This window comes from Nansenia antarctica, assembly GCF_963989245.1.
Source record: "Nansenia antarctica genome assembly, chromosome: 14".
Lineage (NCBI taxonomy): Eukaryota > Metazoa > Chordata > Actinopteri > Argentiniformes > Microstomatidae > Nansenia > Nansenia antarctica.
The window spans coordinates 21,179,919-21,251,187 of NC_137684.1; the positions used below are offsets into that span (position 1 = coordinate 21,179,919).

The 71,269-nt window shown below is 42.7% G+C and overlaps 5 protein-coding genes across 6 annotated transcripts; 4 read left to right on the forward strand and 1 right to left on the reverse strand.

The window, feature by feature from the left end:
• The first annotated feature begins 24,113 nt into the window (after positions 1–24,113).
• tmpob (thymopoietin b) lies at positions 24,114–27,432 on the forward strand. Its single transcript, XM_080545387.1, has 6 exons — positions 24,114–24,802; positions 24,957–25,074; positions 25,206–25,376; positions 26,056–26,165; positions 26,256–26,356; positions 26,688–27,432. The coding sequence occupies exons 1-6, from the start codon at positions 24,569–24,571 to the stop codon at positions 27,043–27,045; spliced, it is 1,092 nt and encodes a 363-aa protein (XP_080401513.1). The 5' UTR covers positions 24,114–24,568; the 3' UTR covers positions 27,046–27,432.
• Positions 27,433–30,826: 3,394 nt separating this feature from the next.
• On the forward strand, positions 30,827–35,606 carry slc25a3b (solute carrier family 25 member 3b). Its single transcript, XM_080544985.1, has 8 exons — positions 30,827–30,905; positions 31,263–31,428; positions 33,307–33,434; positions 33,532–33,711; positions 33,852–34,033; positions 34,449–34,621; positions 34,756–34,866; positions 35,240–35,606. Exons 2-8 carry the CDS (start codon positions 31,281–31,283, stop codon positions 35,398–35,400), a joined length of 1,083 nt encoding a protein of 360 aa, XP_080401111.1. The 5' UTR covers positions 30,827–30,905; positions 31,263–31,280; the 3' UTR covers positions 35,401–35,606.
• A 3,402-nt stretch (positions 35,607–39,008) lies between these two features.
• ldhbb (lactate dehydrogenase Bb) lies at positions 39,009–42,511 on the forward strand (the record flags this gene model as incomplete). 2 transcript variants are annotated; one of them, XM_080544892.1, is made up of 7 exons in its annotated part: positions 39,009–39,137; positions 40,051–40,168; positions 40,263–40,436; positions 40,687–40,860; positions 41,174–41,291; positions 41,957–42,080; positions 42,344–42,511. In XM_080544892.1, the coding sequence occupies 7 exons, from the start codon at positions 39,009–39,011 to the stop codon at positions 42,509–42,511; spliced, it is 1,005 nt and encodes a 334-aa protein (XP_080401018.1). The 2 variants fall into 2 exon arrangements, with proteins under 2 accessions (XP_080401018.1, XP_080401019.1); XM_080544893.1 differs by lacking the exon at positions 40,263–40,436 and having other exon boundaries at positions 39,078–39,137.
• A 680-nt stretch (positions 42,512–43,191) lies between these two features.
• golt1bb (golgi transport 1Bb) lies at positions 43,192–47,591 on the reverse strand. The gene is made up of 5 exons (XM_080545383.1): positions 47,491–47,591; positions 46,654–46,745; positions 45,700–45,878; positions 45,504–45,585; positions 43,192–44,362 (listed from the first exon to the last, which is right to left on the reverse strand). Exons 1-5 carry the CDS (start codon positions 47,513–47,515, stop codon positions 44,324–44,326), a joined length of 417 nt encoding a protein of 138 aa, XP_080401509.1. The 5' UTR covers positions 47,516–47,591; the 3' UTR covers positions 43,192–44,323.
• A 633-nt stretch (positions 47,592–48,224) lies between these two features.
• On the forward strand, positions 48,225–50,997 carry slc35b4 (solute carrier family 35 member B4). The gene is made up of 10 exons (XM_080544993.1): positions 48,225–48,430; positions 48,694–48,807; positions 49,062–49,164; positions 49,275–49,324; positions 49,595–49,676; positions 49,810–49,870; positions 50,022–50,134; positions 50,299–50,374; positions 50,559–50,634; positions 50,742–50,997. Exons 1-10 carry the CDS (start codon positions 48,354–48,356, stop codon positions 50,989–50,991), a joined length of 1,002 nt encoding a protein of 333 aa, XP_080401119.1. The 5' UTR covers positions 48,225–48,353; the 3' UTR covers positions 50,992–50,997.
• The last annotated feature ends 20,272 nt before the right edge of the window (positions 50,998–71,269 follow it).

Here is a 71,269-nt window from a genome sequence, read left to right on the forward strand (position 1 = left end):
TGTCATAAATGTCAAGCTACGGGAGACAGTGAGTGGAGGAGGTCTTGCTGGGACAAAAGCATTGTTGTCCTGACCGATCAGTCTAGCGTGGCAGCTACTAGATTGTAATCATAAGTGCAATATTGAAATACAACTGTGAACATTTCAAACCTGCAAACTGCGACACTTTAAATGAATGTGCAATAATACCATGTGCAATATGAAAAACCCTTGTGTACATAAGGTTCAGAGATAGGAAATGTTAGGATATTTATAGCATAGCATAGAGTACAGCAAAGTGTTTTATTTGTATAGTACAGTAGTATAGTATAGTGGATTGTGTATATAGCCTTTATTTATGTAAACCAGCTCTTTTCCCCTCTTGTTTTTAGTTTTTAGTTTTTTTTTAAGCACCAGGGGAGCCCCCCCTCCTAAATTTCGTTGTATGGTACCTGTACTGTATTAATGACAATAAAGACCATTCATTCATTCATTCATTCATTCACATTGTCAAATGTCATGCAGAAACTATCTGCCATGGGACATTTTGCTTCTAAAAAAGTGTGTTTGATGTTGATTTCTCTCTGAAATACTTGTTCTTGTAGAAGTTATCAAATGATTGATAACTATTATTATTTTACTTAACTTCACTATTTATTCAGATATCATGATTATTACACAAAACATATTACAAAAGAAAGTCTGTTGTTGACAAATTAAAATACCTCTGTTAATGTTAATGTTTAATAATGTTAACATTACATTTACAGCATATTCTATATTTGCTGATGAATGAGCAGCTCTATGATGGTACTTCTACAAGTGTTATTACATGGTTATTATATGTGTGTATGTGATAATAACACCACAGTACTTTAAAGAGATCCAGAGTGATTTAATCAGAAAGCAGAAAAACAAGTCCAGAGTCTGAGCCTTTGCACTGGGCCTCATGAGGTGGGCACTGTAGCGTTTCTCTCTTGGCAGATGTTGTTTGTGGGGAGCGCACTGGGGGTGTCTGACTGTGGCTGCCCTCTCTGCAGTGGCCCTGTGCTATGGGCTTGGAAGGGAGGGGAGAGTAAGGGGGGGCTCAGTCTGGCCCCCCTGACCACAAGCAGCTCCAGGTCTGATGCCTCCTCTCACTCCCCTGACCTCAGAGATGCACCACAGCCAGCTGGACAGGGTCTGAAACCTCACACAGTCACCACCACCACCAATGGCTGCCACCCTCCTGTCCCCGACCTATCACCCAAAACATTACCATATACCTCCGCCACTGTGCCAATGAACACACGGCGGAGCTCACAGGCAGACCCTCTCTCCCCACCTCTGGACCCTGTGCCCAAGTAAAGATAGCTCTGTAGTAGAGGTCTGAGGGCGAGAGGGAGGAGAACGAGGGGGTGGTTGAGGAGGGTAGGCTCTCTTGGTTATGGTGGCCTTTTTACACACATAAAACCTACCGTGGTGTTTTATGTTCTGTGGCTTTTGGTGTTGCTATGGCATTGCCCTTGGAACAGCCCACTGCCACCACTACTGCTGTGAAGCTCTTATGCAGTTCTCTGGTTGATAGATACATTATGGGTAGATATCCCCAGATGTACATAGATGTTCTCTGAGTGTGTTGTCATAAGCTTGGGTAATCTTAGAGACTCTTCATCCATGTTTGTGATGGATTTGAGAGTCAAAAGGAGTTTAATAGAGAGGTTTACCCCGACAGCCACACTCACACTGTCATGGTACTGGTCATGGTAATGGTCTGTTTGCTTATGTAAAGAGCAGGTTCAATTTGTTTGCATATAACAGATTACAACAGTTAAGCCAGTTGGTCAACAAGTTTTGTAAAGCTAACCAGTGTGTGTGTGTGTGTGTGTGTGTGTGTGTGTGTGTGTGTGTGAGAGATAGAGAGAGAGAGAGAGAGAGAGAGAGAGAGAGAGAGAGAGAGAGAGAGAGAGAGAGAGAGAGAGAGAGAGAGAGAGAGAGAGAGGACATTTTGATAATAATTTAGGGTCTTTCAATTAGGCATAGTCTGTGGTTATGTCCTCTGTTGTTACTTTGTAATTCAGAACTTCAATAGTGTAACAGTAACAAGAGTTTAGATTTTTTTTAACCTGACCTCTCTGTCCTTTGAGACTAGGATACCTTTACAGATCTTATGATCAAGTTACATTCTCCTGCACCCCTTTCTATTTCTATTTCTGTAACCACTTTCGGTAATATTTCTATTTTTAACATGTCACATTTCACTTAACTTGTGTTTTTTCGAACACATAAATAGCGTTGAATTATCTTTCCATAGAACATTGTCTGTGAGACGTTGCGATAAATATTTGCGCCCGAAAAAAAAAAGGTCACTTGAAATTTCCAATCATTATAATGCGTAGCGTGCGCCAAGTGCACTTCACTGACTTCGAGGCTGATCCATTTACTGTAAATGAGCTTCGCCTCCGACAGCTTCCTGACCAATTACTGTACAGTGAACTTAGCGGTCTGTATTTATTTATCCATATGTTATTTTAAATGGAGGCCTTTCAATGCATAGGCCCTGTTGAGCGGCCTTGTCCTCTCCCGGCAGCCTGTCCTGGGACTGGGATATGCGAGCAGCAGCTTGGCAGACGGAGACGGATGCTGAAGGCAGCCTCTGGACAGCTTTACCGTGCGAGGGGAAAGGCCACCCGCTTAGAGCTCACCAGGGCACAGTGACTGGCACAGCTCGCCCCGCTTCAGTTTTCACCTCTCACTTTTCCTTCTGCTCGGAGAAAACTGGAGAACACTGTATGTATGCTCAACCGAAGCTTTGGAACTGTAAAAGGGTGTCCAACTGTTTTCCAAAGGAGGAGTGGAACTAGGCTTGTATGTAACTGTGGATGGGAAGAAGTTACCAAGGAGTCAATAAGCCAACGTTTGATTAAGGAGCTCTAATGCGTTACTAGTGACTTGTGTGTGATTGATAAGGTACATGTGTTTATCTTCATCTCGTAAACAGTGCAACTCTGTACTGCAAAGTGGTCCCCTGTAGGAATGACACTCATTTAGATTGACGAAAGTGAGGATTGAAGAGCGTGCCACCGATATTTAAGAGTAGATGCCAATAAGCTTGTGCTTATTTCATAAATCAAATAGTAAAAATCATATTTTGTACACCAGTTTATTGAGTTATGTTTTTAAAAGCAAAGCCGTATTTCCATGAACATACAATACAATACTGACTTACTCGTTTGAGGAATATTTGGTTTGACACATGGTTGACAAAAGCTTATGCTGTTAAATACAGGGAAGTCCCCATAAAGACTGTTCTGAATTGAAAAAGTATTCTTGGTCAGATGGTATAGATGAGTTGTGAATTCAGGAGTACACTTCTTAATATTGACTCTTAGTCCAGGCAGACGAAATGCTTGGTTTATGGGTGGTTTGAATGGAAATTGAAGACCGGATGAGAACTTCAGAACAGTTTACCACAAGACTGTGCACTGTATCACACGACAACCTAACAACATAGTTGCAAACCATTTGTAAAGGGTATTTGAGGTGATGTCATGTTTAATGTTTGGTTTTTTTCAAGCTGGGGTGAACAACAAGTCATCAAGGGCTACAGACTTGCAGTTCTTTTGTTTTTTGTTTTGTTTTGTTTGCAAGGAAAATCTGCATTCACTACCCTTAAGTACTGGAGTTGTTCACCCCTGTTTTTGAGCACAGCTATTTTAGTCGGATTATTAAAACTAAAAAAGTCATATAAAAAACTTCCATCGCAGTGAACAATGACATAACCGCCTTTTACTCCATGCCACATTTGTCTTTTGTTACAGATTTCCTTCCTTCAAAAACAGACTTGAAACCACAACCACTGTCTCCTCTATCAAGCTTCAGTAATATTCAGTCAACACTTAAATAGAGTTGGTAAGTGCAATAGAGAGAAGAGGTGACAACTTAGATTACTGACATATTTTGACTAATTACATTACTGACATACTGAAAACATGTATGCACTCACTGCAATATAAGTCGCTTTGAATAAAAGTGTCAAATGACATACAGATTAGATGGGTCGGATATCTATGAACACAGATTTTGCAGTGGCAAGTTTCTGTCTTGTACGAATGCTCTTAAAATGATGACTTTTAAATGTGACTTTTAAGTCCATTATCTGACGTACCAGATTCTGTAATTCTATGGTGCTCCATCGTCTTCCTGATTATGCTAGAGAGAAGCAAAGTACTGAGGCTCCAGTTAGTCTAGAAGAGGCATATTTGGCCTGGGCGTACTGCGTGTGTTTATAGTGTGAATGGTCATGTGAAGGAAAATGAGATGATTCAGACAGTGAAATCATTCAACTCATTTCAGTTTGCGTACGAATCATCATACTACAGATATTCTTAATGCGTTCCATTTGTCCTTGTTTGCGGTAATTGGTCTCAAGGCCACTGAATCCAATAACGTTGTCTTGAATAATACCCTTCCCTCCTAGCAACACAACTCCTGTTGTGTTATTCCTCCAAGTCTTTGTTGTGTTATTCCTTTTAAGTCTTTAAATTAGGTTAATAGGTTAATAGGTTTATTCCCATTATTTCAGATACAGGGGTGTTGCACAGGTTGCATTTTCCTTACATTGTCAATGGTCTTCTCATTCTAAAAGATGGCCAATGGTCAGAGTTAACCTAGGCATGATGGTTTGTGTTGGCTTTTGATTGATTCATCTTTGTCCAGATGTAACACAGAGAAGTATCCCCACCAAAAAAACTAAAATAACATATTCATACTCAAATTGAAAGCATATGCCCTGCTCCAATGATGTAAATGTAAGAATGTGTTAATTCACTAATGAACAGTGAGTCCATTAGACGTTCGATTACACATTCTGGGCACCAGATAAATCAACACTGAGTGTTATCCAAACATACGCCCTTGCCAGACGACTTGTTTTCTGTACGACTGTGGTTTTTCCAACAGTCTAAATCCATGAGGCGAATTTGCTCACAACAACCAGCATAATTCTCCAATCTGCGTCCCCTCGTAAAGCCAGGGGGAAGGAAGGCAGAGTGCGCAACTGTTTGTTTTGTACCGCCCACGGTCTCAGGCCTCTGTCTCATCCATTCAAGCTTCTACATAAGGCTGGGCTTTCATTACCTCTTCACAAAAAATTGCATGAGCAAGAGGGAACTAGGTTTTAAAAGTTTGTTTTTAAAGGGTTGTAAATAAAGCTGTACTGATTCAGCCACAGCTCCCATTTTCCCAGATGGGGGTATGGCTTGTGTGGGTGGCTTTGGAAATATTGAGCCCATGTTTATGTTACATTGTCCCAAAGGGGAGGTAAGCTCGTGGGACAGATGGATTACAGGAGGAAAAGAAATGTTGTTGGCCTTTAAACCGCTGTTTTAATGGGAGGAACCCCTTTATACCTAAGTGGCTGACTGGGTGTGATCTGTCACTTCAGTTGATGCTGTCTCAGATGCCTTGTTATCCTACCTTAGTATCATAACATTAGAGGAGTTGTATCAATACGCTCTTGGTGGTTATTTAGGAAACTGATTGGAAAATACTTAAGATAAGCCTGCCTGCCTAAAAATAGAACAGGGGCTTCCCCAGTCAGCTCAGTGGTGGTGTTTCAGACTGAGCACAAAGATGCAGAGATACACTGACACCGCTGCTAGGAATGTAAGAAAGAAGAGGTGGAGAAGGAGAGAGCCGGAGAAACGGAGGAGAAACGGAGGTAGTCAGGATGTCCACACATTTATTTTCAGACATCTTCACAACTTTGAATATCTGCCTCCAATCACCCGCTTTCTTGTAAGAGCACACCTTGAATTTTACCCTCTCTTACAATAATTAACCGCAGTAAGAGTGAGTGCCTGCCTGCTGCTGTTTGGGTGAGTGTGTGTGTGTGTGTGTGTGTGTGTGTGTGTGTGTGTGTGTGTGTGTGTGTGTGTGTGCGTGTGTGTGTGTGTGTCTATGTGTGTGTGTGTGTGTGTGTGTGTGTGTGTGTGTGTGTGCGTGTGTGTGTGTGTGTGCGTGTGCGTGTGTGTGTGTGTGTGTGTGTGTGTCTATGTGTGTGTGTGTGTGTGTGTGTGTGTGTGTGTGTGTGTGTGTGTGTGTGTGCGTGTGTGTGTGTGTGGGCAGGCATGCCTGAGGTTGTTGAGACTCTGCCTTCTCCTCAGCATTCCTTCCTACCAGACAGTGTCAAACACCTGATCACTTACTGAGGTGGACACGCCCATCATGCATCTCTCAAAGTTGACAGACTCGCACAGTGTCCAATGAGGACACATATTTCTAACAGTGAGCATTAGATGGGCATTAGTCATAAAGGTTGGATGTACAATTTATACCTATACAGTATGTGGTATTTTCTATGTTTGATATGTGTATGGGTGTGAATTTAGACATTATGGGTGAAGATGCTACAGAGAGAGCGTGAGAATAATGTCACTACTACATAGGCAATTTTTTATAAATCATTACTATTTCTCCAATAGCAATAATTTCTGGCCTCTGTTTAAAACGTTTGGCCAAGATACACCAAGTGAAATGTGCATTTTTATGATGTGCATAACCTCTCTTATTTTTCCTCCTCAGGTTTTTGAAATGGGTTTTCCATAATTGAATTAGAGTGGTTAGTCACAACTGACTCAAGAATACATCCACAGAGAGTTTCCAGCCCAGTTGCTGTCAAAGAATTGGTTGGGCAGGCGGATGGACAAGTTAATGGGAGTTGAACATATGATTACCCCGTTCACAGAGCTGGTAACTCACAGGATAAGAGCTCAGAAAATAGTGTTGGGCGAAATACTAAATGTTGAAGATCATCTGTACGATATTAGATTAGGGAAACAAGATATACTGTGCAGGCTGGAGGCCTGCTCTTGTGTGACATATGTTGGCTATTATAGATCTGCCTATTTCCAATAGTGCATCAGTGTAGCTTAAATAATATACTATCAACACACCTCACACAAACATGAAGGGTTGGCGCTAAAACGTTATCCAGGGTGGAGGTTACATTAAGAGCAGCTATGATTCATCTGAATGATCAAGTGGGTCTATTTTGAGGACAAAGGTTTCCTAATACAGGTCTCCGGTAGCAATTTAGATAAATACTATAGAAGGTCGGTCCATAGTTTCCATTATTATTTCATTGACCAAATGGAGCGTAGTGTTGGTTCAGGCAGGGTTCAGGCACTCTTAATTCTATCAGTGCAGCTGTCCGTCACAAATCACATTTTCAATGGACAAAGGCTTTAAAGCAGCCTCCATTATATCCAGCAGTTGTACTGGCTATGAGAGAAAGTTTTGTGTAGTTGTCCAACCAGCCACCCGCAGCCTCCACCCACTCGGTCTGTATGTGGCCGACCTACGGAGGGTTGGAGAAGTCATGGGTTCCCTGCCATATTGTATACTCCTATGTTGTGGTCATTTACTCCAGGCAGAGAGCTATACAAAGTGGAGCCATTCAATTACGCCAAGTTTAAATGTATTACTGTTTTCATGCAATAAATGGCTAAACTAACGTGAGTGTCCAGACTGAACTGAAAATCCTTGTGGATATCATTTAGTACTGTAGATTCTCGTGGAAAATGCCAAGTTTTGTATCCATCAAGTGTACTACAGTGATGGCTACGGTTGGAATTAGCACTATGGGAAACCTGCACTACAGAAAAATACACATTTATAAATGCCACATTAAAATGCATTTGTAGTGGTGTAATCAATTCTACAATGTTTTATAGAAGTTACTAAATCTTTTTATTTTGTATATAAAATGACATTATTGCAGTGCAGGAGTTCCATGCAGCTATTATATCAGGTTCTCAGGCCTGTTTGATTAGAGTATCACACAGGAGGTCCACTGCCACAGTGTTTTCTTTACCTGGGCCCATAACTCTTAAAAACACACAAACACTTTGGTTCTAAATGACCTGTTCATCACGCAGTGACAGGGGAGGTGATTCTGGACTCTAGGTGGGCCAGGTGTGCAGACCAGGACAGCGGTGGCTTGCCAAAGCCTGTTGGCATGGCAACGTAGGACCATGGAAAGTTCTGGAATCTGTCACTGCTGGCAGGGTGCTCCTGAGTGGGACTGGTGTTGGCTTTGCCTCCAGCTGTTTCTTTACAGACATGCTGAACGCCAGCAACAGCCAGGGGCCAAGATCAGCCTAGTGAGCATTGAGCCTGACCACACACAGGCCACTTATACACACATATACACCCACATACACACACACACACACACACGCACACACACACACACACACACACATAAATATGCTGCAATCTTGTTTTCTATGCCACAAAATAAAAACAAATTATGTGCATGCAAAGACATTTATTGAACTATTTATTGGCTACTCTTCAGACATCAAGGCTAACATCACTTTACAGCACATTTTATTAGTGGGGTGTGGTAATTTCTTTGTATAAATAGCAGTCCCATTTGAAAAAGAGAACATTGACACCATCTCACTCAAAACATTAGTTGTGTAGATCACTTTTTTGCAAACTGAAAAAAAATATGTGAACGATTTTCAGCAAACTGGACGGTTCCCTAAAAATCTAATCTCACATTTTCTCTATGTTCCCACTTTTGACAATGGTCATCAGGGATGCTTCAAACCCTTGATTTAGGCACATTTAAAGGAGGTGTCAGTGAACAATCCCACTCATGAAATTGTTAAACCACATAAAAAATAAACTAGTCATCTTTTGTTTTCCTTATGTGGTTGATGGTAATTCATTGAAGAAAGAGAAACCGAAGAGAATTCTTTCTGCCGCTTTTGTTTGCTAATTCATTACGTTCTGGTAAATGGGGAAAGTGGCTGCGGAAATTAAAATTTATTGAAATCTATTTCAGTGGTAAGGTTGGCTGTATTTCTTGGAACATAGTGCCATTTCTCCTAACTTGAACAGTGTGTTTTGGTCATTGAGGAGGTGAACTCCTTTTGTGGCTTGACTCAGAGGTACGAGTGTTTAGGTTTGTGGGTTGTGGAGCCCCGCGGCTAGAATAATTGGTAGAATTGGTGATGGATCATCGCCCCGAACAATGTATGGAAGGACATGTAACATGGATGGATTGATGGACTGTTGAATGGGTTGGTTTTAAGTGGAATGTACTAAATTGCATGTATTATGAAGGCCTGATATACTGTAAGAAATGGTATGTCCATGGACTTTAGTTCAGGTGGAAAGTTAGACAGAGAAATTGTCTTTTTTTCATGCGTCCTATAAAAGCGGCAGAGTTTCAGCTCCTGTGCTGTCCATCCTCCAGGGTTAACAGCATGATAGCCTGTTGAAATGAACATGACCATGACCCGAGACACTGCATGGCTTCCTCTGTCTGTCTCTGGTCACTGTGCAGAGTGGATGGATGCAACCAGCAGCAGTGGAAACAAGGTATTTGTATCCATATTCAAATGAGCCACGTTTGATGACAAGTTTGGACAGATTGAATGCTCAACAGTGTTTTCCAATCCGAATCACTGGTGATGTTTGGGGGGGGGGTTTCACAAAGAGGTTGCTTTGTAAACATGCTCACAAATGGTGCATTTGGAAGAGTAAGAAGTAAGAGTTTGAGTATTTGATAGTCTTCAAATAATGCATAATTAATAATTTTACCCAGCCAAAAGTGATCATTTATTGCAGGAGGCTCATCTCCCTTCCACGCTCCAGCAAATCCACCTCCTTGACTTCTATTACAAATGTCCCTGTAAATTCCCACAGTGAAAGAGCATTTTACTGTGATTGACTACTGTTAATATTGCACACATTCACGCACAGTATTACCTTACCTATACCTCAATATTGCCACCCCATGTTTCTCTCCAGTGACCAGACCCACCCATCTGTTCTCATTTTGCCACCTGAGGTTGCCATGCTGTAAGTGAGAGGAAATGAGATGTGGAGGAAGGTGACAACAGTTTTTCCTCCTAGTTTACCTCCATGCACCACACTGGGTCTGACAAGCTGCTGAAAAATAGGACTGGCTCAGATTTCACCCTCAAAAGAATGTGCAGGGCCGTGAGTAACCCTGTGGTCCGCTTTGGCATGTTTGGTCTGGCTCTTCTGAAGATCATGTTGAGTGCCATTGAGGACCTAGGGTATGTACACCAAAGAGAAGTGCTGAGGGCGTTTCTACTTTGGACTTGCAAAAAACCAATGCCAGAATAGTAATACTGTAGTAGCATTAATAGTAGCACTGGTGATCAGTCTTCCCTGAGTATACAGCACCAGAGCATTTTCTCTGGGGTTGTTGGGGATTTTGGCGTGACGTTTCTTGTTTGACCATTGGCACTGTGACAATTTAATCCACCTGGTAGAGATTTGACATTATAAACACACTACTGAGGTACCAAAATAGCCTCAGCACAGCAGCAATTACTTTAAGTGACAATAAAAGCTTTCGGGAGATAGGGTCACAGCAGCATAATTTTTTAACACAAATGTTTTATTGATAAGAAGCATGCCCCAGCAGAGAAACATGGGCCTCATCATGTGAATTTGTATTATAGGTATTGAGTAAATTAAATGGATGGCACTCCAGGTTTTGGAGTGAGCCTGAGGTTTCTTTCGGGTAATAGGGTATTAAACCATCCTAATTTTCTAATATGTTGTGTATGTCAATATTTGATGTTAATATGTTAACTCTCCAAGCAGTGTTTATATTAGCACCATATGCTTTTATCATTAAACTTCAGTCAGAAAAGCTCCAGTTTCATGTACACTCCTTTTCTTTAATCAAAACCATAGTTATTGGGAGCAGTGAGCCAAAGTGGGGGCTAACATATAGTTCAGTTACATAAAGAAAAAAGCTCCCAGCATCCCAATAGGAGAAAAAAGGAACCTGAAGACAATTTGGTCAAAGTACCCGAACTCTGGGGGTGTATTTGGTGTCTTCCTCAATGGCGCTGGGTGCCCTCCCAAAATTGTGCAGTGCGTCTTTTGCTATTGCACCTGTACTGAATTTGCAGGAAAAGCTATACTGTGCCTAAAAGGGAAGAGAATGTCAATTAAAGAAGGGGGCGAGCTATGGTCAATCAAACCACCCAGTATGCATTCTCACTGTGAATTAATTAAAATTGATATCCCCAGCAAGGCCAATATTTTTTGTCCTGCCACTAAATGTCGGCGATTTATCATCCAAACATCCTAGGGTTTTGTGTAGGTACTTTTGGACCTCAAGTCCAGTGGGTTTGATGCTACGCCAGGGACAATATCGCACCCTTGCCAAGAGTCCAAGCTGTGAACGCTTGTCTGAGAGTTACCGTAAATCCTTCTGCTTGGACCGCTAAGACGCTCAGAAAGCCACAGCTCTGCTATTTGCCACCCCTGTGGTCCTTTACAGGTAGCCACTGAGACTACCTAAATTATGATAGCCATGTGGAAGGGAGCAATGCAAGGACAGAGCTCAATGGATAAAGGCTTTACCTGTTGCCTCTTGTTTAGCCTGGAAGATCATGAAGAATAGAGTATATAGCCTCTCTTTTTTTTTTAATCAAGATTCTCTTGATGCTGTCTTGAATTATGTCAAAGTATAGAAGCTCCAAGAGACCTGTTCTTTAGTTCAAGCAGCAGTAAGCTGCTGTGTTCGATCAGTTGGTCATTATTTGCTTCCTCTTTCTTGCAAGTGTTTCTGATTTGCTCATGTAGCAGATTGTTTTCTTTGGCTGTGTCAGGCCTTGGTCTCTAGCATTCCTGGTTACAATAAGATTTTTTGCTTTTTTTTCAGTTGTACTGTACTTCTTCGTACTGTACTATACTTCGTACAACTTCTTGACAACCTCTTTACTTTTACTTCCTTTAAACATACAGCCTTTTTATTGATGACTTGGTGACCCGTCCTTGTTTAGTGTGATAGCCTATCCATATCACACAACTGTTCATTTCTCCCTTATAGAATTGTCAAATGACAAAACAGATTTTACCATACTGGATTGGGGTTTGTTTGTTTAAATGTTTGTTTATTTATTTCGCACACCTTAAGAAGGTACACAGTTGACAGAGAACACAATAAATAAACAGTGCAGGAGGAGGCAAAAAAAAACAAAAGGCTTATGCGGCGCCTCCACCTAATGATCGCCAAGAGTGTTATAAAGAACACAAAAAGAACATACAGAAAAATAACAGAAGTACATAAGAGTGATGGCAAACTAGCAATAATAATAATAATGCCAAAATATGAATCAAACAGCAATACCAAAGTATTGTGTGAAAAAAAAAATGTGGTGAAAATGCAGATGTGGTGTATGTGTGTGGATGTATGTATGTAAGTGTAAGAGTAAGGAGACACCTTGTTGTGACTAGATGACTAACCCTTTATTTATTTTTCTACCAACACATTCCGTTTGTTCTCTCCAACCCAAACTCATCAATAATAATTCTCAGGAATCTTGTAGCTGATACCTACGGCATCTCAACAGACTCAATTGTAATTTTAGATACATCCTTGGAATAAGAAATGTTTACCACTAAAGATGATAAAGTTTGATTTGTTTTATATTCAGAGATCATTTATTCAGTCTGAACCATGTGATGTAGGCAGTTAAACCAACATTAGCATCATTAATCAGTTAATTGAATGGGCGAGAACAAGGGTTGTGTCATCTGCAAACATTATTGGAGAAAATATATTTGAGACATTAGACAAAACATTTATGGAATGATAATGGTCCAAGAACGGACCCCTGCGGAACCCCACAGTGTAGTCTGGCTTTGCTGGAATAGCCACCCTTAACACAGACATACTGACTTCTATTGGAAATATAATTGTGTAACCAATTGTATCATGAATCATGTATGTAGCTTATCCAATAAAATAGAATGATTAACTGTATCAAAAGCTTTTGAAAAGTATATGAAAATACTACATGTACATTTATTATTTTCAAGTGCCGAGATAACCTTGTCAGTCAAGGGAAGCAGAGCCATATAAGTGGTAACAAACCATACTGATGTTTGTATAAAATTGAATTGGAATCTAGATGGAAAATAATCATTTTGTATATACTGTATATATATATATATATATTTTTAAAAATAAACATGGCAAAATAGATATGGGTCTATAATTGTTAAAACAATATAGATTATCTGCTTTAAACAAAGGAATAACTTTTAAATCCTCTGGCACAACTCCTGTTTTCAACGACAACGAACAAATGTGAGTAAGTGGTTGTAAAATGTACTGCTTCACCTGTTTGAAGCACCTGTTTGGGTTAAAGATGTGTAACTCTATTCCACAATCATCCCTATCTGACAATGTACCTAAACCCTGAGCTCCAATTTGAGTCCTGGTTTAACAGAAATTACTTCAAAATTGAAATTGATCAGAGGTACAACTAGTACACATTTGACTTCCGTTTATATCTGTGAACGAGACTGAATGCAATATACCTAATTTACTTTAATTCTATCCGAATTAAATACCATATTGATTAATCTGAGTGTATTTGAAATTGAATTCATATTAAATAGTAAATATATGAACCCTTGTAATTACATTTCCATGGTATAATAAGAACATTTCAGATGTCTTCTGTTTCTATGTCTAATATTAGAGCTCTGAGCAGTGACCACTGGGCACTGTGTTGATACTTGGGTTGCAGGTTGAGAAACAAAACAAGGAATTAGCCAGTTTAGGTTCAAAAACAAACAAACTTGACTTGAGTATCAAAGCCATCAGTCTGAGAAGTAGAGTAGCCGAGGTCCAACACTGCCCCCATCAGGAGTGCTCTTGAGATCATATAGGAAGGTTTGTCGCTGGCCCTCGACCCCAGGCCTTTGGGACAGGAGGGGGGCAGCCAGAGGGGGGGGGGGGGGGGAGACAACACACCATAGCTGTGTGTAACAGCACAGTGAGTCCTTTCGCTCGCTGCCATGCCGTAGGCGACCGCAGGATTGCAGTGTTTACTTAAGAGCCGGTGCATAAGAGAAAGGCAGACCACCGGCAGTCGCCACCCGCCGGGCCCTGGGCAGGACCTGGGGCTCATCTTTGTTGAAAATGGCTCTAGAACCTGCCACCTCCCACTGGGCCGGCCTATATTTAGCAACAAACTGAAAAACCTCTTCATTCTTAAAAAGCTGTTTAGGTTTCCATTGAGAAGGGGGTTCAGAGAAGGACGGGGAAAGATGCTGGTGCTCTGAGTGGTGATTTGCGCAGGGTGGGGCTCTCTTTTTTTTCTGCACTCACCTGTAGACAACCCTCTGGTTGGAGGTTGTCTGTCTCCTATAAGCAGAATCCATTTTAGCAGAGGGCTAGTACAATGAAGACAACTCAGTCTTTTCTCGGAAACCAACTTCTTTACATCCACATCAGATAAAATAATGGGATCCTTTGAGAGGACATTGAGATCGACTGGCAGATTTACAATCAGGCTGGCACACTGGCAGGTAGATACTGGGTTGGCACCTGACCTAGCACCCCAAGAACTGCTGATATTTTCAACCAAGACCAAACAAAAAAATCTAATCTAAAAAGAGGGAAGATGGCTACCACCATCAAAAAGATATGATCATTATTCCAGCAACTGAAAACAGATACAGGGATTATGTCACAGTGGTTTTCTTCCTCGTGGACCTGACATGATGATCTTCAAATACTGGCTGAAGAGGTCTGTGCCATGCACAGTAAAATAAGGCAGCAACCATGATCAATAACTAATCCCTAACTACTTTCCTATGCTCTCTGTCTGAAAATGCTTATTGCATATGTGCAAATAAACAAATTAAACAATCTCTTCCATAAGGGTCATGTGGCGAGATCAGTAGTCAGTCTTCATACCCCACATAAAGCATAATGCATTTGGCTGTTCTCTCATTTTCCTTTGTACAGTACAGTATGTTCCTGAACTGAGAGACAATCTCCCTTTTCATGTCCATGGTTTCGTTCAGTGGGTGGTAAGAGTAGCACTATGGTCAGGGAAGAGAGAGCTGGGTGCCCTTTCCAAGGTGAGTACCACATGGTAGAGGACTGTACACTGCCATTAGTTTAAGTGCAGGAGTGTCAGTTAACCCGACACTGGCACAAGGAATACTTAATGCCAGATGGAGGGAGCTGTCCTTGAAGTCCTAACAAGCAGACATGGAGAAACAAGCCTTTATTCAGAGTAGGGGAGCGTAGAAAAAATGGATAACTTAGCAAGGTTACCACAAAGTGTACGTTAAATCCCACATAGGAAAGGGAGGGATAAAGGAGATGGAAGGGGGTGGGGAGGGGCAAGCTTCCAAAGTGGATAAAAACACAGTTTGGATGTTGCTGACTGTAATTTTTTATTGCGTTCAAAATAGGCAGGAATATAAAACAAAGCGGTGGTTGTCACGCTAAAGGGTCCTGCTGCTTAAGAGGTGTCAAATTATTGTACCTCAGCTGGATACATCGGTGTTGGAAGCCAGGGGGTGAGAAAAGAGCCAAACCCAGTAGACTTTGGCACATCTGTCCCTTACCGCTGGCACGGATGAACCTCACTGTGAGGCTTCGGAGCATCGATAGGCCTCTGGTGTATTGGCACTACCAGAAACCGGCAATTAGGCTACCCCCAAATCTTGACCCAACAGGGTCACTGCCTCGGAAAAACAGTAAACAGTAAACACTTGTCACATCCGGTGCACCACCCAATCCCTTGAAACTGACCTAATACTTCTACAAAGAGGTCAGGCCAAACAGGGGCCCGCCCAACCAGAGATGGAATGAAAAGTTTCAGTTTTCAGAATTACATAAATAAAATAATAGATGGGAAAGTGCTATGCTGTTTTACAGAACACATGCTTGCTACTCTCTGGCACATCAGCTACTTGAGAAGGCTCTGGAGGAGGGCTAATGGCTGGACTGGAGTGAGCCAGCGTTGTCTGCATTGAGTTCATTTATACCACATACACTATTGGAAGACCATTTTTTTTACCTTAAGGCAAGGGGCCTTGAGGAAAATCTTGATGAAGGCAGCATGAGATAAAAAAAAATTGCAACAAAAAAACTCATTAAACAGAATGGGACTTGCATCTTCAATGTCTATTGTTTTGGTAAACGGCAGGATATTCTATCTCATTCAAAAGCCCCAGTATCCAATGATTCAATTTACTAAAATTTGCTGTAAAAGCATGTTTTTCTTAGTTGTCTAACACTCACTTTCCAATACCAGATCAAGAGATTTTTTTTTTTTTAGGAACATCATTCTCACCCTGAGATGAATTGAAAGCATTCATGTTTCATAGAAAACCTTGGAAAAATACTTCAACATTTCAACACTGACTTCCGCCTCAGTGCTAGACCTATTTTATTTCCTGAAAGTAGAAGATGATAACACATATTAAGAGTATGTGCTTGGCTTGTGAACTAAACTGACCAAATACATTATTTACTTAATGTTCCTCATTGTAATGTTCAAAACGTAATTGATATAGATGACAAATAGACCTTTTGGCCTAAAATGGTGCCAAAAATAAAATAAAAAAGACTACCTGTAAGAAAGAAAAGAATGATCAAGCAGATTTTCTGTCTGTGGTAGTAGCACCTGTTAACAAAAAAGTAAACAAAGGCCCCTAAGGTAACACCTCTTAACCAACAAAGCACCTGTACAAGTCTTTTATTGTCAGCCACTCTGCTTTGGTAGATCCACTCTCCATCTTTTTTTCATCGCTTAATTGAAAAATGTAGCTTGAACTCTGCCAAAAACTACAACAAAATGCTAAAAACATTGAGGTGTTGGCATGTCCCTCAATCTGGCCCTTGTGACTGTGAGTGCTGGTGAGTTTCTACTGAATGTCTGCTTTTGATTTAGTAGATAGGGTTAACGGCGAGGCTCCAGGACGACAACCTGCTTATGTGGAGGGATGCTGAGCTCAGAGACTAGACATCCAGGCAAGAGAGGGAGTGGGCAGAGGCCATGCCAGTGCCACCAGCACATCACAGGAGGCTTTTGAGAAGTCTTTGGCTTTTCCAATGCCGGTTCGGTACCCGTGTTCAGCCATGCGGGGCAGAAAAACTGAGCAGAAGCAGGTCTGCTGAGAGCTTCGGCCAAGTCAAGCACGGAAATATTTCTTTCCTGTTAATTCAAGAGTCTGGCAGTCACCTGTAAGGTTACCCTCTCTGTTCATCCTGAGCCACCGGCAACTCTGTTCAATCATGTCAGTCAGTTACTTACGTTTAACTGGGTCAATGGCTTGGTTAAACCATGGAAGAGACTGCTTCAACAAGGTTTGTCTAGATATAGTTATACTGTACAGTATGTTTGATTTTCAATTCCATTTAGTACTCAGAGAGTTCATTGAGGATTCTTTAACAGTACTATATCAACCATGACCTAAATAAGGAGACATTCACTTTGCAGGGTGGTATTGTTGGCTGAATAAAGTCCCCCTAATTGTTCTAGTATAGAGTTGCTGAGGGACGTTGAACGCCTTAAGGTTGTCTGCGAGAGCCAGGTCTGTGCTCGGGGACAGTGGATGGATTTCTGTTTGGGCAGGGCTACTGATTGTGTTTGGCGCACAGTAGCTCAGCTGGCACAGACTCTGCTTAGCGATGCAACTGGGGTCAATGATCTCCTAAATGACTGTGAGGATAAAAGATCTACAAGGTTCAAACTCCTGAACTAACATCTACTGGTCATTGGGAGCTAGAGGCAGCTTCTGAACTAGAAATATATCAGGTTTGTGTTGATCCTTCCAATAATTAGATATGACTGTATTACATGTTGGGGAGATGTTGAGTCAACAGAACATTTTCCTCTAAATTACCCAACATGGCATATCACAAGGGCGGCCTCTACTGGGATTTTCTTCATTCAAACTCTTTTTCATTCAAGGCGTGAATGAACGGACATGAGCTGTGTTTTCTGTTTTCAACCGCCAAACAAAACTGCAAAAGCTCTAATAATAATAATAATAGTAATCATAATAGTGCAAATATATGGAGTACTTAGCTGGTATGGCACCAACGAGCAGCGTGCCAAATTGGCATCAACAGGGGCCAGAAAGGGAGTCTCACTTTTCCTGCAGAGAGAAATGTCTACAACTAAGTGTGTGTCCTTTAAGTACAGTTTGGATTGTCAACAGACGAGAATATTCTGTGTGAGCACTACTGGACGGCTGTTCTTAGGCCAGAACACACAAATCTCTTCAGCTCCTGTGAAACGCAATGAGCCTGCATCCTACCCTCCCTCTGGCACAGGAAACTACAGAGGGTCTGATCCTAATTAGTTTGGCATTTATGAATAACATCCTTAGAGGATTAGAAACTGTTGTTGTAGGTTTTGTGCAGGGAAAATGTCCCGACCCTCCTCCAGTTCTGTATAGCGGTAGCACACACCTTAGGTGAATATCCAGTATCACTTGCACATTTTCTGTTGGAAACCGACCAGGATCACACAAGACGTCCGATTCAATCAAAACTGGTAACTGTTAGTTCTGAGATAATGAAAAACATGTTTCAATTAATATCTAGTGTTTTTACTGTTGGTTACACACAATAAACTGACTGTACCAGTATATATAAATTAAGGACTGCATAGGACTGCTTGCCTAAATGTGATCAGACAAAAAACACTCAATTGTATTTGATTATGGTAGGTATGTAGAGGCTTAGAACATAATTGGCAACCATTCTAAAGTAATGAAGACGATTCCCTGTGCAATCTGTCTCCATTGCAAATATAAAAGTGCCACCATCATCAATTTACTATTGCAATTTTTCATCTTTGATACATTTGACAAGTATTTCTTTTGTTGTGTCAGTGGAATTGGATCAGACACATTCTCTGGGTGGTAAAAGGTTGACTTTTCCTACACTCCTTGTGCGGTTGGCTCAATTGGGATTCAGAAATGCTTAAAAAATCCAAGATAAACTTAACCAAGGAGTCTGTATTCAACATTTGTCTTAACGATCAAAAATCCATTTCTTGAGGACTTTGGATTTTTGGGGGGGAATTTCATACAAGACCTCTGTGCCCTCTACCCATCCAACATGCAGTAGATTATGGAGACTTGCATTGGTTATGGAGAATTTCTGAGTATGTAAAACATATCTTTAAACAATAACTATCTCTAAAGAACTATTGAGAGAGACGGTAACTTCTCCCATAATTTGTAGGAAAATGCATAATGGGGGATAAGTGTGCCATAAGAGCTCTCTTTGTTTGTTTATTCATTGTTTCATTGATTGTATTTGAGAGCATGACTGTCCTCTCTCTCTCGCACACACACACACTTCTACATAAATGCTATTCATTGCACTTTATCTAAAAGTCTCCTATACTGTACATAAAAACATAGAGTAGCATTAGAAGGCGAAACGTATTCGCCTATTCTCTGCATTTACAGAATGTATCCAAAAGTATTGTGGCATCGTAAACTGTTTAACACAAAAAATACTGTATTATTAGCTACCCATGCACAAGAGCGATACTTTTGTATTTCATTTTTTAAATGAACTCACCTTGAAAACATGTGAATGTGTGATAATTGCCGGGTCTGCTTTGATCATTTTTCAGAGGGCATGACTGTTATGCTTAAAGAGGCACTTTCTATGATTCTTGGCCCAGGACATATTTTCTGTGTAAATCACATACAAAGAAAGCTTAAGAGGTTGTTTCTCAAGGGCTCAACAGTTTTACGCTTACACCCCCATTGGCAAGTCCAATATGGAAAAGCTGAACTGTACTTCAAGCACTGTATTTTGTGTGGTTTGAGGCTGAGGTGGGGATCCATTGCATGGTTTCTACAGCAGCATCCCCAGAAAGCCCTAGAGAGCCAGGACTGAGGGACAGGTGGGGGGCCATTCTGCCACCTCAAACCACTGTCACTATGGCAACATATGGCCCTGACCGCAGAGTTAAAGCCTGGCATGCCCAAAGACCAGAGCCAGAAAGTGGTTAGAATCAGCTTTTTGGTGCCCTCTCTCTGCCTCAAGGGATGGCCATATTTGACTCTGCAGCGGACAACATTAAGGTCACTATAGAGCAGATGACCCCTTGTGCTAGGCCATTCCCCCCCCCCCCCCACACACACACACCTCTAACCCACACATGCCTCTCCTTTGAAGTATAGGAGATAAGGAGTGACCCAACTCATAACAGAAAGTTACCTCCACACACTGAATATTAATAATTTAGAAGATACTGTACCTTTAGATTACCAACATTTCCTGCCAGAATGAAAAGCATTGATTAAGCATGAAACACTAAGGCCGAAAACCCACCAGCGACCTTACCTTACGTTGTTTTCTGTTCTACAGGTTTTCAGAGGTGTGCTTATTGGGAACTATTGATGTCTTGATGCCTTGCTGTCCCTATTTCCCCCTCTTTCACCTCTGTCTCTTTACCACTTTCATTAACTTAATTAAGATATCACTGGGGGGAAATATTACCGTTCTTTAATACGGAGCTGCAGCCCTATCGTTGTATATTGAGTTTGCCTTTGATAATGGACACCAATAATATAATGTTTCGTTTCACTTCATTATGAATTGTTCTGGGTTCAGTGAGTCTCTGCTGTCATCCGTCCTTAATGAGCGATTAGAAAAATGAAACGGCTATAACCAGAACGCAGTCGCGCACATAGACAGGGAGAGAAGCTGAGAGTGGTGCATGTTTTAATATTTCGCAATCCTGCCAACGACATGTCATTTCACGCGACACAATGTTGCCATGGCAAGAGAGAGGGTGAAATCAGACAGGAAGACACAGAAAGAAGCAAAGAGACCGGGTGTATTTTTAAATATTTCGCAATCCTGCCAACGACATGTCATTTCACAGGACACAATCATGTTACCGTGGCGAGAGAGGGAGAAATCACTGGAAAAATACTGCCCTTCACATGATGTTAACATATAATTATAGTCTACGTGGGGTTGCTGCTTTGAAACAAGTGTTGATTTAAAATATATATACAGATGTAGACATTGAAACTGTAGTCTATGTTGCTGGTAGATCATTTTCACGTCGGCCTTGCGCTGAAAAACACGCGTTGAATAGGCAAGCCTTCTATTCTCAAGCGAGCATGCAGCAGCAGCCAGCGTGAGTCGTGCGTGAGGCCTTGTTCACACTTGACTTCTTTTTAAAGAAAAAAGCGCAGCCTTCAGCGCCTTTTTACATACAACCCTATGGGGTTTTTTAAAGGAAAAAAGGAGGGCCTCTCACGCAGTCGGTGGGGCTAGAATGGGAGCCGTGCCGTGCTGATACGGGCCGCTCAATGGAAAAGCGCCAAAGAACAGGGCTGACCCGGGTCGACCCGGGCCGGTACTGTAGTGGAAAAGCACCATAAATGAGACTCACAGGTAACGCGACCGTAAGGTAAGGTTGACGCTTCCAGTGTAATTTGGGCTGAAGACATGTTTAGCAGACATGTTTTTATCACGCGGAGGGGAATACCGGGGAAGGGCATGTAGAGGGGCACAGGTATGAAGGCACATTTGTGTCTTTCTGTTACAATAAAATAAACCAAAAAGCTGCAAGAATTTTTTTTATTTGATTTTGTTTTTTGTTTTTGTTTTTGTTTCAAAGTTGTTGTTGTTGTCTTGTTTCAATCTTTTTTAGGGGGTTTCAACGTTTTTACGGTTTCAAATCATTGGCTGTGTTCGGAATGGCATACTAGCATACTACTCATACTAGAAATGACGTAAATTTGAGTATGCGAGTGCATTCACACTGTACAGTATGCAACATTTTAGTATGCACAGATTTGAGTGTGCAGATGCTGCTTTTTTGCACTCTATTTGATGCTCACCAGAGGACCAGGGTGGCGAAGGCTACACCCACGATCGGTGCACCTTGGGGCCGTGTACCTGACCTCATGAATGGGGAGATGACTAAAGTCATTGGGACAGTGTGGAGGCCAGAGAGGACCAAACTGGCCACCACAGAGAACATTGGTAACGCTCACCAGAGGACCAGGGTGGCTAAGGATAGACCCACGAACGGTGCACCTTGTGGCCGTGTAGCTGACCTCACGAGTGGGGAGAGAGCGAAAGCCAATGGGGCTTGGTGGATGAGGAAGGTTGGAGAGATCCTCCTGCAGGTACAGTGATGTGATGAGGTAGTGGGGGTCTGAGAGGGGTAAGGGCTAGGAGATAACACTTATAATTCACATAATAGTTGGACAGTATTCGTAGTGCATCTAAGTGTGCATCGATATGTGTGTGTCACAACACTCTTCACAAAAAAAAGAAAAAACAACGCTATTGAAAAGTCACCATTGAGTCAATAATATTAAAGTGAAGAGAAGGAATTATATAACTACAGATGATGAAAAAACAGGATTCAAAGGGTTTGAATTACACACTTGCCACACTTATCATGTAATCTCTTCTTCCTTAGATGATTTTTGATTGACGTTGCACAAGACAACGTGAAGGACGCAGAGTGTGAGACAGACACCTGCACAGCTGCTGAGGCCTGAGTGAAGAGGGAACATAATGAAGAACATTAATAGGGAATTTTAATCTGGATTTAAAAAATAAAAAAATAAAAAGTTGCTGGTGATCCTAGTGACAAGTAGATCCAATACAATAAGAGTTGAATAGACACAACACTACCCTGTGAGCAAATCATGACAGTCTTGTGACACCTTAGATTAGATTAGATTCAACGTCATTGTCATTGCCAGACAACGAAATGCAGTTTAGCATCTAACCAGAAGTGCGAACAGTGATATAAAAACATGATATAAAAACATGACAATGATAGTGATAGGTACAGTATGGCCAGGGGCGTACTAGCTGGGGGAAAGGTGGACCTGACTACCCAGCAGCCACCGCACATCAGTGTGTTAGAGAGTCCATAACATAACCATGGAAACGAAGCTACATGCAGACGTAAATATCACGATCAATGCTTGATAGGGTGGCCATTTCCATAACACCAAAAAGGAGGACACACAAAGGCACACACACTGTCTCTGGGCCTCAACCTGCGAGTAGTCCTATGCACTGTTAGACGAACACGCTACTTGAGGCTAACAGACTTGAGCTTAGTCCCAACTAGCTAGAACATTTCCATACTGAACAGAACGATCCCACGCCATGAAATAAAAACATTTAATCTGTAATGAATACAGAATATAAACACACCATCTCTTGCTAATAATACTAACTGTGAAAACCGAACCAGGATCAGCTCATGCTCTTACTTTGAAAAGGCTTATTGAGGAAGTGACATCACATAGCAAGCAGTAATTTGCAACAAAAAATAATAATATTTGAAACCATAAAAAGATGTTGAAACCCCAAATAAAAAAACGTAGCAATTTTTTGGGGGGGAATTGCAACATAAAGACACAAATGTACCTTCTTACCCAGGGACCCTCACAACGTAGGTGCTGAGGGGTCCTGATCAGATCACGTTTTAAACATAATGGGGTCTGGGGGCCTTCACATTGTAAGCGCTGGGGGGCTCTAGTGGTTAGCTCACACTATAAGCACCCAGGGGCCTAGTGGCCAGCTTGCGCTGTGCGTCCAACTTGCTTTGGAACTCTTGGAATTTGTGCGCAGCCTGAGGCGTGGAGGCCCCCTGGCAGTTCAAGACTCCGGGGGGACTGGCCCGGTCCATAACCAGCCTTGATTATTGTTATTTTATTTTTTACTTTTGCACATTGCACTGTTCAGAAAAAGTAGGCTCGGCCTCAACAAAGTTGACCTCAACACTGCTCTCATGACAGTACACCGCTCATGTAGAGGCAAATGGTGGACAATACTGCCATCTTCAGGGATGCAGGGTTGTAATCACTCAGTGTTGTGAAATGTGAATGTATCTAGTAATTAACTCTCTCAATTATAGGCTAAATCTAACTAGGCCTATTTGTTTGTTTGTTTTCAGTTTTTTTTATGATAATACTATTATTGTGCAATCTAGCATACATACCCTCCATTAGATGCCTGTAATAAAACAAAGCTGTATGATTGCAATATAAACGGCATAAAACATTATATCCAAAATTATCTATCTGACATTCCAATTTCCTATGACTAAAAATACAGATGATCTTACACTGTTGTTCTAATAATACTATTTCACTTTAAATGTTCTTTGTGGCGGGCGCATTGTTCTTTTCACAACAAACCAATCAGCCGCGGGTTTCTTGACGTGCAGCGTCCAATAGCGCGCGTGCTTGTTGACTCGTCTGATACGACCGCGGACAGACAGCGTCGGGTAGTTGCTATCAAATGCGATTTCTGAAATAGTTTTAAATGCTTATTTTATGTCTTCAAGTTGAATAGAATATTAAAGTGTCACTATAAAAACGTTTAAAAAAAACAATTGTTGCCTGAGATAGCCGTTCATTTGGATTATCTCACATTTGGAAGATAAGTATTCAAAGCAAATAGCTCACGGCTAAGCTAGCTAGCTAAAGAGGCGCCAGTCCAGCTGCACGATATAATAATAATAATAATAATAATAATACATTTATTTTATAAGGCGCCTTTCATGGCACTCAAGGTCGCCGTACAACAACAAATGTAAAAACAGTTGCAAAATTCAAAATACATAGAAATATACAGTATAAACATAGCTTTATCATTAGCGATATCATTGTTGTTGTTAGCAGCAAAGCAACTTGCTCATTGCACGGGTGTGTAAGGTTGTGTAAGGACACGGGTGTGTAAGGGTGTGTCAGGACGTCGCTCGGCATGGCGGAGTTTCTCGAGGACCCGTCAGTTCTCACTAAGGAGAAGATCAAAAGTGAGCTGACGGCCAACAACGTGCCCCTGCCCAGCGGGGACCAGAAGAAAGACGTCTATGTCCAGTTGTATCTGAACAACCTGACCGTGTTGAACACGACAAGTCCTCCACCTCTGGACACATTCTCCAGCGATGAAGAACTACCTGCTCCTGTAGTGTCCAACAAGAGTCGTTCGGGCAGAGTAAGTTCATCTTTACCCCAACATGTTATGACCAATGTGTTGCAATTAATTCACCATAATCGTTAATAAACTCAGGTTTGTGGCTAAAGGGATATATAACCTGTGCTCGATAATCTAATTAATTGATCAAATTGGCCTTTTAATCCATCTGCAGAAAGCCACCAGGAAGACAGACAAGCCTCGGTCAGAAGAAGTAGAAGTCACAGATTTGACTGATGATGGTTTAAAAGATGAGCTTGTGAAGCATGGAGTTGATGTCGGACCCATAGTAGGTGAGTCTCCCAAACCATAATCAGGGGGGGACAGTCTGTGGCCTAATCCTCGACTGTAACTGACCTGTCATTATGTCTTACTATTGATGTCAATGTAGTCTTTATGTCTTAGTATTTTCCTGTCCCTTCAGCCTCCACTCGGAAGTTATATGAGAAGAAACTTCAGAAGCTGCTGGATCAACCTCCACCAGAGACGACCTCCAGCCCCCCTGAGACTGCCACCACCCTCACTGCTGCCCCCAAGGCTGACAGTAACCAGAATGGCGACTCACACTCAGACCAGTACAGCGACAAAGAGGACGGTGAGCTCCTACCACAGACTGTGATTTCAGAATGAATATATTAGTGTGTAATTGATTACTATGCAAATCAGAGAAAATCACATTAACTCTGAAATCACATTAACTATTACTAATACTTGCAGATATATTCAGATGGACTCAGTTCAGTAAATTGTTGAAGAAATGTTTGCATTTGAGCAAATTTTTAGGAGTGTCATAGCAAAGGGGGTGAATACCTGTTGACTCAAGATAATTCAGCTTTTCATTTAAAATTAATTTTCACTTTGACATTAAAGGGTATTTTGTGTTGATCAGTGACAAACAAATCAAACATTTTAAATCTATTAAATTGTGGTTGTAACCAGGCATGATAATCGCTCACCTTTCAGCGAAATTCACAGTTTTTAATATTTGCGTGTGAAGGAAGCATTTGGAAGCTCATTTTTCCACCAAAAAACTTGGGAGGAGCATAACCCCGGGACCCCCTAGCAGGTTCCGGGTCTCGTATCCGTCTCACCTTTTTCACCCCTGACCCATTTTCATGCCTGTGTAACATAATACAACGTGGGGAAACAAGTACTTACTGAAGGCACTGTAGCATGGAAAACCTCTTAGGTGACTTCTCTGGGACAGATTGTTACAGACTCTTGTTGGTGTCATCTTTTTCAACAAGCTATGAACCATTTTCTCTCATTGTCAGAGGAGATTACTGCACCTGAACCAGAGCCCGTTCCTATTGTGGAAAAGAATGTAAGGAGCAGAGGGAAGACTCCTGTCACCGTTAGGACCAGTAGTAGACGACACAATAAGGTAAGGTGTTGCACCACTGAGCCCAGCCACTGAATCATCTGTCCATGAATATGTTTTCAAGTAAGCCACTGTTTTTCTGTCTGTTCATAGGTGGAAGAAAAGCAAGCCAGTGGTGACCAGACCCCTAAGAAGAGTGAACATGTTGTTGAAGAGATACTGGCTAATGAGATCAACACACCCACAGGCATCAGGTGAGTAAGGTAGTATGTGGATCGGATGCATTTGGTGATCAGTAGACACCACCAGAATGCACATATCATAGTTGTGAATTTCTGCAAGAACAAACCCTTAATGTTAGTGTTAACTCTTTCAAAATCTTTAGAAATGTTAACATTTAACACGCATCTACATTGCCGTCTTGCACAGTTTTCTTATGTCTTAAGACACAGTTTGTTTCTCAAGAGTACGATATGGCACAGGGGAATATGGCTCTGGTCGACTCCAGAGGGTTAAATGCACTGCTCTGTCCAGGTATAGGCTGTATTCAGTGGTGAGTTGACTCATTTGTATCTCTCTCATCAGTGCCACTTGTCGGCGACCGATCAGAGGTGCAGCAGGCCGACCAGTAAAACCCAGTGAGTACTGGCTGGATGAGTCTCTCCTGCAGCACAGCGTGACCACAGAGACCCGCTCCTACTCCGAGTCTCTCTCCCGAGGTGGCCCATACCCAGGCAAGTCCTCAGCAGCACCAGCCCGTCGAGGCTTCTTCCTGTCTGTTCTGTTGAAGCTGCTGCTGCTCATTGCAGTGGCCTGGTCCCTCTACTACGCATACCAGAACCTGGATGCAGACCAGATTAACCAGATCAAGGGCTTCCTGGAAGGAGTGATGGTCCCTCTGGGCATCGGCAGCCAAAGTACAGTAAAGAGTGGCGGCAAGTAAGGACCTCCACCACCCCTCACCCGACCTGCCCCTGTGACTCCCTGCCATCAGCCTCACAACGCCCCCACCATCTCTGGTCACCTTCTCACCTTTTTATATATGGTTGCCCTTTGGAGAACAAAATGTAGACGGTGTCTCCCCTTTTTGTACCTGAGAGGAGAGAAGAAGGCATTCAACAATGACAATAAAGACCATTCATTCATTCATTCATTCATTCATTCATTCATTCATTCATTCATTCATTCATTCAACCAAACAGCAGCTTCTGAAAAGCACTTGTGGCAGTCTGAAAAGGCTAGTTTTTAATTCATTTTTAATCGGTGTGCAGTGTTTCAGTGTCTGTGTGTGTGTTTTACCTAATGTGTAGATCTCAATGTGAAATGGAGAGGACCGATGCATTTGATGCATGGCTGTAGTTGAAGAATATAGTTTTGTTTGTGCCAGGCGTTTTCTGATGAAGTGCTGCACACAGTTGGCACTTAGTAGTAGTGCCCTCCCACTTAAAAGCACAACAAATGCTACTAATAGCTTAAATTCTAGACGTATTTCTGTATAATTAGTAAATCTACACTGTAGTACCGTAATAGAGCTAGGTAAAAAAAAAATCCTGATCCTGAAAATTTGAAAGTGCTCAGGTCTTTTCTGCTCACTGTGATCAGTGCTGGGGGTTAGCAGTGTTTCCCCTAGGTTTGCTGCCTTGGGGGGGTGGCATGGACCCCCTCCCCCCAGGGGGTAAGACCCTGCCTCATACCAGCGTCATGTCCAGGGGTGTACTTGTACATTAGGCCGCCTCACGCTACGGAAACAGGAGATAGGCTCCTGCCCTATGGGCCATTATTAGGCTCCAGAACCATCGGTTCTCAAGGCTACTTACTTATGTGGTCTTGACTACCTGTCCACTTTCTCACCTGGTTCTTGCTCTCTCTCTCTCTGGTGTGCCGACACCATCCTGCTCTCTCTCCTCTCCCTCCCTATCCTCCTCTCTCCCTTTTGCTGTCAACCAAAAGGTAAACAAAACAGCCAGAGTATTTATAATCTAATAAGAGGCATAAATTGATCCATATCAATTTATAACATAATTATAATTGAATATTGGATTGCTGTGGGCAAATAATCATGTCATTTTGACTTTACTCTCTCACCTGAAAAAAAATTGTATGTCGTATAAAAAACAGACATTTCCAATGCTTCAATCAACTGTCCATGTACTGTAAATATGCCATTATGGTATTACCATGAAGCCCAACTCTAGCAGAATAAGAAAGATAGTATATCTACTTTAAGTAAAATAATAAAGTGCCTCCAGTTAGCTCTTTAGCTGGCAAGTGTGCAAGGAGACTAGCTCATCTCATCACCTCTGAGCTAGCTAGCTTGCTAGTTCTTTGACACTATTTACACTATGGAACTATCCGCTTGTTAAGTCTGACGTCAAAAGTGACGTTTAGCCATTTCCAAGTCCAAACCAGAAATTCTCCGCACCAGAGTACCTGTGAACTACAGCGGTAGAATGACAGTTTAATCGTTTTTTAGACTCGGATCTATTCATACAACAAGGGACACAGCACTTTCCCGTTTTCTCCATATTGTTAGGGTATTTGAGCCTCGGAAAAGCGCTAAATAAATATAATTTATTATTATTATTATTTCGGCATTTCGAAGACAGCGCCTCAGCCAACGTTGGACCCGGAAACACGTCACGACTTAACAAGCGGATAGTCAGACACTTTCTAGTCACGATAATAATAACCAATTTTAACCAACTTTCTCTGTCAGAACACTCAGCAATTATATTTGCTAACGTTTGAACTTGCTTGGGCTTGCCACTCGCCAGATTCGGGTTGGGTGCGTTTAAAAAACGCGGATATTTTAGCCTGCTTGTCAGATGTTTGGTGTCTACGTCCGTAATAATTCCTCTTTCTTGGGGGGGGCGGGGGGTTCCGTTGGGAGGGTGGTCCGCCCCCCCAAGTCAATGGTAGGGGAAACACTGGGGTTAGGCTTTCCAATATTGTTGCTTTTTATTACTTTTTCATTGTCTAAGGTTTGCAGTTCACTTAATTTGACTTCACTTTAAATTCCCCTTCATTGGGCCCTATGCTTCCATTTTGGCAGTGGAATGTGTTGTGATTGGCTCAGGCTGATCATTTCCCTCCCTTATCCCCTGTTCTCGTATTATCTTACCCCCCAAACTAATTGGCTAACTAGAGGGAAAAGCTGCAATTGGCTAGAACATCATCTGTGTCCAACTTTGTCTGATGATAAATTACACTTTCATCCCTACGGCAACCTCAGACTCCACCTAAATTTCCATATTTTAAGGGGAAAATAATGAAAAAGTTTGCAGTCATTTGTGATGGCCCTTTTTTTGGGGGGGAAATGGTTCCATATGAAACAAAACAAACATAAATGTCATGCAATTAAACAAAACATCTCCCTTATAAGAAATAAACATGTCATCAACCCCCAAGCCCATAATTATATGTGAACAAAATACTTGACAAAGGTAACACAGTTTGTGGTCCTTCTCCGTATTGGCACAGTCACTTAAAAGTAAGAAAAGCAGTGCTTGTGTAGAGATATACCAGTAGAGGCGGAGTGGTTAGAGATTGGGTTTAAGACCAGAGATCATGTGGTTCAGATAGGGGGAAACCAGAGACAGGGCCAGGGGGTGGAGGGGTTAGAGACGGTGGAGTGGGGCTCACAATGGAACTCCAGGGGACACTCAGCAGCTCCAACATTGACTCTAATCAGGTCTCATCACTATAAGGAAAACCAGTTACGATAGCAATTTTTTAAGCAGTTTTTTTTTTATATTGCTCATTATCACTTCAAAATAACCATGGCTGTGGGAATATGTTTGAGCGAGTAAATTCCTTGATAGATGACACTCATTGGTTAATACAAGTGTCATCCTATGTTGACCGTATCCTGGGCTTTGCTTATCATGAAGTTGACATTTGGCAACTGTTAAAAATGTGACATCTTGTTATTTCTATTTTTCTAATGTCAACTGTAAACATTTTTTTTTTAGTACTGTAGCTGAAAGCAAAATGTTAAAAAGTGCTATCTTAACAAAGAATGTTTTCTTGTTCTGACAAGTGAACTTTTTAAAAAATAAAATGTTTTGGACTTTCGATCAGGCAACTTCCCAAGGATAGATAGATGGTAGGGAGTGTGGGGATGATTTTTGAATCTGTTTGTATTTATAATAGATTGTATATCATGAAATAAATTTGGTGATAGTCGGTTGTCTTTGTTTTCTTTGTTTATACCGACCACAAAGGTTGCCATATAAATCGACATAATTAACATTTACTGGCCCATCGAACTGGAAGCATAGGTTTTGGTATGATGAGAACCCACACATATCAAAGCCAGGCCAGCCACAGTAAATCAAGGATGCATCAACATGCAAAGCTGCGAACTGCATTTCACCAGCAGCGCAAACCCTGAAAAGATCATTCCCATGAAGATGGACTGTGGTTATTACATTGTTGTCCATTTACAGCACTTTACAGATTACTTTTTATATCCAAATAATAATCTATGCTGGCCTGAGCAAAGATGACTTTATCTGGCTGTGACTGATGGATAGATGATTCATGATTCTTTCATTCTTTTAAAGAAGTCAAGTGTGTACACAGCCTTAGTCAAATGTATTTGTTAAACAAATAAAGGCGTCCTAATAAATGCCAAACATGTAATATTTAAATGATCGCCGGATAGCAGCTTTTTGGCTGACGTCACATCTGACGTCTCACATCTGACGTCAACGGGGTTGGAACCATTCTGCATCCTCCTGAAACTGCGTCTCTCCCATCCGCCGGTGGACAGCTGAAGGACGGAGTCGCCATTTTGCTAAAGTGAAGAAAATACTTTACCCTTTATCTACATTTTATTTGCATGTAAATAAGTATTGTGTTGTGGAAGATGTCGCCTTAGTGTGACAATATGGGTGATCAGGAAGACGCATGGGAGGCCAGTCAGTGTAGCCATCTATCCAGTTTCACTCGGCACGAACCAAGCTAGTAGTAGTTAGCCACATGCTATGATCTACTTTGACAACTAAAAATTGGCAGTAACTTGCCATGCTTTGCTTGCTTGGGTGAATCAATTTGATTCATATTGTGTAAATGTAAATGCATTTCTAGTCTCAGACATTTCTTCTGATCTCTAACTAACTAATCACACTTTTTTGGATATCTTTGTTTTCCACACAGCCACCTCTGTAAGGAACCATGTACCCGACCACGTTGACCCAGTTGTCCCGGGCGAACCCCTTCAGCGCGCCGTTATTCAGTCTCCAGAAGGTGGAGGAACCAACACAGCATGTTGCCCCTGATGGAGGAACCGGCAGACGCAGACTGGCCGCCGCCGCAGTGGCAGGTGAGAGGCCCTGTGGTGCTTAACTTAGCCTTTAGCTTGCTAGAATTACACTTTAAATGTCACGAACACCATCCACGCAGACTCAGTAATACTCCCAGGCAGTGGAATGAGTTGTCATGAAATGAGCTTTTCTGTTTCTTATTATTTCTCACTTTTGGGAATTTACCTGGCCTGGCGGGCCCCAAAAAATGCTCACTTCTCTGATGAGCCTCAGCTGACTCACTGTTCACTTCCTTTTGAGCTGGTTTGGGCCTCTTCCTGTCCTCCATGGAGGACACTCAAGGACAAAGTGTTGTAGTAGTGTTAGAAACGGATATGTGATTTAATTGAAGTGTTTACATTAGTCTATTAATTTGCCATCTAGGAAATTCCCGAAAGGAATGTGATTGTGTCGTATGCTTTTTTAAATTGTTTTGGGAGGTATGATTGGCCAAGCAGCCCCTCATCTCCATCCCACATGGGTTCTGTGTTGCAAAGAGTGGAACAACAAGGGGCTTCTGTCACCTAAAGTAAAACGAGCCATTGAAAACAGAAGATGCTCTGGGTGTTGCCTAACCTTGACCTTCATATGATGTGGAATCCTCCCACTTAGGCCTTCTTGTATGGGATTGGATGCTACATTGACAGATTGTGCTTACCCAACCCAATAATGAAACATTTCGTCATTAAAATAAAATGAATGTGTGGTGTGTACTGTGTAGCCACACCAGAAACTTCTACGGTGTTGTAATCACACGGGAATCTTTGATAGGGAGTGCTCTTAACATCAGATCAGACAGGTCAGGTGACCTCGGTTACCATTTAGCTAGGTGGATTAGATTACATTATTCAACCTTTTCGTCATTGCACAAGTGTAAAACAAGGTGTATTTGCTCTAGACACAGGGTCAGCCATAGTCAGTGCCTTTGGAGCGATTAGAGGTTACGTCACGTGCCTTGCTCAAGGGTACAACGGCAGTGATAAGCACCTTAAATATGATGCCAGCAACCCTCCAGTTGCCGGCCTCTCTAACCTCTACGCTACCCGTCACCCCAATATGGTATTCCTGACGTGTTCATGTATTGCAGCTTGAGGCCTTTTCAATAAATCCTTACTTGATGCTCCACAGACTTAACTCGGCTGAGATATTGGTTCATAAAATGTGAGGCATCTTTGAAAGACCCTCTGTTGTCTTCCTCAGAGACAGTTGATTGAGTGAGTTTGAATCCCGGAAGTATTTCATCTTGTGTGGCTTCGCTGGGATTCTGAGCTGTGGCACCACACATACTAGGCCGACACCGGTGAAGTGTCGGTTGCAGGTCTGTGGCCAGGGGTTGCATGGCATGTGCTTTCCGAAACCGGATGAAGTGTTACCACTAACACGGTGACAAAACCCTTAGGCCTAATCAGTTGTCTGAGCTATGATATCAGAGAGCCATCTTGAGATGTGCATAAACAAATATTGACAGCTTGTATGATGCAAAACACTATTTGCCCTTTCTCTCACAACCTGATCAGCAATTTGACTATCTACATTTTGTCAACAGTGTGACCTTTACCCTAAATTCAGTATAATTCTCTGCTAGGACAGCCTCAAGCCTGATGTTTCCGAACATGTTTCCGAAATGTTACAGAACAAGTTTTCACCCCAGACTGTCTCTATATTGGGAAATAGGAATCGGACTGAGAAGCATTATTTAGACTTTTTTTCACTGTACAAATTGATGTCAGATGATGTTGCAGAATATAGCACGTGTCAGGCATTAGAGGGCATTCTGTCAGTTAATTTAAACTCTTGCTTGGATATGCTAACATTGTGTTGTGGTGTGAGAGGCACCAGCATGACGGGGTGTAATCTAACAGCATGGTGTGTTTTGTGTGTTGTGTTCTCTGCTGCAGATTCTGATGTTAGCTGTGATTTTGGTTCAATGAAATACTATGCGTTGTGCGGCTTTGGCGGGATCCTCAGCTGTGGAATCACACACACAGCGGTCGTGCCCCTTGACCTGGTCAAGTGCCGTCTACAGGTTGGTACATAAGCTCAACTTGTGGAATGTTCTGGGCCAGAGCAATGTTTTTGTGGCCCTTGCCGGTTTTAAACTGTTCCGTCACCATGTCCTCTAGGTGGACCCAGACAAGTACAAGAGCATCTTCAAAGGCTTTTCGATCACAGTGAAAGAGGATGGTGCCCGGGGTCTTGCAAAGGGCTGGGCTCCCACCTTCATCGGTTATTCCATGCAGGGGCTCTGCAAGTTTGGCTTCTATGAGGTGTTCAAGAATTTCTACAGCGATCTGCTTGGGGAGGTAAGTACTGCTCAACAGTGGGACAGAATCAGTTTGTCTTCTCCTCCTACTTTGACATAATAATAATAATAATAATCATGCTAATAATAATAATGAACTCTTCTCCTCCACCTTCCAACCACCCTGACTCAAAACAACAGGAAAACACCTACCTGTGGAGAACATCTCTCTACCTGGCGGCCTCAGCCAGCGCAGAGTTCTTTGCTGACATCGCCCTGGCCCCTATGGAGGCGTGTAAAGTGCGCATCCAGACCAAGCCCGGCTATGCCAACACCCTGAGAGAGTGTGCGCCCAAGATGTATGGCGAGGAGGGACTCTGGGCGTGAGTAATCCCCTTGTCTCACATTGTCCTTATTTTCTTAGCCTCATCATATCCCATAATACTTCACACTTTCACCGTCTGTGAGAAGGTTTCAAAACAACACGCTCCTTAGATCCACTTCTGGGGCGCGCTCCTGTGCTGTAGCTGCTCTCTTTCTTGGGAGTGCAGCAGTTCCAGTCCAGATGCCCCCAGCAGCTTTCTGGCTGTACAGTTGGAGGTGCTTGAGTCATTGGCGTGTGAGAACAGTCTACCTGCTCCTCAGCCCACGCACTGCACTGGCCCTTCACTGGAAATCACCAGTGCAGGCAAGCTGGGGAGCGGACAACTTAAGCTTTCCCATCACCGGAACAAAACGTTGCAGACAAAGACAATTATAATCAGCGAATCACTTGCGCTGTACCTCTTCTATCTTTAGCTTCTACAAGGGTGTGATTCCTCTCTGGATGAGACAGATTCCCTACACTATGATGAAGTTTGCCTGCTTTGAGAGAACCGTAGAGCTGCTCTACAAATATGCGGTGCCCAAGCCTCGCAGCGAGTGCACCAAAGGAGAGCAGCTGATTGTCACCTTCACGGCTGGCTACATCGGTGAGTCATGTTGCTTAAAGAGCCAATGGGCATGCAACTGAATGCTGAAGGTATGCTTGTCATTTTCTGCCAATGAGGTGTGAGACTCATGTCTGTTTGTTTGTTTTTTATCCCTCTTCCACAATGCCCTGCAGCTGGTGTGTTCTGCGCAATCGTGTCTCACCCCGCTGATTCTGTGGTGTCCGTGCTCAACAAGGAGAGCGGCAGCACCGCCATGGGAGTGCTCAAGAAGCTCGGACCCAAAGGTAATAGATTCTACTCAGGTCCCTCCTTCGCTAACACAGACAGTCAGGTTAACACGCTCCTTAGATCCACTTCTGGGGGGCACTTCTGTGCTGCAGCTGCTCTCTCTCTCTCTCTTGGGAGTGCAGCAGTTCCAGTCCAGATGCCCCCAGCAGCTTTCTGGCTGTACAGTTGGAGGTGCTTGAGTCATTGGCGTGTGAGAACAGTCTACCTGCTCCTCAGCCCACGCACTGCACTGGCCCTTCACTGGAAATCACCAGTGCAGGCAAGCTGGGGAGCGGACATGCTTATTCAGCCCATCTCTCGCATGTTTTTTTTATTGTTAATGTGTTAACTTACCTGAGTATGAACTGTATCGTTCTGTCATCCAATCAGGTGTGTGGAAGGGTCTGGTGGCCCGAATCATTATGATCGGTACCCTGACGGCCCTGCAGTGGTTCATCTACGACTCTGTGAAAGTGTACTTCCGCCTGCCCCGCCCCCCTCCACCAGAGATGCCTGAGTCCCTTAAGAAGAAGCTGGGGATCACCGAATGAGCCAGTGGCCTTATCACCATAACAACAGCCTAGATATCCACACAAGCATAGGGCTCTCTGCCTGCCCTGGGCTACTGGTCAAGCATTACTGAGAAGAAAGGGAGAAGGGTTCCCCCCTGTGGGGGTATAGATGGAAGAGGAAATGAATGCAATCACGTTTTAACCTCCAACATTAGTAGGTCAATATTCTAATAAATAAACTAATATTGGAAGGAACTGCTTTTTGTTTTTTTTAGGAATATGGCTGACATCTGTCATGGTGGGTAAATACAATGTAACTAGACAGGGACAATTCCTGTGGAAATTGTGAAGTGTGCTTGCCCCTCACAGCTCACCCAGAGGCCACGTTGTGGGTTTTGGGTTTCTCTGCGAAATGTGGGTAAACCGTATTCCGTAACCTTCCACCGGACAATAGCAACACGAGTGTGAACGAGCCGCACGCTATGACACCTCATGTCTAACTAGTGCCAAAACTGTGGGAGGAGTAGCCAGTGCAATTTTTCCTATAATAATAAATACTAACTAGACTGGGACAATTCCTGTGGAAATTGTGAAGTGTGCTTGCCCCTCACAGCCAGTAGGGGCCACTCCCCTGCACCCCCTGGCGAAGACCGTGTTTCTAGAGTTCACCCAGGGGCCAAGTTGTGGGGTTCAGGTGTGTGTGTAACTAGCGCTTGCTAACTATTAAACTCCCCTGCGCCCATCGTCGAAGCCCGCCTTTCTCTAGCTCACCCAGAGGCCAAGTTGTGGGGTTCGGAGGGGTGTGTGTATGTGGGTCACCCCGCTGCGACCCCCAGCAAAGACCCTGTGTCTCTACGTCTTCTAGGGGCCGAGTTATCGTTTTTGTGTGTGTGTGTGTGTGTGTGTCTGTGTCCGGGTCCACCCTCTCTACCACCCGGCCGCACCTGTTTTTAGTCCTACCACCAACACACCTTTTGACAGTGGCAAGTTCGTTGTCATAGCAACACACTCTACCTTCAGCTCTATTTCTGTTTTGCTAGCTGTCAAACAAACAGCTCCTGACGAAAAACTATACATTCTGAGGCTTATATGTTGGTATTTTAAGTGACAGTGAGAGTTGCTGAACGTTTTGATGTATAAACTGTGACTATAGACATACAATTGTAGCCATGGGAGCAGGTTGCAAAATGTGTACAAAATGTTCAAAAACGATCTCTGCCCACTCGATTGTCAACATTCCATCATTCATTTTCTATGGGGGTTTTTTCTCCACAAAAGTCCAATTCTGTGAGTGTGTCTGTGGGTCACCACCCTGCCCAGTGGCCGAGCTGTGGGGTTTTGAATATTCCACCATTCATTTTCTATGGGATTTTTTTGTCAACAAAACGGGGAATTGTGGGTAAACGAGCCGTATGTGGAGGGTGGGCAGGTTCCCAGGTCCAGTACGCTCTAGGTTTGAAGACAGTGGAAGCCTGCAGGGGCCTGTCTCAACAACTTGTCTATTTAATGCCCCATAGTCTCAGCCTATTCAACATGCTGCTTTTGCTTGGGTTTCATATGCAGAGCCTTGTTTCCATAGAGACTGATACTTCTGTTTTACAGTCTGCTGATAAGGGCTGAATCAGAGATGGACTCCCATTGTTCCTTATAGGAGAGGCCCAGTCCCTCTGGTATCCAAACACTTATTTCCCTGTTATATTTCTGTGCTAGCCCAAAGGTGAGGTGTGCTGTACTCTAGCAGCTGATTGAGGTTACAATTACAGTGAGTAAAACATCCCTGTGGGGGATGGAAAGGCTTAAGAGAGATGATTACACAGCAGGCAGTGACGGGGCAAGGATACAAGACACAGAGACTCGACAACAAGGTAAGACTCCCAGCATGTGTTCTTGGAATAAAGAAATGGTGAGGAGACCTCAGCAAGAGTAGGAATACCTGAAATGTAAGGGGGGGGGGGGGGTCTTTATAATCATTTTGGAAGAGGTCATGTTAATGTTATTGACACATTGGGGGCATATTTATTTGCAAGCTTTCCTGGGTTAAACATCAGTAACATTATGCAGCAGGATATTCCCGTGTATGCTCTCTGTTCCAGAGTGGCCTACATCCAAAGTCTTATATACACCCTGTCACTGGCCGGTGTATGAGTGTACGGTTCATTATGCTCCATTATAAGCACTCTGGTGACCCTGCCTTGTGATTGGTGCGCACTTGCTGTGTCCATATCCCCAGCAGGCACGTGACCAACCTTTCAACGTTGAATGAGGTTGAAATAATGTTAGTTGCTGTTTCTAAACGTTTAATGCTACATTTCTTTTCAAAATCGAAACAAAATTCAACAGTGATTCTACCTTGCTCCACGACGTTGATTCACCCTTAAATAAACGTTAAAATGCCGGCTGGGTCAGTGATGAACTTAGTTGTAATGAGGGTCAGAGTTGACCGTTTTGTGTCAATGGATTATTGATTATTATGATGTTATTTAGAGTGTGTAATTTCCGGGGCTATAACGTAGCCTACTGTTGTGTGAGTGATAATGTTTGAATGTATGTACTGAAGATATTTTCATTCAGGTCAATTGTGTGGCCTACTTATCATGCAATTGAGATCAGTAGCTATGACCTAATTTATATATAATAATTTATTATAATTGTTTTTATAATTTTACAGCTTATGCTAATAAAATGTCGATTCACATTTTATAATTTTACAGCTTATGCTAATAAAATGTCTTTGCATTACTTCAAAAATAGGTTGCATAGCCTACTCATGCATTCCTGCATATACTGTCTATTATGTTTTTGTTGTAGTTTCTCCACTGCACATGCATGATGCATTTGAAAAATGAGTTCTGGTTGTCTGAGGGGCAGGTGCAGCAGATTGTAGCTGAGGATTACAGTAACTCCCTACTAACAGTCTGCAGTCAGGTTTGGCATCCGCTTACACAGAGCGCAGGAGGGAGAACAGGAGGAGGAAGCAGAGGAGCAGAGCTCTGCGCATAGTGCACCCCTGTCTAGGCCTAAATTTAGTCACATGCTCTCTGGAGTACTGCAGCTCACTGGACCTGTTCGGACTGGATTTGACTGCAGGGGATTCTGTGAGGTGTTGTGGATGGGCAGGGCATACTGACTCTGTGGAAACGTACCATAGGTCTCATCTAGCCTGCCATGTTGATTACATGGTGGTCTTTATACCTTGCAGCTCAGAGCATCATCCAACAAAGCAAGTATCTGTTAATGTTTATGAGTGTTTACCATCTTGTGGGTGTCCTGTCAGAATCAGCTCTGTGCAGTGATACACTTTTGGTTGCTGATTAAGTGTTTTTGCATGACATGTTCTGTAACAGATCTTGGGGAAGTCACGCTTGACATTAAGCAAATGTCAGCCGTAATCTGTAATCCCTCTGGAGTGTTGTAGTCGCACTTAAGCTGTTTCTTGTGTTCAGTGTTTATGTGGCGATGGTCATGTTGCATTAGCCAGGGACCATTCATCTTTGCTGGATAAAGCAATGTGTTTTGTCCTGTTTGTGGATTGATTATCATGTCTCAGTCGACATGTGTCAAGACAGACATTTTACATGTCTGACCAGGTATGCTTGCTCTCCACCTCTCCCTTCCACCCCCCCTCTCTCTCTCTTTCAGCATTCAAAATGGCATCAATTCTGCAGAGGCTCCTCACCCCCCTGTTCAGCGGCCCTCCTGAGCCCCCTAGGAACAAGGTTACGGTGGTGGGGGTGGGCCAGGTGGGAATGGCCTGTGCCGTCAGCATCCTGCTCAGGGTAAGATGACCTGTTGTTTACCTGTCATATTCTCACATCCCGATCTACTGTAGTAATACCTAGGATCTAGGTCTACTACACTGACACCGGATTAGTACTCTCTTAGGTATCTCCAAGAGATGTTCTTAATGTAAACTTTGAAAGCATCGTTTCATAAAAGAAAACATGCAGGTGATATTGTAGTGACCACTACGTCGGACCGGGTATAATAAAGCACAACCAAGGTAGGAACAGACAGGGAGCAGTTCAGCCACACCGGGCGTATTTAATCAAAAGAACCTCTCAACAAGAGAGTTAAAGAACGTAGGCTCTTTAGTCTTTTCAGTAATGGTTCCACTGAATATAATCCAGGTAAAGGCCTCGGCACGCAGTAGGCCAGGGGGTAGGAGGGTCGACAGGGGTGGCTCTGTGGGCGCGGGACGGAGGGGCTACAGGTTCCCCTCTATTGCTGCTGGGCTCCCCATCTCTTCACGGGCTATGTCCAGGATTGGTCTGGCGACAGACACAACACATTAACACACTTGGCCACAGAATTGTTCTGCCGGAGGCTGGCTCTCACCCAGTCTGTACGTGTCATCTATTCGTTGCTCTCCCCCCTTTTATCAACCCCACTCCTGCTTATCTGTGTTTCCTACGAGGGTGCACAGGTGTGGCACGTCAGGCTAATGAGCCTGCAGTTCGCTTCCCTGGGCCATCCGCCTGATTGGGGAATGTGGGGCAGCTGTGCGTGGTTATGGTGTCAATATACCCGGTATTCCTTGGGGGGGTCACTACAATATGTAATCAATAAGTGTGTGCATAACATTATTGAGGAAAAACTGTTTAGGTACAAGTACTGTTTACTATGTACATGTAGTTGTTAAAAAACTGCCTTCATTTGATCTCCCCCTCTTCTCTCCCCTTTTCTCTGCAGGAGCTGGCAGATGAGCTGGCCTTGGTAGATGTGATGGAGGACAAGCTGAAAGGAGAGATGATGGACCTGCAGCACGGCAGCCTCTTTCTCAAAACAGCCAAGATAGTTGCAGATAAGGGTGAGTATGTAACCCTGAGGCACCAAGACAGCCTATCAATGACCCAGGTTTTTTCAGTACCTCTCTGACTGACTCCTCTGTTTCCCACGGTCAGACTACTCTGTGACGGCCAACTCACGCATCGTGGTGGTGACGGCGGGTGTCCGTCAGCAGGAGGGAGAGAGCAGGCTGAATCTGGTGCAGAGGAACGTCAACATCTTCAAACACATCATCCCCCAGATCATTAGATACAGCCCTAACTGCACCCTCATCGTGGTGTCCAACCCAGGTACACTCACATACCTACTCGAACCTAATTCATATTAACGCTCTCACAAGTTCAGCTATCCACACACACACCCACACATAAATACTAAATAGTTTTATGTGGGTTGACAGTAAAGTATGACAACAGAAAGTTCACAATACTAATATTATATCAAAGTTCATCGAGATGCCTGAAAACATACTGTACGCATGTTAGTTCAATAGCTTTTTTTTAAAGAGGTGTAACCACAGAAGTATTTCCATGGCTGTAGTTGACGTGCTGACCTATGTGACCTGGAAGTTGAGCGGCCTGCCCAAGCACCGGGTGATTGGCAGCGGCACCAACCTGGACTCTGCCCGCTTCCGCTACCTGATGGCGGAGCGCCTGGGCATCCACTCCTCCAGCTTCAACGGCTGGATCCTGGGAGAGCACGGAGACTCCAGTGGTGAGTATAAAAGTACTGTGTGTGTGTGTGTGTGTGTGTGTGTGTGTCTGTGTGCGCGCATGGGAGAAAGAGTGAGTGAGTGAGTGAGTGAGTGAGTGAGTGAGTGAGTGAGTGAGTGAGTGAGTGAGTGTGAGAGCGTGTGAGTCAGAGTGAGTCAGAGTGAGTCAGATCTATTCCAATTTCTTGCACAATTTCTTCCTTCACTGGTGTATACATGGCATTTAGCCATAAAGGGGGGTAAAGGTGACAGTCTGAGTAAGCTGTTAATCTGCCGGGGGGGAAGAAGTCAATAGTGATTCATTGTGTTTACCAGTCCCTGTGTGGAGCGGAGCTAACGTAGCAGGAGTGAACCTGCAGACGTTAAACCCTGCCATCGGCACTGACCAAGACACAGAGAACTGGAAGGAGACTCACAAGATGGTTGTCGACAGGTAACATGCATAACTAACAAGCACACAAACGCTGTTACCTATTATCAATTATACAACAGTTAGTTCGGACCAAGTCATTTGATTGGACAGGAGGCATTCCATGAGTGCTGATATAGAGTATAACAGCACTGGGACTTTTAACTATATGCATCACTCCGCCATACGTGTTCTATTAAATTACCATTAATTAGGCTAGGCTACATTAACAGTCTCAGATTGTAACAAACTTTGCACCGCAAAGATGGATATATAAATGATGAATGGTCGTCAGAAGAGGAGGTAGGGAAGGAAAGTGTTCAGGTTGCTTGGCAACAGTCCAGTTAAAGTTCAAGAACAAGGTCAGTTGCGGAACTATTCATGTTGGCAGAGCCAAATAAATGATTAAATAAACAAACAAATCATAATCTTTTGTCGCGTATTACTGTTAACTAATAAATGGTGCTTGTAGAACTTTTGTATAAAAGCAATATCTCACAAAGTCGTGCTATTATACTGAATATCAGCAAGGCCTCTCGTGTGATATTGCTTAATCAATCAATCAATGACACTTTATATTGTATGTATAGCACATTTCATACACAAATGCAATACAATGTGTGTGTGTGTGTGTGTGTGTGCGCGTGTGTGTGTGTGTGTGCGTGTGTGCGTGTGTGTGTGTGTGTCAGTGCCTATGAGGTGATCAAGCTGAAGGGCTACACTAATTGGGCTATTGGACTGAGTGTAGCTGACCTAACAGAGAGCCTCATCAAGAACCTGAACCGGATCCATCCCGTCTCCACCATGGTGAAGGTGAGAGGAACAAAGTCACAGTACACACAGATACCCTTTGAGTTACAAACAAACACACACATGCTGCCAATGTCACTCAATGTTTGCTGCTGTCCTGTTGTTTACTTTGCCTGCTGTATGTTGTATGTATCGTCTCTGTTGCACTTGAAGCATGAAAGTACCATGCCCAAGACAAGTTTCCCCTCGGGGACATTAAAGTATAATCAATCAATCAATCAATACATACAAACTGGTCTAATGGAGATGATGTTGTTGATTGACAGGGCATGTACGGGATCAGTGATGAGGTGTATCTGAGCCTTCCGTGCGTGCTGAACAGCGGGGGCGTGGCCAGCGTGGTCAACATGACCCTGACACACGAGGAGGTCGCCCAACTGAAGCAGAGCGCCGACACACTGTGGGGCATCCAAAAGGACCTGAAGGACCTGTAACTGAGCAGCAGGGGGCACTATACCTACCATACTCTCCTTCATCATCTATTACTCAAGTCTAAAAATACACACTGCTCCTATCTTAACACACGTGTACCCCCGTCCTCCTTAGATTCCCAGGCATCTGGAGGGTTGGTCCCATGAGCATTAGGTGTCAGGGTTTTACACGTGGCTGCTTATCAGAAAAGGGGCCGCTTAAGGTGTGAGATCATCACCTTGAAAGTTATGCTTCAGAGTCATTTTTGATCTGTCAATGATGTTGTTTGATGTGTAATAAAGTAAGATTGTTGGTGCTCGAATGTACTAATCTTGTTTCTTAGTTAGTTTCCAAGTTGATTATTTCCAATGTTTATTACGCAACACTTTTACTTGTGAATCTGTGGATTTACTTTTAAACATGACTCGTATAACAATCACTGACATTAGGCAATTCAATCTTGATTGTTTATTAGCCTACTATATTTTGGAAACGTGAACACCTAAATGTATAGTGTGCCCATCATGTCTGTGACTTGACTTATGCCGTTGAATCTCTTGCAGAGCAAAGGCCATCAAAGGCCATCATGTCTGTGCTTTGATATTAAACCATGTCCCTCTGGAAATAGATTGAAACACACATATGCGTCATTCATAAAGATAACACAATTTTATTAGAAAAATATAATCTCAAGTGTCTCAGCACTTAGGTGTATTATGATTGTATCTTACTAGACATTCTTATAAATAACCCACAGTCACAATATCGTTAACTTCCTCTCATGTAAAAGCGAGAAGGGAAAAAGGAAGAAGTGTGTATTGGTTCGTTATTTTTGTGTTTCTCCGAGACTGGTAGTGGACACAAGATAATTGCTCCAATAGCTGTTATTCTGACCTTGCAATGTGTCAGTTTCAGTCACTATAATGACGATAGTGGGACACTGATCAAACAATGTCCAATGTTCTTTTCTATAAATACAATAGGCCTACGTGTTGTTCCAATAGGTTGCGTGGAATTACATCATGCATTAGATTTATGTTTTGGGACAGGTGGTATTTATCTTTCAACCTTCTGTATATAGCGAATAAATAGAAAACTAACTTGTCTGACAAACCAAATTTAAAAAACACACTTTATTTAAAGTATGTATTTACAAAAGTTACATAGAGTAAAACATCTCTTTGACAATCCTCTCAATATACTTAAATAGAAAGTGACCGATAAAGCAGTTTCTCATTGCAGATGCGTGTGACCCATTGTGCGCACAGGGCTGTTAGTCGACAACAGACTAGTTTCTCATATAAATAGAATTATATTCTACTTATATGATTTTACCATTGGCAGGTATAAGCTGTGCTCTAAACAGCTGTACAAAATTCCAGAAACACTTCATCAAGGAAATCAAAAAACCTCCTCAGTAACTGCACAGGTGCAACAATCTTGAGGAAAGGCTGCTGTAACAGACTCCAGACTCCATTGAGATGTCCAATCCAGTGGTTGGTCCACGATCCAGTGGTTGGTCCACTGATCTCCATCAGTCGGTCAGGAGTGGCAATGATGCAACAAAAAAAAGGGCCCAATTTGGCCCCACTTTGTAACAATGTCCAATGGCAACCGGATATATGAGGGCATTTCCTCTAGTCAAAGGAAACTTAATGTTGTCAGTCATACGGCAAAGAAAAACTGTTTTCCTTTGAAAAGGAAGGTTTTGATTCACAGCTTTGACCTTAACATTGGGTAGTGTTGACCAATGGGGGATAATGTCTCAGATAGAAGCTATTATAAATACAGTAAAGCGATTTCTTCTCAAAACTAAAATTGGCCAGTCGTCATTGTTATACCATATTGTTGCTCTCACCGACTTTGTCCACCAACTGAAAAAAGATAGAGTGAAAGAAAGAAAAACATGATTATCAGTAAGCTACAATCTCGACATGTCCTAAAACAAACACGCCTATACACCTCAAACACTGTTAACTGAAACGCCTGTTCTAAAGATGCATGAACTTAACGAATATATTATCGCTGAAAACAATCAGCAGTTAATGGTAAACTGAGGAGTGCTTCGATATAATAGCAACGTCTGCAAGAGTAAAAGAGCTGTGCTAGTGTACAATGGGGAAAACAGCTACTACAGACTGGGGAAGCCCAAGAGTACTGTACTGTTATACTGTACACTACAGTACTGTATAGTACACAACACGGAAGGTTGCGTGGAGCGATACACAGGCACAAAGGGAGCAAGACAAAAGGGCTCTGTGGACACTAGTGGGAAGAAAACAGTTGTGATTGGCTGTACAAAACACCAATGACAAAAAGACGAGAGAAGACCAGTGATGTTGCCTCAGAGAGAAGCAAGTGGTTGGCATGGGTAAAGAAAAGCATTGAAAACAGTGGCTGAGAAATGTAATGGACGAGCAGAGAAAACAGAGTTTTGTAAGTCTACGATCAACTAATGGAAATGCCGCAAGGCCTGTTGGTTTCCACACTGCTTTGGTTGATTAGTTAACATCGTCTACCATCAAAAACACGCCCATAAACTTATTTTCCTGAATTTCAACACAACACTCCAGACTCCATGACACCAGGATCTGAACTAGTTGCAACAGCAACCAAAGCCTTCCCCAATAGGTTGCACAGAAACACAAATGAAAACACACCACCTATTGCTAAATCAAAACCTTTTTCAAGATATCCGTTTCTTGTGGACAATTGATTTTCGGAGAAGAACAAATGTTTGATCCGTTGTTTCCTGTGGTGTATTCTGGGTGCCAGCTAATGCAGGCGCACACTTTCCCCTCTGTATGTGACTTGAGGGGAATGTGTGCACTTGAATTAGCCGGCACTTGGAATACAGCAACTTTCCGCAAGAAAGAACAACACAAACAAACAGTGATAAATCAGCCATAAGACTGCGGTGGCCAACCTCTAGGGGAAGCCTCGGGTTGCATTCGCAACTAGATTTGGACATCTTAGAGGCACCTACTGTGTCCCCTCCTGCCTGGCCATACTTACTCCACTGATCCCTGGGAGGTTCAACAGAGAGCCAATGACAGGGACCCTCCGGATGAAGCCCACGGCCACTGGGAAAAAGCCCCTGAGTAGGAGAGAGGGGGACCACAAAAAGAGATGAGAGGTTTGACGTCATTCTTTGATCCCACATCAAAGGATTATTGACGCTGCGTGTGTGTGTGTGTGTGTGTCCACTGACCTGAATAACAGGAAGAAGCCATAAATCTCCAGAACCACTCCAATAATGGGCCAGCCAATCAGAACCACCAACACCCCACCCAGGAAGAAGCTAGTGGCTTTCACTTTATGTCTCTGGAAGAAGAATTTGAAGGTGCGCTCCAAGCCAATGACAAAGGATAGGCCTGCAACAAACAGTATCTGCAAAGAGGAAAGACATTTGAAGAGTTGGGTGAAACAGCAAAATACCTAAGTGACCTATGTCAATTTAATTTAGGTATGTGCTTATAGGACACAACAATAAGTCCCGACATACTAGTGGTCTGATCAGACACCACTCCGGAGCTTGTGTGCAACTTAAAGTGACCAAGTACGACCACCAGATAACGGATAAGTAAGCCTGGATTTTTAGACAAATCTCACAACATTTCCGTTAGCAATGTTGATGGAATACCCCCCAGATCTGTTGGTCTGTTTTGGTTTGGTTTGATGTGGAGTCATCATTAATGTTGACATTGTGGTTGGCACACTGATTAACAAGAACATTTAAAAATGGCACTTCATATCAAAAAGGTTGCCTACCCCTGCACTAGTAGGAGGTGTTGCCATACAACACAACAGATCATCATCAAAGCCCACCACAAGTGTATGTAGCTAAAGCTGCCTAAATCAGTTATTTCTGTTTTGAAAACAGGGGTCCTGAGGCTTTATCATGGAAATTATAATATATATATATTTTATTTGTATAGTATAGTAGTATAGTATAGTGGATAGTATATAGCCTTTATTTATGTAAACCAGCTCTTTTCCCTTCTTGTTTTTAGTATTTTTTTCCTAGCACCAGGGGAGCCCCCCCTCCCAAATGTCGTTGTATGGTACCTGTTATATCAATGACAATAAAGACCATTCATTCATTCATTCATTCATTCATTCATTCATTCATTCATTCATTCATTCATTCATTCATTCAACTCACATTTCCAATGGCAAGAAGAGCTTTGTCAAAGAACAGGATCATGCCAAAGAAAAGGAAAAACACGCCGAAGCCGGTCAATCCCATCCCGATCTCTGTAGTCAAACGAGAAGGAAATGCATCGATCACAGACAGATCACCTCTTCAACAGGCTCTGGTTGGCATGTCTATGCTCAGTAACTATGATGTGTCAGCTACCTTACTGTACATAGATACCATGTAGTTACACGTATTGGTCATTGGTTACACACACTTTCTGAATCATTCATTCATGATGATCAACGTAATTCATGAGTATACAATGACTGCACTCCTTGTCACATCGTGAGCTTAGAATGATAAGGTTCTATCTCCGTTTAGAATGATAAGGTTCTATCTCCGTTTAGAATGATAAGGTTCTATCTCCGTTTAGAATGATAAGGTTCTATCTCCGTTTAGAATGATAAGGTTCTATCTCCGTTTAGAATGATAAGGTTCTATCTCCGTTTAGGGCAGTTCAGAGATATTGAGCGTCAAAGTTTTTACATTCCATTATGTTCTGTGAGATGGAACCTTTGTATTTTATGAATTACTAACTCAAAAATGTCAACATTTTAAAAATAACACCACACAGGCATTAATAAACACCTAATGGATCAGATTATGTAAAAAAAAACTCTAAGTCTAACGTCACGACAATACAAACCCCTGGACACTGCATTCAGATGAGGGTGTCGCTGCAGGCCTATGAGGGTCTCATTCATTCAGGCATGTTCGCTAAGCTAAGCTGACCTGGAGTCAGTCAAGAGCTAAAATGCCATGGGAAAACAACATTGCATTTATGAATAAAATAAGTCTTACTCTGTGAATCCGTTAGAGAGATCATTTTGGCTGTAGTGCAGGAATTGGCTAATCAATAATCATTCAAAACACACAACAGAAGAGCGGTGAGTAGCAATCAGTGGCAATGAACTGGACTTGCTTGTTGAAAGCAAACTGGCAACACAGGCTGTGTTCGAAATGGCATACTAGCATACTCAATTAGTATATACTGCATACTGCCTACTAAATTCATAATAAGTATGTGAAAACGAGCCGACCATTTACACTGCAGTATGCATACTGTACAGTGTGAACGCTCTCGCATTCTCAAAACTACGTCATATCTAGTATGAGTAGTATACTAGTATGCCATTTCGAACACACCCACAGTGGGGGAAAGCTGGCGCCACGTCTTCCGGAACCACGCACGCACGTTACGCAAAGGACTTGTTTAGGTGAATCGTTTCTGCGAGAGAGGATATCTTTGCACATTCTTTTTCTGTGTGTTTTATTGTCTAATTTCTAATATATTTATTATTTTATTTAATTAACACCCGCTTGTCTTTTTTCTAGAATTCACTGAAGTTGTCATAAAATATTTGAATTTATCTGAGCATATGGAAATGTGGTTCCTTGTGAAGTATGAACTACAACCCCCATGAACTACAACCCCCCATGAACTACAACCCCCATGAAGTATGAACTACAACCCCCATGTGTACGTAACCCGGAAGAGTGGAGCCGGGAGACGCGTTCTGTTCAAGACAGGAGTCTGAAGTTGCGACAGATTTTTTGTTTATTATGAGAGCTGAAGAGCGATGAGGATTAGAATGACCTCGTTAGAAATAGGTTTAAATAAGTAAAATTGCATGCCAATCTTTTTTTGCCGATAGATTGCAAACATGAATACCATTTTTGCAATACTTGTTGTTTTTCTTGGGTGTTGCAGCAATGTTGTGTTTCTGGAACTGCTTGTAAGGTCAGTGCAGACTGTCAACCTCTCAAATATTGGTCAACTAACAACATGGTTACATACAATTGAATGTTTTTTTTTTTTGCATGTTTCACCTTCCTTGATCAACTGATTATTATGTTGCTATGATTTCTGTAATGCGTGGACCATAATCGGAGTAATAACAGAGAGAGCTGCAGTAACCAATGTTTGGGATAAGAGTAAGACTAATTTATATTTTGACATTTTTGTAACAATGGTTTATGACATAATGACATCTGCTCCTTCAGAGAGTATCCAGGATGCGGGAACATTGTGACCTTCGCTCAGTTTGCCTTCATTGCTCTGGAGGGCTTCATCTTCCAGACCAACTTTGGCAGAAAGAGACCAGTCATCCCTATGAGGTAGGAGAATTTGCTTTATTAATGAATGAATGAATGAATGAATGAATGGTCTTTATTGTCATTGATATAGTACAGGTACCATACAACGACATTTGGGAGGGGGGGGGCTCCCCTGGTGCTAGGAAAAAAACCACAAAAAAAACATGATTCATTATTCATTATTCATGAAATCAATGAGCAGGCTTTTGGAGATGGGAGCATGAGAAGTTTGAGTTTTTATTAAACATGCTCATTCAATGTCTTTTCTTTTCTAGCAACTATGTGATCATGGTGACCATGTTCTTCACTGTCAGCGTGATCAACAACTATGCCCTCAACTTCAACATTGCTATGCCCCTGCACATGATCTTCAGATCTGTGAGTGCCATTATTATATTGTTGCCTTTGTTTGTCATATACATTCACCCCACCCTTTACCAACATTGTCCCTCTTGATTGACTAATGCACTGTGTGCTTATCTTTACAGGGATCCTTAATAGCTAACATGGTCCTAGGTATTATAATTCTGAAAAAAAGGTATCCCTGCATCTTTCTTAATTTGGCAGTCTTTTTAACCCTTAACAAACCTTTGCTCTGTTAACACGGTGACTAGCCTAAATGTTGCTACAATTATTGCTTGGCTAAGTTAATACAAGTAAACTAGCCTATGACATCAGTGGAATATATTGCTGCTTTTCTGTACTATTTGCATGCTTTGTAAACCTCTGTTGTTACTGTCAGAGTGTGTGTGATGTCTTATCCACACCGTGGATGTTCTGAGATCGAGATTGCATCTTTTCCCTGCAGGTATTCAAATAGTAAATATCTCTCTATTGCAATGGTGTCCCTGGGCATCTTCATTTGCACCATCATGTCTGCTAAACAAGTGGTGAGCAGTCCAAAAACATGCATCTTTTTTTTCCCCAAAACAATTTACCATCCATACTTTGTGCCCTGTATGCAGTACAGCATTTCATTCAACAGGTAATTGCATTTAGTGACTCCTGTTTTCCCTTCTGCAGAACATGGACAATGAAAGCTCAGAGGAGAACAGTGTCTATGCCTTCATGCGGTGGCTTTTCGGTACGTTTTTTCCATGGACTGTGTGTTTTAGAAATATGATTCAATGTTTACTTAAGTTATGGGTGCGTTCCAGAAAGATTGCATTCCTTAACCTGCGGTTTGGGGCGCGTAGCTGACCTGTGTACTAGTAACTCAACTCTCTCTCTTTCAGGAATTGCCATGTTAACCTTTGCTCTCATCATGTCTGCAAGAATGGGAATCTTCCAGGAGACATTGTATAAACAGTATGGCAAACAGCACTCCAAGGAGGCTCTCTTCTACAATGTGAGTGCCCCCAACTCATAAGACAACTTTGGGAGTTAATTGTCCCTTGTTGCACTTAGACCTTTACACATACCCTGTTGCCCACTTTCAGTGTTGCATTAATTGCGATCTTTCTTTGGTAGTTGAGCAATGCTTTTTCAAATGTTTCCAATTTGCCTTCTCAGCACTGCCTGCCCCTCCCTGGGTTCCTTCTTCTGTCTACAGACATCTACAACCACTGTGTGCTCTTCAGTCAGAGCAGTGAGTTCAACACCATCCTACGTCTTTATTTCATTTCATTTGATATATAGGCTACAAAGGCCATGCAGTGAAAGGCCACCATGAACCTCCATTTGAATAGGTAGACTACTATACATCCTGTACTGGGGATAGTAAGGAGGTTGAATTGAAGTTGTCCTGTATTTTTATTTATTTTTTCTTTCAGTTCCTGTAGAGGTCCCTGTGATGGGACATGCTGTGCCAGTGATGTGGCTATACCTGCTGATGAACGTCATCACGCAGTATCCTTACAATACTAGAGCAAAAGCCCCCCCCCCCCCCCCTAGTGACTGTATTTGAAGCAGGTAAGATATGTTATCCTGTTGCAGCCCTTCACCTACTTCCTCAGATATGTATGTATCCGTGGTGTGTTCGTCCTGACGACACAGTGCACCTCCCTCACTGTGACACTGGTGGTGACTCTAAGGAAGTTCATCAGCCTCATCATCTCCATCCTGTACTTCAATAACCCCTTCACAGCCTGGCACTGGGTGGGCACGGCTGTGGTGTTCCTGGGCACTCTGATTTACACAGAGGTGTGGACAAGCATCACCACTGCCCTGAAAGGACAAGACGTGAAAGAAAAGAAGACGGAGTAAAACATGTATCACAGACATGTCATTCAGTTAGTGGGTGTGGGTGTGGGTGTGGGTGTGATCTATGTTATGTACCTGTTGCCTTCTGTTTTCCATTTTATTTTCAAGGCTTGATAACTTAAAAATGCCTCCTCACTAACGTCTCCTATTCATTTGTCTTTACTTAGGTGTTTTGTTTGATTAACTGTTATTTAGATGTCTACTGATTATGACGGGCCTGTGACTTGAGGGTTGATAACATGTGAAATTATATTAGGAAAAGACTTCCTCAGGATGTTTGTTCTAAATATTTGGCAGGAACTAACTGTCATAAAGATGAGCCAATCATTGCATCATGTACTGGAATAAAACATATCCACGTATTGTATTTATATATTTGTTTCCGCTGTCAAGGCGATCGATGTATGGAACACTGGTCAAGTTTGGATAAATGTAGTGTTTAATAGACATTATCATACACAAATCAATCATACATGAATACATGCAAGACTCCATAGCTGTTTCCTCTCTGTACACGCCATCAGGACTGTATGGTTATTATAACAGTAGACTTGATTAGGGTCGCTAAGGTAGCAGTAGTGGCTATGGCAGGATCATTGTACAGCCCCTTTGAATCTGTTTGTCACTCTGAACCTTTTTGTCACTGATCTACACAAAATACCACATCATGACAAAGTGAGTTATTTTTTATTAAAATGTGTACAAATTAATTACAAATGAAAAGCGGTCTTTGCAAAGGGTTTTGTGGTGGGCAGCCTCTTTAGAGGGTGCAAAAATATAGGCCCTCAGTGTGTAAAACGTCCATGCCCATGTGTGTGTGTCAGAATCCCATAACATAACAGTCTCTCTAAAGCCAGGGACACGATGTACGCTTCACATCACAGCATCCCGTGAGAACGAAGACCAATCACGAGTCGTGTTGTAGAAGGCTTCTTTTTCTCACCCAATGGAAATGACCATTATAGACAACTCGTGTTCCCAAAAGTGGGAAGGGCAGATCTTCCCTGTTGGGGTGTTTGGAGACCTCACTCGGCTGTGTGTGGTGTCGGTCCAAGGCCCACGTTGTGCCGTATATAGATTCTATGAAAACAAACAAAGCTGATATTAACATTTGAGAGACTGTCCTGTCGGTATGGGGGGCAACAGCAGCTCGACTCACTCGTTCGAAGAGGAAAACGACAGCGTTCATTTTGTGAAGGGCATAAGGGTGAGTGAGGGACTGGATACAAAGTTTGGTAATGCATGGCAATATTATTCTAAGTCGCTTATGCATCGCAGAATGATCAATTACATCGATGAACACATGGTGTAATCATGATTTCCCTTCATTTATCAAGGCTGCAAGTTTCACTTCTCTATTATTGGCAAAGCAAATATCACCATCATCACCAAATAAAATAGGTGTGTAAGTAAGTGATAGCATTTGATAAATGATAACATTATCTTTGCAAGATAAATTGTCATGCACATACATTTTACAGTTAAAGTTAAAGAAATGATGCTATTACCACCCCCTACTGCCCCTGTTCAAACCAACGTTTTTTCTTTTTTAAGAGTACAAGCTAAATATAGCTATTGAACATGCTTGATAAGAGCTTTAGCCTTCTTCATAAAGAAAATTCCTTCAGCATATGGCTGCACACCACTCAATGATCGTGTCAGCACCATAACAGTCTGTCTGGGTGGATTTAGATGTAAAAAAACAAATCTGTTATGTGATAAGTGGAGTCAAGAAAAGAATCTTCTACCACACAATGACATCTCCAGATTAACAATCCAATTGTTGCAAGGTGGTTAATTGTGTGGGTACCCTTTTCTTCTTTTGTTGACAGCTTTCGGACAAAGTTATCAATCGGATGAGAGAGTCTCCGGCCCCAACGGTTGTCCGTCATCAGAAGCCCAGAGGGCATGTTCCCCCAGTCTCACCTGAAGCTGTGGCCCCCATGACCACACCAGCTCCCACAGTTGAACATGTAGTGCCCCTTCTGACACAGCCTCTTCCATTTATTCCCCCCCTACTGCCAAAGGTACTCCAGGAACAAGTCCCAATCACAGCCCCTCCACCTGCCCCACCTAAACCAACGACTCCGTCAGTAGAGCTTGCTTCCCCCCCTCCCCCCGTAGAACCAGTCAAGTTCTCTCCACCTCCCCCTGTAACATTTCATTCCCTCCCATCTCCACTTGTGGAACCTATGCCTTCCCCTGTACCTGTAACCCTCCCCAAACCTTCACCTCCCCCATGTGAACCAGTAGTCATCCCCCCTCCTTCTGTTGAACCAGTAGTTCTACCTCCCCCTGTTATTGAACCTATAGTCATCCCTCCCCCTGTTATTGAGTCTGTTGCTCTCCCTCCCCCCATTGTTGAACCTGTAGTCATCCCTCCCCCCATTGTTGAACCTGTAGTCATCCCTCCCCCCATTGTTGAACCTGTAGTCATCCCTTCCCCTGTTATTGAACCTGTAGTCATCCCTCCCCCTGTTATTGAGTCTGTAGCCCTCCCTCCCCCTGTTGTTGAACCTGTAGTCATCTCTACCCCCATTGTTGAACCTGTAGTCATCCCTCCTCCTGTTGTTGAACCTGTAGTCATCCCTCCCCCTGTTATTGAGTCTATAGTCCTCCCTACCCCCATTGTTGAACCTGTAGTCATCCCTACCCCTGTTGTTGAACCTGTAGTCATCCTTCCTCCTATTGTCGAACCTGTAATCATCCCTTCCCCTGTTATTGAGTCTATAGTCATCCCTACCCCCTTTGTCGAACCTGTAGCCCTCCCTCCTGTTGTCGAACCTGTAGTCATCCCTACCCCTGTTGAGTCTGTGGTCATCCTTCCCCCTGTTGAGTCTGTGGTCATCCTTCCCCCTGTTGAGTCTGTGGTCATCCTTCCCCCTGTTAATGAGTCTATAGTCATCCCTACCCCCATTGTTGAACCTGTCGTCCTCCCTACCCCCATTGTTGAACCTGTAGTCCTCCCTACCCCCGTTGTTGAACCTGTCGTCCTCCCTACCCCCATTGTTGAACCTGTAGTCCTCCCTACCCCCGTTGTTGAACCTGTAGTCCTCCCTACCCCCATTGTTGAACCTGTAGTCATCCCTACCCCCATTGTTGAACCTACCCCTACCCCTGTTGAGTCTGTAGTCATCGCTCCCCCAGTTATTGAGTCTATAGTCATCCCTACCCCTGTTATTGAGCCTGTAGTCATCCCTCCTCCTGTTGCCGAACCTGTAGTCGTCCCACCCCCTATTGTTGAACCTGTAGTCCTCCCTACCCCCATTGCCGAACCTGTAGTCATCCCTCCTCCTGTTGTCGAACCTGTAGTCGTCCCTCTCCCTGTTATTGAACCTGTAGTCATCCCTCCTCCTGTTGTCGAACCTGTAGTCGTCCCTCTCCCTGTTGTTGAACCTGTAGTCCTCCCTACCCCCATTGTTGAACCTGTAGTTGTCCCTCCCCCTGCAAAACTTATAGTCCTACATATGCCTGTTGAACCCGTTACCCTGCTTACTCTACCACCGATTGAGCCTTTGGCTGTTGATCCAGTAGCTCCACCCCCACCTACCCCAGTCATCATGCATATACCAGAACCTATTATGGAGGAGCCTATTATGCTTCCTACTCCACCATGTCACTCCATGGAACTGGTGACCCTATCGACAGAATCAACCATTGCTGAACCAATGGCTCCATCTCCCCTCCCTTCCCCAGTAGAGCCCATGGCCACCCCTCCCTTCTCTCTCCCTGAGGAACCCATGGTCACCCCTCCCTTCTCTCTCCCTGAGGAACCCATGGTCACCCCTGCCCTCCCTCTACCCGTAGAGCCCATGGCCACCCCTCCCTTCTCTCTCCCTGAGGAACCCATGGCCACTCCTCCCCTCCCTTCCCCAGTAGAGCCCATGGCCACCCCTCCCTTCTCTCTCCCTGAGGAACCCATGGCCACTCCTCCCCTCCCTTCCCCAGTAGAGCCCATGGCCACCCCTCCCTTCTCTCTCCCTGAGGAACCCATGGCCACCCCTGCCCTCCCTCTACCCGTAGAGCCCATGGCCACGCCTTCCTTCTCTCTCCCTGAGGAACCCATGGTCTCCCCTGCCCTCCCTCTACCCGTAGAGCCCATGGCCACCCCTCCCTTCTCTCTCCCTGAGGAACCCATGGCCACCCCTCCCCTCCCTCTACCCGTAGAGTCCATGGCCACCCCTCCCTTCTCTCTCCCTGAGGAACCCATGGCCACCCCTCCCCTCCCTCTACCCGTAGAGCCCATGGCCACCCCTTCCTTCTCTCCTCCTGAGGAACCCATGGCCACCCCTCCCCTCCCTCTACCCGTAGAGCCCATGGTTGCCCCTGCTCTATCCCCTCTTATTGAGGATGTGGCTTCTGTGGCGACCCCGTTGCCCCAACCTACAGCAGGTCAGTCTGTTTCAGATGTGCATGTTCTGTGACTGCTGCAACTATTATAAATTGTTATCACGCACCACCGATGCGATAAAGATATAGAAGACATAATCAGAATGCAGCATACGCAAGCTTAGCTGTACTTTATCACTTACACACTTTAGCCGTTCAATACAGGCAATTTACCACAGGCAATTTGATCAATACAGTTGTCGTTGTGGTTTTTCCACAAACGTAGCCTCTTATATGAAATATAAATCAATGTCTTCCGGTAAAGTGAACGAGGAGCAGCTGAGGAGCATGATCAAAGAGGAGCTCCAGAAAGGCCTGGAACAGGAGATCGTCCAGAAGCAGCTGGAACTTCGCCAACAGTGAGGAGACCAGTCTAACAGGGTTTCAGTAAATCAACCTGCCAGTCATTGTGTCCTATGTTTTGGTCCTATGTGGCCAGGGGGTCTGATGTATGGCCAAAGCCTGTTTCAAAGGAAGAGGCCACAGAGCCGCCATACTGGCGATGCTTCTCTGGGCCTTACTTATGATAGAGAACAAACACTGTTTTATTTAGACAGGTTGACGATGATGAGACGAAAACTCAATTCACACCGAAATTACACAGATTAGCCTTTCGTTTTTTCATTTCACCAATGTGTAAAGAAACATTTTCTACAGTCATTTGATCGTAACAAGTTGTTGTAATGGCTTAATAATGGCTTGATTGGCCCTGTCCTAGCTTTCCTAGCCTGCCACTCCAGTCTTACACAGGTGTTGCTCAGACAAACGGCGCCAGTAAGACGTGATTGGTCCCAGTAAGGACATCTGTCAGTGACGCTTATGGGATTGCCGCCATTTCCCCGTCTCTCGCAAAACCAATTGTAAATCAAGGGAGTGGCTTATCTCCTTAATATAGAACATCTCTGGTGTGGCTCTTAATGTGTTTGTGTGTGTGTGTGTAGGCTGGAGGAGGTGAAGGCCCAAGCCAAAGCCCGGGCAGACGCCATAGCACAGGTCCAGATCCAGGCGGAGGTCAAGAAGACTCTGGAGGCGGAGAAGTCGGCGTACATAGAGACCATGAGAGAAGCTATCATGAGAGAACGGATGAACACAGAGGACGAACGCCTCATGGCCCAGCTCTACGTAAGCCTCTTTAGTGGAAAGGGGGATGCAAAGCCCCTGTGTGTGTGTGTGTGTGTGTGTGTGTGTGTGTCAGTGTGTGTTTATAAACATGTTTTGCCTGAAATACTAAGAACATAGTTGTACATCGCTCCCAACTTCCTCAGAACTACCTGTCCGATTTTATATTAACTTGAGCACGCTAAAGGATTATGCTGGGCCTTGAAATTGTTTTACGTTGCAAGTTTAACCTTTTATCTCGGGTCATGAGTGTTCTTATTTGTTTCTTGCCTTTGCTCCACTAAAAGCTGTGTGTGGTTCGATCCCAGTCTGGTTGCATTGGCAGTGCCAGTATTGAGTGCATGCTAGAGTGTTCCTGTTGCCTTGAGATGTGGTGCTCCTGTTAGGGTGAGCTCAGTGATTCTACCCAGGCAGAGGCACCACCCCTTGTCCCAAATCACCTTGGCTGCCCCATACGGCTCACCCAGACTAGTGGACTGAGCATTGGTCTTTTGAGAGCCCCAAGATAATTGTTTTGTTTGCTTTTTCCATAAAATGGGATGATGCATCTTGGCGGTCTCAATTTCCTCGTCTATCTGTAAAGATCATGTGATTTCCATTTCTCAACTTTCTTTCTCTCTTGTTCTGCTGCCTCGTTTCAGTGGATGGAGCTGAAGGTAAGACAGGAGAGGGCTCCTCCTCCATGCATGCAATAGAGGCTGTCCTGTTCACTTTGATTCACTCTGTTCTAGATGATTAGGGTGCTCTGTCATGTATGGGAGAGACTGAATAATTGAATGGTAAAATATAATGACCGAATGAATGACAGGTCCTGCATAGCAGTTTGCATCATCACTGAAAATGGCAGATAGGTTGACACATGGTGTGTCTAAATAGATAAGCAAATGATAGGTGGAATTTTCTTATTCAAACAAACTGATGTTGATATCAAGGCTCAGTGAATGAAATTAATTACATATTGATGTGACTTGGAAAGGAGTTGTTTTGATAATGTTCATTATGTAATGTGGTATGTGTGTGTGTGTGCATATATGCAGATAATATGGTTGGGCGGAAGTTATTGCTGTGCCAGGAGCCCAACTGCTCATTGGTCAGTTTGCTCTGTCACAGATATAAAGGTCTTGTATGTCCTCCTCAGGCCCATAAACTGGAGGAGAAGGACAAAGAGTTGAAGAAGCAGGACGTTCTCTTCAGGGCTCATGTCGCCAAGCTTGAGGAGAAGGTAAAGCAAACCTACATCCTCTGCTTATTATTATTCCCCATCACTCATATTTACAGAAAACATGTCGGCATGTCTCTGAACGACAAGGAGAGACACATTCCGACATTGACTTCTGTTTTCCTTTTCGCGACTTCATAATAAAGGTGCAAGCTAAGCGTTGTTGAGAATCAATGACACACTCACTAGTCAACTAACACAGCTTGTTTTGTGAGCTTGCTAACAATGTAAAGTAGTGTTATAGTTAACTAGGTAGCAGTGGGGATGACTCACTGAATCCAATGCATTGCAGTATTTTGGCTTGACTAGCGAGTGTGTGATGTGATTTTCAACAATGTTGAAATGTATTTCTGTTTTCAAAATAAGTCAGATCATTTTTATTGCTGACTTGTTCCCCCTTTCACCTGCCGCTGTCACAATTTTTACATCTTTCATGAAATTAGGAAATGTCACGTAACATAAAGTAAACACATAACACATAATTTTGATATACTGTATATCATTTTACATGAATAAGCATACAAGCATGAATACAAAGCTACATTTATTTAATTTATGCAATGGTAAAATAATTGGCAAAATAAATGAAAAACTGCCGGTACGCACTCGGTATTCGGCCAAGTGTTTTCCTAAGTTCGGCTTCGGCCAATAATTTTCCTTTCAGTGCATCCCTACTCATCTTCACATTGTAGTGTATTGTTAATGAACACATCATTTATTGTTTATTGTATTTAACACTACATTGAGCTGTTAGCGATGACACCACCTCATTTAAACTTGGTTAAATGGTTAAGACTAGTGAAATACCCACTCTGTCTTCTAAGTCTAGTTTTAAAACCACTTTGGTTAACCTCATGTTAAGGTATTGCGAATGTAGCAGTCTTTATCAAAATACATACCTATTCCCTTGACATGATATGAACATTAGTGTTCTGTGTTGATGTCCCATCTGTTCCCCTCGTTTACACAGAGTTCTCAGTTCTACAAAGTCACTGCTGAAAACTTCAAGAAGGGCTCAGAGGATGTGAACGCCCGCTTCACGTAAGTGCCATCTTTCTGGGCCGCACAGCCTACAGGCTTCAAATCTTTCGGTTCAGCTCTTTGGCTGGGCAGTATATGGTATGTGTGGTATGGTGTTTATTTCTCTCCTTCAGTCTCTCTGTCTCCCCCTCCTCTCTCAGACGTGTTGAGATAAAGCCGGTGTGTGCAGGCCTGCAGGGTCAGATCCTCAAGTGCTACAAGGAGAATACAGGACAGACCCTCTCCTGCTCTGGCATCGCCTCCGCCTACATGCAGTGTGTGGACAACGCCAAGCAGGTCTCACACATCTCACACATTATCACATTACCCACCCACTCCATCTTCACCCCGTCTTTGAAATGGTAAGCTGACATTTTAACCATTCCTTCTCTCCCTTTCTCTCTTTTTTCCAGAACAAGTTGAGCACTGTGGGCTGAGTCGGGAGAGCATTGTTTTATCACCAATAGCATTACAGTTAAACCAAAGGGAGGGAGGAGGGCCTCATCATTCAGACACACTTACCAAAGCTGGACAGTCCAGAGACCAGGGCCTCTGCAGCCGGAAACACTCCAGTGTACCTCCACCTTCCTCCCATCCGGGGTGTCTGGATCAACACACAGGGAGGGTCCGAGATAGAATGAGGAGACCTTGTCTTGCCCAATCCGGGACAGACGCCACATCTCACCTGGTGCTGCTGTCCCAGGCTGGATGAGGTCTGGATCATGACGAAAGGAAGCTGGAACATGTCTGCTGCTCCCAGACAGGACATAAAATATCATATCAATGGTAATAAAGGGATTAAGAATTTGTCATTTACAGCAGTTCAAATAGGGCCAGTTGTGTAAGATATTTTATATCATTTTGTTTATTCAATTTATATGCACCTATGCCTTAATCTCCATGAAAATACGAATGTTTCCCCTGTGAGGGACTGTTCTGTATAAATATAAATGTTACACATGTGATGTGATATTAAATACACCTGCTGAAGTGTGGAAACTGAGACTTGGTCTGTACAGACGATCCCTGGATAAATGTGCTTTTTTCCATTATTTGAAACATCTATTTTCTTGAACCGTGATAGAAGATGTAAAAATGAATCATGGCGATCTCAATAAATCTCTCTCTATATATATATATATATATATATAAAACCCCTGTTGGCCTTATTTTGTTTTTATGGTGTACATGAATTACAGAACTTTCTGGAGATGGAAAGTAACCTACTGCCCTCTTTTGGGCGTGTACCTAATAAAACTTATTTTACGCATAGAGTTTGACAGCATAATATCAGCAACCGTAACCACGTTTACCCCATTCTTTACCTGAGGGAGTCACCACTTAATGTTTACATGCCATAGACTACTACACTGCGCTAATATGTTTTGGTCTGTGGTAATGCATTATGAATAGTCCTTTGGGAGCAGATACTGTAGAACATATCTAGAGTAGATCTATCTGTTGAATGTTGCTTCTGACTCAGGCCTGCTAGGCAAGGCAAGTTTATTTGTATAGCACATTTCATACAACAGGGGAAATTCAAAGTGCTTTACATGCATTATTTAAAAATACAGCAAGAGGAGCATAAGAAAATAAAAATTACAATGAATAAAAGCAGATATAAGAAGTAAATAGATAAAACGTTTAAAAAGACAATAGTTAATGGAAAAAAGACATTGATAGAAGTGTTTGTGTTTAATCTAACTAAAGGTAGCCTACTACTCGGCTACGGGAAGTCCCTTTAAAATGTCATATTTATCTGAATGTCGCGTTCTGTCACATGACGGACATATTATTATTAGGCTATGAAATACCAGATTCGGTAGTACGCCAGCCGTAATAGACAGACCGGACCATTCCGCATGAAAGTGTCCCATATCCTCATGTACTTCCATTGAAGTGTCCCATATCCTCATGCACTTCAATTGAAGTGTCCCATATCCTCATGTACTTCCATTGAAGTGTCCCATATCCTCATGTACTTCCATTGAAGTGTCCCATATCCTCATGTACTTCCATTGAAGTGTCCCATATCCTCATGTACTTCAATTGAAGTGTCCCATATCCTCATGTACTTCCATTGAAGTGTCCCACATCCTCATGTACTTCCATTGAAGTGTCCCATATCCTCATGTACTTCCATTGAAGTGTCCCATATCCTCATGTACTTCCATTGAAGTGTCCCATATCCTCATGTACTTCAATTGAAGTGTCCCATATCCTCATGTACTTCAATTGAAGTGTCCCATATCCTCATGCACTTCAATTGAAGTGTCCCATATCCTCATGTACTTCAATTGAAGTGTCCCATATCCTCATGCACTTCAATTGAAGTGTCCCATATCCTCATGCACTTCCATTGAAGTGTCCCATGCACTTCAATTGAAGTGTCCCATATCCTCATGCACTTCAATTGAAGTGTCCCATATCCTCATGCACTTCAATTGAAGTGTCCCATATCCTCATGCACTTCAATTGAAGTGTCCCATATCCTCATGCACTTCAATTGAAGTGTCCCATATCGTGCACTTCAATTGAAGTGTCCCATATCCTCATGCACTTCAATTGAAGTGTCCCATATCCTCATGTACTTCAATTGAAGTGTCCCATATCCTCATGCACTTCAATTGAAGTGTCCCATATCCTCATGTACTTCCATTGAAGTGTCCCATGCACTTCAATTGAAGTGTCCCATATCCTCATGCACTTCAATTGAAGTGTCCCATATCCTCATGTACTTCCATTGAAGTGTCCCATGCACTTCAATTGAAGTGTCCCATATCCTCATGCACTTCAATTGAAGTGTCCCATATCGTGCACTTCAATTGAAGTGTCCCATATCCTCATGCACTTCAATTGAAGTGTCCCATATCCTCATGCACTTCAATTGAAGTGTCCCATATCGTGCACTTCAATTGAAGTGTCCCATATCCTCATGCACTTCAATTGAAGTGTCCCATATCCTCATGCACTTCAATTGAAGTGTCCCATATCGTGCACTTCAATTGAAGTGTCCCATATCCTCATGCACTTCAATTGAAGTGTCCCATATCCTCATGCACTTCAATTGAAGTGTCCCATATCGTGCACTTCAATTGAAGTGTCCCATATCCTCATGCACTTCAATTGAAGTGTCCCATATCGTGCACTTCAATTGAAGTGTCCCATATCCTCATGCACTTCAATTGAAGTGTCCCATATCCTCATGCACTTCAATTGAAGTGTCCCATATCGTGCACTTCAATTGAAGTGTCCCATATCGTGCACTTCAATTGAAGTGTCCCATATCCTCATGCACTTCAATTGAAGTGTCCCATATCGTGCACTTCAATTGAAGTGTCCCATATCCTCATGCACTTCAATTGAAGTGTCCCATATCGTGCACTTCAATTGAAGTGTCCCATATCCTCATGCACTTCAATTGAAGTGTCCCATATCCTCATGCACTTCAATTGAAGTGTCCCATATCGTGCACTTCAATTGAAGTGTCCCATATCCTCATGCACTTCAATTGAAGTGTCCCATATCGTGCACTTCAATTGAAGTGTCCCATATCCTCATGCACTTCAATTGAAGTGTCCCATATCGTGCACTTCAATTGAAGTGTCCCATATCCTCATGCACTTCAATTGAAGTGTCCCATATCGTGCACTTCAATTGAAGTGTCCCATATCGTGCACTTCAATTGAAGTGTCCCATATCCTCATGCACTTCAATTGAAGTGTCCCATATCGTGCACTTCAACTGAAGTGTCCCATATCCTCATGCACTTCAATTGAAGTGTCCCATATCCTCATGCACTTCAATTGAAGTGTCCCATATCGTGCACTTCAATTGAAGTGTCCCATATCCTCATGCACTTCAATTGAAGTGTCCCATATCGTGCACTTCAATTGAAGTGTCCCATATCCTCATGCACTTCAATTGAAGTGTCCCATATCGTGCACTTCAATTGAAGTGTCCCATATCGTGCACTTCAATTGAAGTGTCCCATATCGTGCACTTCAATTGAAGTGTCCCATATCCTCATGCACTTCAATTGAAGTGTCCCATATCGTGCACTTCAATTGAAGTGTCCCATATCGTGCACTTCAATTGAAGTGTCCCATATCGTGCACTTCAATTGAAGTGTCCCATATCGTGCACTTCAATTGAAGTGTCCCATATCGTGCACTTCAATTGAAGTGTCCCATATCCTCATGCACTTCAATTGAAGTGTCCCATATCGTGCACTTCAATTGAAGTGTCCCATATCGTGCACTTCAATTGAAGTGTCCCATATCCTCATGCACTTCAATTGAAGTGTCCCATATCGTGCACTTCAATTGAAGTGTCCCATATCGTGCACTTCAATTGAAGTGTCCCATATCCTCATGCACTTCAATTGAAGTGTCCCATATCGTGCACTTCAATTGAAGTGTCCCATATCGTGCACTTCAATTGAAGTGTCCCATATCCTCATGCACTTCAATTGAAGTGTCCCATATCGTGCACTTCAATTGAAGTGTCCCATATCCTCATGCACTTCAATTGAAGTGTCCCATATCGTGCACTTCAATTGAAGTGTCCCATATCCTCATGCACTTCAATTGAAGTGTCCCATATCGTGCACTTCAATTGAAGTGTCCCATATCCTCATGCACTTCAATTGAAGTGTCCCATATCGTGCACTTCAATTGAAGTGTCCCATATCGTGCACTTCAATTGAAGTGTCCCATATCGTGCACTTCAATTGAAGTGTCCCATATCCTCATGCACTTCAATTGAAGTGTCCCATATCGTGCACTTCAATTGAAGTGTCCCATATCGTGCACTTCAATTGAAGTGTCCCATATCGTGCACTTCAATTGAAGTGTCCCATATCGTGCACTTCAATTGAAGTGTCCCATATCGTGCACTTCAATTGAAGTGTCCCATATCCTCATGCACTTCAATTGAAGTGTCCCATATCGTGCACTTCAATTGAAGTGTCCCATATCGTGCACTTCAATTGAAGTGTCCCATATCCTCATGCACTTCAATTGAAGTGTCCCATATCGTGCACTTCAATTGAAGTGTCCCATATCGTGCACTTCAATTGAAGTGTCCCATATCCTCATGCACTTCAATTGAAGTGTCCCATATCGTGCACTTCAATTGAAGTGTCCCATATCGTGCACTTCAATTGAAGTGTCCCATATCCTCATGCACTTCAATTGAAGTGTCCCATATCGTGCACTTCAATTGAAGTGTCCCATATCCTCATGCACTTCAATTGAAGTGTCCCATATCGTGCACTTCAATTGAAGTGTCCCATATCCTCATGCACTTCAATTGAAGTGTCCCATATCGTGCACTTCAATTGAAGTGTCCCATATCGTGCACTTCAATTGAAGTGTCCCATATCCTCATGCACTTCAATTGAAGTGTCCCATATCGTGCACTTCAATTGAAGTGTCCCATATCCTCATGCACTTCAATTGAAGTGTCCCATATCCTCATGCACTTCAATTGAAGTGTCCCATATCCTCATGCACTTCAATTGAAGTGTCCCATATCGTGCACTTCAATTGAAGTGTCCCATATCGTGCACTTCAATTGAAGTGTCCCATATCCTCATGCACTTCAATTGAAGTGTCCCATATCGTGCACTTCAATTGAAGTGTCCCATATCGTGCACTTCAATTGAAGTGTCCCATATCCTCATGCACTTCAATTGAAGTGTCCCATATCGTGCACTTCAATTGAAGTGTCCCATATCCTCATGCACTTCAATTGAAGTGTCCCATATCCTCATGCACTTCAATTGAAGTGTCCCATATCGTGCACTTCAATTGAAGTGTCCCATATCCTCATGCACTTCAATTGAAGTGTCCCATATCGTGCACTTCAATTGAAGTGTCCCATATCCTCATGCACTTCAATTGAAGTGTCCCATATCGTGCACTTCAATTGAAGTGTCCCATATCGTGCACTTCAATTGAAGTGTCCCATATCCTCATGCACTTCAATTGAAGTGTCCCATATCGTGCACTTCAATTGAAGTGTCCCATATCGTGCACTTCAATTGAAGTGTCCCATATCCTCATGCACTTCAATTGAAGTGTCCCATATCGTGCACTTCAATTGAAGTGTCCCATATCGTGCACTTCAATTGAAGTGTCCCATATCCTCATGCACTTCAATTGAAGTGTCCCATATCGTGCACTTCAATTGAAGTGTCCCATATCCTCATGCACTTCAATTGAAGTGTCCCATATCGTGCACTTCAATTGAAGTGTCCCATATCCTCATGCACTTCAATTGAAGTGTCCCATATCGTGCACTTCAATTGAAGTGTCCCATATCGTGCACTTCAATTGAAGTGTCCCATATCCTCATGCACTTCAATTGAAGTGTCCCATATCGTGCACTTCAATTGAAGTGTCCCATATCGTGCACTTCAATTGAAGTGTCCCATATCCTCATGCACTTCAATTGAAGTGTCCCATATCGTGCACTTCAATTGAAGTGTCCCATATCCTCATGTACTTCCATTGAAGTGTCCCATGCACTTCAATTGAAGTGTCCCATATCCTCATGCACTTCAATTGAAGTGTCCCATGCACTTCAATTGAAGTGTCCCATATCCTCATGCACTTCAATTGAAGTGTCCCATATCGTGCACTTCAATTGAAGTGTCCCATATCCTCATGTACTTCCATTGAAGTGTCCCATGCACTTCAATTGAAGTGTCCCATATCCTCATGTACTTCCATTGAAGTGTCCCATGCACTTCAATTGAAGTGTCCCATATCCTCATGTACTTCCATTGAAGTGTCCCATGCACTTCAATTGAAGTGTCCCATATCGTGCACTTCAATTGAAGTGTCCCATATCCTCATGCACTTCAATTGAAGAGTCCCATATCCTCATGCACTTCAATTGAAGTGTCCCATATCCTCATGCACTTCAATTGAAGTGTCCCATATCGTGCACTTCAATTGAAGTGTCCCATATCCTCATGCACTTCAATTGAAGTGTCCCATATCCTCATGTACTTCAATTGAAGTGTCCCATATCCTCATGCACTTCAATTGAAGTGTCCCATATCCTCATGTACTTCCATTGAAGTGTCCCATGCACTTCAATTGAAGTGTCCCATATCCTCATGCACTTCAATTGAAGTGTCCCATATCCTCATGTACTTCCATTGAAGTGTCCCATATCCTCATGCACTTCAATTGAAGTGTCCCATATCCTCATGTACTTCAATTGAAGTGTCCCATATCCTCATGCACTTCAATTGAAGTGTCCCATATCCTCATGCACTTCAATTGAAGTGTCCCATATCCTCATGCACTTCAATTGAAGTGTCCCATATCCTCATGTACTTCCATTGAAGTGTCCCATATCCTCATGTACTTCAATTGAAGTGTCCCATATCCTCATGTACTTCCATTGAAGTGTCCCATATCCTCATGCACTTCAATTGAAGTGTCCCATATCCTCATGCACTTCAATTGAAGTGTCCCATATCCTCATGTACTTCAATTGAAGTGTCCCATATCCTCATGCACTTCAATTGAAGTGTCCCATATCCTCATGTACTTCAATTGAAGTGTCCCATATCCTCATGCACTTCAATTGAAGTGTCCCATATCCTCATGTACTTCCATTGAAGTGTCCCATATCCTCATGCACTTCCAGTGAAGTGTCTAGGTGGGGCGGTTGTGCTGGACCGCACCACTTGCTCTCCGCAGCCCATCAGCCTGCAGCTGCACCTGCCTGGACGGCGAGACGTCTCCACTGCGGAGGAACGCATGGAAGTTTTTTTTTGTGATTTTGTTGTTTTTGAAGCTGACAGACGAAGTAAGTGAAATGATGTCATCGTCTTGTTGATTTGCGTTGTAGTGTGGCTTATTATAGGCTATAACTCAGCAGGTTGATCGACTATTGTCTTTTATTGATAGCCTATATAGTATATACACTGGTGATGAACGTTTTATTTTATATCATATTCTTTAAAACAGCCCAGATGTTTATGGAGACTAGTTTCACTGGAGACTTATAGTTTCACTGGAGAATTCACGTTGCTGCGTCACGTTTTGTTAGTGTTTTTCTCCGTGGCCACATGGCTCTCTGACACTTGGCAAAGCCTGATGTCCGCATTCCACATTGTGTTGCGCAGATAGAAAATTGAGGGCTACTGATACTGATGTGTCTAAAAACATCCAAACGCAATGTCGTGACGTTAGAATTATAAGGTTCTATCTCCATTTTTGTCAAAATTTAGTTTTTTTACATAATCTGATCCATTAGGTGTTTATTAATGCCTGTGTGGTGTTATTCTTAAAATGTTGACATTTTTTAGCTAGTAATTCATAAAATACAAAGGTTCCATCTCACAAAACATAATGGTAAGCTCACGATGTCTTATTTGAAGAGAAGATAGAGTCGGTGTGATGACAAAGTGATGTTACCATGATGTTATATAATTAACAGTAAGCTCAGGCTATGTCATAATAATGTCACTTCTCAGTGTGACGGGAGGTTGTTTCGGTTGTATTTCAACAGTATATGTCCTTGTCCTATTTGATGCCATTATACTTATGTCAAATCATTGCAATTTCTTATTGTTGTGTTTATATCGTGACTTTTCGTCAACACTTCGTGAGTTTGGAATGATAAGGTTCTATCTCCGTTTAGAATGATAAGGTTCTATCTCCGTTTAGAATGATAAGGTTCTATCTCCGTTTAGAATGCTAAGGTTCTATCTCCGTTTAGAATGATAAGGTTCTATCTCCGTTTAGAATGATAAGGTTCTATCTCCGTTTAGGGCAGTTCAGAGATATTGAGCGTCAAATTGTTTACATTCCATTATGTTTTGTGAGATGGAACCTTTGTATTTTATTAATTACTAACTAAAAAATGTCAACATTTAAAAAATAAATAACACCACACAGGCATTAATAAACACCTAATGGATCAGATTAATTTGGACAAAAATGGAGATAGAACCTTAATTCTAACGTCACAACTTTATAAACTTGAAAAATGCGCTCTTAAGGGGGGGGACCTCATTCTTATTCTAAGCCATTGTGAAATGTGTATTACAAGGTTATATAACCTTGTTATCATTTAGACTAAAGATAATGTCGAGAAGCCTAAACGATTTACAAATCTAACTGGGTTTGTCACCAATGACATAGCTGGTTAAAGTAGAGACATTTTGTGGCCCTAAGCCAGATGTTTATTGTGCCCCCTCTGGCCCTCTCCACGTTTTGTGGGGGGTTGGAGCTTTTGATTGATGGGTGTTTAGTCGATGGGGGGGGGGGGGGCTAGATTAACACACACACACGCACGCACGCACGCACGCGCGCGCACACACACACACACACACACACACACACACACACACACACACACACACACACACACACACACACACTCAATAAAGACACACACTCAATATAAATGAATAAAATAACATTAACATTTCAGAAGTTAAATAACAATAAAAGTCAACATTTTCAACTACAAAAGCAACAAACTTGCACATAACAAGGTCTATAACATAGTAAACTAGTGAATATAACAATGAACAATCAATATAACAGTGCAAAATATTCCAAATAAATAAAGTAAATACTACAAAACTTGTTAACTATATTAACTACAAAACAACAGCTATAGGTTAAAACCTTAGCAAGAAAAGCTTCCCTTTAAAAATGATGCAAATCAATCATGTTACCTAGCAAGCAAATAGCAAGAAATCAAGCTTGTTCTAATGCAAAACATTTGAAGCTAAATGTAGCCTAATACATTCTTTACTTTCTAGTCAGCTTTATATCTTTTACTTTTATTCTGTCTTCTTTTTTATATATGTTTTGCCTGCGGGAAGTTGACGGCTTAAGTGTGGCCCCCTTAGTGGTTGTGGCCCTAAGCGACCGCAATATATGCCGGCCCAGATATCCATTCGTTTAGCCTATGCCTGTTTGCCTATGCCTGTCATGTTATGTCACCTTTTTTTGTCTTTCAAGTTTTCTACATTATTTTAAAGATCATTAAGCACAAACAGATAGCACAGATCATCATTAAGACAAGTTAACAGGAAAAAAAAGACAGAAAACAAAAACCCAACAAATAAATAAATCACATAGTACAGTGGTTACATGACAGAAGAAATGACCCCAAGTTCCACTTCTATCATTATTAGTCTAGCCAGCATGTGTTCATGTGATACTATCTCTAACTTTGACCATATTAGCCTATGTCATCTTGATATAAGGCCTCTGTGGTTATACTTTATTGACAGCCGTGGCTTGAAGACGTAGAGCGATAGTACTGTAAAGTAATCTACCCTATCATAATGCATGCGGTGTCACATCATTTCAAACATTGTTTCCTGACTTCCTGTGAGTCTGCTTACCTCTTTAGGATCAATGGATGATAGGTTATATAATGCCGTGGTGAAGCCTCTGTCAGAGCCCACGCTGAGGTTTATGAGAAGGTATTAAATATGTCTTCATATCAGACTCGTGCTGTTGCAATCCTCAAAAGATTTCCTCAGACATGAGGGGAGATTAGAAAAGGCTTAGGCCCACTGAGGGCCAACATTAAAGACTCTGTCAGGAGTTTGATGACACTGTCAAACAGGCATTTTTGAAGAGGCCCCATGAACCCCCCCCCCAACTCTCAGCAGTGTATGAAATGACAGATGATCACTCCAAACAGTCTGGCTTTTACTTCAGTGTTCTGTCTGAATTGCAGGAGACTTAAAGGGTTGGTTCTGGATTCTTCAGCATATAGTGAGATGGTTCCTTACCTTGATAGTAGTCTATAGGCCAGGAGAATTAATCCATGGTTCAGAGTTGTTTAAATAGCCACTACTAACTTCAGCTAACTTATGCCACCACTAACAAAAGAACAATGAGAGTGTTATTGGGGACATCACCTCAAATGAACTACCTGATGTGGTCAGGAGTTACTTAACTTTGAGGTGATTTGGCCACACATGTTGAACACTGTTTTTGAGCCCCCATCACTCCCATTGTTGTTTTTGTTAGCGGTGGCTAAAGTTATTTGAAGTTAGTAGTGGCTATTTAAACAAATCTGAACCATGGTTTCTCATGGCCTATACTTAGACTATAAGTTGAAACACCCCGAACCAACCCTTTATTAGCCAGGCTAGCACAAAAACTACCAAGCTGAAACAAAGTATGGCAAATATTTTGCCCCTGAAGAGAAGAACCTAAAACAAATGTAAACATTTCGAATATGTGGCCCCTTGCCAATCTGTGCATCAGTGACATCAGTGACAGTCAGTGGTCAAGCTGTAGGCTATTGAGTGTCCTCCTATTTCCACTAGTAGTTGATACAGGAAAATTATTCCAAGTCAACATGTGGTTCTCGGCTGCAGCACTCGCTGTCACCAGTAGATGGTGCTCTCTCTGAGACTACGACCTCCCTACCCCAAAAGATCTCCCTCTACCATTCTTCTCTCATGCCATTTGGGTGGGGGGTGAATGGTGAAATGAGTCATAGGCTATGCCATTTGTTTTGTACATTTAAAACCAATGGAATATTATATTTAAGAGGTATTTGGTACAGTTTGAAGTCAAGGTGGCTAAAGGCCCAACAACAAGACCGAATCAAGTTGATAGGAAATGTTATAATAGGTATAGCATAGCATCGAGTACAGCACAGTGTTTTATTTGTATAGTATAGTATAGTGGATAGTGTACATAGCCTTTATTTATGTAAACCAGCTCTTTTCCCTTCTTGTTTTTAGTTTTTTTCCTAGCACCAGGGGAGCCCCCCCTCCCAAATTTCGTTGTATGGTACCTGTACTATATCAATGACAATAAAGACCATTCATTCAAGTTGATTCCTCTCTGAACCACCTCTCCAGTTCACAGCATCAGAAGCTGTAAACTCTCTGGTTCTATTTGCATTCAGTGACTGATCCGTTGCCATGCCTCCTACAGTGAGTGAGAGTCTTGGCAGTGTTCTGTGCCAGGCAGCAGGGCATGTCTCGCCAGTCTGTTTATTGTAACACAAGAGAGTTACTACACGTGTGCTCGTGTATATGTTTGACTGATCGGTCTACTTTATGCTGTTACTTTGACATAATCTCACATTTTTCGTGTCCTCTGGCATAATGATCGGCCATCATTGATATTAAAAAGGAGAGAGGCGAAGAGAGTCACCTCAAAGAGTTTCCCGAAAACGACCACTTTGTCTCAGTGTGTGACTTGAGACATTCAGAGAGGTTTGAGGTTGCCCACTGCAGCATCCTTGTGGTGGTGGTCAGGACATGTGTGCAAAACCAGCATACTTGTGCCATGTGTGTTTACAAGTGTACTGTATTTGCATCATGGTGTTTATCTAATTTGATCATCAGTACACCATGTGCTTCTATATAGAGGAAAGAGGAACTGTTGCAGATCAGTGTGTGTGTGTGTGTGTGTGTGTGTGTGTGTGTGGCGGGGGGGGGGGGGGGTAAGCAGCAGGAAGTGAGTGACTAGCAACTCATACTGTACATTCAGAGCAATTAAAAAGCAGCTACTTTTC

Bases quoted from the DNA above. Each gene is read 5' to 3' on its own strand.
- tmpob (XM_080545387.1), top strand. From the start codon at position 24,569: ATGGCGGAGTTTCTCGAGGACCCGTCAGTTCTCACTAAGGAGAAGATC. The intron at 25,075-25,205 runs GTGAGTCTCCCA...CTGTCCCTTCAG, and splicing joins TGATGTCGGACCCATAGTAG to CCTCCACTCGGAAGTTATAT. The intron at 26,357-26,687 runs GTGAGTAAGGTA...CTCTCTCATCAG, and splicing joins AACACACCCACAGGCATCAG to TGCCACTTGTCGGCGACCGA.
- slc25a3b (XM_080544985.1), top strand. From the start codon at position 31,281: ATGTACCCGACCACGTTGACCCAGTTGTCCCGGGCGAACCCCTTCAGC. The intron at 33,712-33,851 runs GTAAGTACTGCT...TCAAAACAACAG, and splicing joins ACAGCGATCTGCTTGGGGAG to GAAAACACCTACCTGTGGAG. The intron at 34,622-34,755 runs GTGAGTCATGTT...AATGCCCTGCAG, and splicing joins CTTCACGGCTGGCTACATCG to CTGGTGTGTTCTGCGCAATC.
- golt1bb (XM_080545383.1), bottom strand. From the start codon at position 47,515: ATGATCTCTCTAACGGATTCACAGA. The intron at 45,586-45,699 runs GTCAGTGGACAC...TCTCCTACTCAG, and splicing joins GGCTTCTTCCTGTTATTCAG to GGGCTTTTTCCCAGTGGCCG. The intron at 44,363-45,503 runs GTAAGTATGGCC...ATCTTTTTTCAG, and splicing joins ACCTCCCAGGGATCAGTGGA to TTGGTGGACAAAGTCGGTGA.
- slc35b4 (XM_080544993.1), top strand. From the start codon at position 48,354: ATGAATACCATTTTTGCAATACTTGTTGTTTTTCTTGGGTGTTGCAGC. The intron at 49,165-49,274 runs GTGAGTGCCATT...TTATCTTTACAG, and splicing joins TGCACATGATCTTCAGATCT to GGATCCTTAATAGCTAACAT. The intron at 50,635-50,741 runs GTATCCTTACAA...CTACTTCCTCAG, and splicing joins CTGATGAACGTCATCACGCA to ATATGTATGTATCCGTGGTG.